The sequence below is a fragment of the Triticum urartu genome, chromosome 5A (genome assembly GCF_056163025.1).
Source record: "Triticum urartu cultivar PI428250 chromosome 5A, HENAU_Tu73, whole genome shotgun sequence".
Taxonomy (NCBI): Eukaryota; Viridiplantae; Streptophyta; class Magnoliopsida; order Poales; family Poaceae; genus Triticum; species Triticum urartu.
The window spans coordinates 371826160-371898248 of NC_141877.1; the positions used below are offsets into that span (position 1 = coordinate 371826160).

Consider the following 72089-nt stretch of genomic DNA (forward strand, 5'->3'; position numbering starts at 1 on the left):
GATGAGATCCCGGACGTCACGAGGAGTTCCGGAATGGTCCGGAGGTAAAGATTTATATATGGGAAGTCCTGTTTTGGTCACCGGAAGAGTTTCGGGGTTTATCGGTAACGTACCGGGACCACCGGGAGGGTCCCGGGGGTCCACCAAGTGGGGCCACCAACCCCGGAGGCTTGCGTGGGCTAAGAGTGGTGAGGGACCAGCCCCTTAGTGGGCTGGTGCGCCTCCCACAAGGGCCCATGGCGCCTAAGAGGTGGGAAGGGGGCAAACCCTAAAGGGGATGGGCCTTAGGGCCCATCTAGTGGCGCCTCCCTCCCCTCTCCCCTCTTGGCCGCCACCCTTGTCCCCATCTAGGGCTGCCGCCCCCCCTAGGGGTGGGAACCCTAGAGGGGGCGCAGCCCCTCCCCTTCCCCATATAAATAGAGGCCTAGGGCTGCCCCAAAACACACGTGATTTGATCCCTTGTTGGTGTAGCCCTGCATATCTCTCTCCCTCCTCTTCTGTGGTGCTTGGCGAAGCTCTGCAGGATTGCCACGCTCCTCCATCACCACCACGCCGTTGTGCTGCTGCTGGATGAAGTCTTCTTCAACCTCTCCCTCTCTCCTTGCTGGATCAAGGCGTGGGAGACGTCACCGGGCTGCACGTGTGTTGAACGCGGAGGTGCTGTGCGTTCGGCACTTGATCATCGGTGATTTGAATCACGACGAGTACGACTCCATCAACCCCGTTCACTTGAACGCTTCCGCTTAGCGATCTACAAGGGTATGTAGATGCACTCTCCTTCCCCTCGTTGCTAGTCTCTCCATAGATAGATCTTGGTGACACGTAGGAAAATTTTGAATTTCTGCTACGTTCCCCAACAGCCCATACTTTAGATACAGTGGTCATAGTCTCAACTTGTTCTCGAATTGGTGGTTCCATGCTTCCTAATAACCAGACCAACACTCTGTCATTAACCTGTTTTGCACTAGTGTCACTTAGCTGTTTTCCTTCATCAGCACTAAGCAAGTCATCATAACCATGAGAACTCGGGATTAACTGGGCATGTCGTGCCCAGCTGATGTAATTGCCCGGTCCAGCCAGCTTTACTGGATTAGGCTCAAGTGCATATTTGATTCCTTCAGGAACCACTCTGAGTTGTTGCTGCTGCTCAAACATTTTGCTGAAAATTTCATATAGCTTATCCACACTAGAATCCCCTGCTTTATCCTTGTTTGGATCTGCCATAGTTCACCACGACAAAACAAACACCCAGTCACACAGGACTTGTTTTAGCACTCCACCAGCAACACACTCGTACACAATGGCAAGTAGATGTATTAGTATGAGTTGCTCTCAGATGCACACACGCAGCACAAGCAGAATATTTTAATCCGGCCACCAAGCAAAGATAAGCTTGACTTGACGAGCTCACAGTCAGTCAGTACTAATCGCAACAATCCAAAGGGAATCACATGTGCTATTATCACCTTCTCATACAGATGGTCAGATGCAGAGGAGGCAGTGGCCGTATATTGGCGGATGACAGCAAGAAGCTCGCCTGCAGATTAACAAATCTGTATACCGGCGGCAGTGCGGCTAGATGCGGCAAGACATCACTAGCTTCTCGTTTCCTTATCAACTAACACAGGGGCGACTTGATGATTCAAAGCTTACCGCCTAGCCGCCGTAGTCAAGCTGGCGAATCTGGACGGCAACACAGCACCGTCAACCTCAAATCACAGAAGAAACGCAGTGGATTTCAACTTGCTCCGATGCCATCTTGAAAATCAAGCAAGATTTGAGAGAATAGTTTTAGGGATTGGAAGAACCATGGAGAGGATTTGGGGAAATTTTTGGACCCTTCTCCTCGGTCCCTCTCTCTGTATACATCTATAGTATGTGTACATTTTACATTTTAGTCCCTAAGGAACTAGGTAAATATAGTCATACACTAACAAGCTTCTAGAAAGGAAAACATGTATATATGAATATTGCTCAAGCAAATATTAACCAACTGAGATACTCCTCCAGTAGATAGGATATTTTCACTCTCTCCTCAACTGGCCTCCATCATGAATTACTCTTTTTTTTTTTTTGGAAACATAGTACGAACATGGAGGCTCATAACACACATGCAAACTCATCTCTATAAACGCGCACGCACACCCTATTCATATGGGCACTTTCAAAAGACCGAGCCAATAAATTTTAAGATTGATGAGGCCGCTATATGCACCTCACAGTTGACGGGCACATCATACGTTTGAGAGTAACGCCAGAAAGTCTAAAATTAATCCAAGAAATATGAGAGCACCTGTGGCAAGTTTAGAACCTGAACCCAGGTGGTTGGTTCCACCACAAGAAACCTAACCACCTAAGCGCTTAGGTCAACACTTAATCTTTTTACATCAATAGGAATCCTCCAAAATTTGAAAAGGGACCGACATTGCAAGTAAATTTCATTGTATGCCTCCTTCATCCCAAGCAACAAATTTCATTGTCAACTTATATACTTTACATATACGAGTGTCACTCATGTAGTATATTGCCAGCTTATATAGTTCACATATACAAGGAAACAAATGTATGTATTTTTTATTGTCAAGAGTTAACTCGAGGAACACAATATTTTTGATCTCTATGTGGTTAATCAACTCCTTCTAGCCTTGCACCCGGACCCAATGGAGATATTCATCGTATGAAGATGATCATCACATGTGAAAGTGAAATAGGAAAGAAGCAAGAAGCAAGACACGCCTGGACAAGGCGTTGTAGGCTCTCCCGATCGCTGGGTTAAGCCTCTGATGGAGTGGAATAAGCTGAACGTGAATGGTGCTTTCGACACCGAAGCTAGGACGAGGTGGGCTGGCATGATCCTTCGGGACGAGATGACCGTGCTCTCCTCCTGCAGACATTTACACGTAATGTTGAGCTTTTGGTATGCATGGAGGGAATCGCCTTGTTCAAGAATGGGGCCCGAAGCCGATCATCATTAAGACCGACTCGGAAGTGGCGTCCAAGGCAATCATGGGACAGGAGCCTGACCGTTCGGCTAATGCAACGATTATTAAGGAGATTATACACCTACTTCAAGATAGACAACATGTCATCACTATGATCCGCTGCTCGAGGAACTGTGTGGCTCACTGCCTTGCTCAAATAGGGCACACATAGTATACGCTCTGTCGTTTTTTTTCTTTCGAAAAGGGGGTTTAACCCAGCCTCTGCATCGAAAAGATGCATACGGCTCATAGTATACGCTCTGTCGTGTGGGTAAGGTCTAGACCTGATGAGATTAACGTCGTGTACCAGAACGACTGTATGCCCAATGGTTAAGAAATGAAAGTTTCTTTCTCGTCAAAAAATAAGGATGCGAACCTGAAACTTTGAGGGTACCCTCCAACCCTATTTAGTTCAAGTAAATGAACTAAATTTTTAGAATTCACATTATTTTTAAAATTTTAATTCATCTGATTGAACTAAGTAGGATCGGAAGGTACCCTAAAGGTTTCAAATTTACATGCCTAAAAAATAAACACCGCACACTAGAACACTTGCAGCTGTGCGGGTCACTGTGCTAGTCGGATAAAAATAGCATTACCGCGGCGCTATATATGGCTTTGTGGGATAACTGTGATTCTAATCCTCCTCGGGTGGCCTTTCCGTCCATGGTTTAGCCATGAAGTGCACGTGCCTGTCCCCAGCCACAGGAAATCGCCCGATACATGCAGCCACGCACGCCGCGCGTCCAGATCGGGAGCCGCCAACGTGCGGCAATGGCAGGCCTCGCCGCGGCTTTCGCCGTGGCGACCCTCGCGGCGATGGCCCACGCCACCACCGCCGGCTCCCCGCCGTTGCCGCCGTCGTCGCAGCCGTGGTCGTCGTCCTACTACGCGGCCGTGGAGAACCGGCTGTCGGCGGGGGCCGGCATGGTGCTCGTCTGCCGCGCGCTGGGCGGCGGCGACATCTTTACCCAGTGGAGCGTCGTGCCGCGTGGCCGCGTGCCCCGCGACGGCCGGCGCGTCTTGGAGCTCCTGGTGGACGCCAAGACGTACGGGTGGGTCACCTGCAGCTGGGCCTACCAGGGCAACTACGTCGGCGCCATGCCGCTCTTCGACTCGCGGTGGCCGGAGGCCAAGCGGTGCCAGGACGTCGCCGGCGGCGGCCTGTGCCGCGTCGTGTTCGAGAGCGACATGGTGCGCCTCGAGACGCCCGGCGGGGGACAGCGGGTTCTCGGCGACCTGCCGGTGAAACGTTGCCGGCGGCACTGGCTCCTGTTCAGCACGGAGTGCACGTACCCGGACCATCCCTACCCCTACGCCGGCCGCCGCCTCAGCAACGCCTTCGAATACTTTGGCGTGTGACCGGTTAGGGAATTCAATTTTTTTTGTTTTGAGAATCCGTTAGGGAATTCATTAGGGCATCTATTCGCCGCCTTCTCTCCCCCCCCCCCCCCCCCCCCCCCCCCGAGCTTACTTTCGTGAATTGTGGTTTAGAATGCGCGGGTTGTTGAAATCATCGGGTTAATTAGCTATGTTGAAAATAAGACTTTCCAAACTTGCAGCTTGCTTTTAACCTGATAAATGGCACACATGTGGCACGAACACATGGCAATTTCGAATGTTTTTTATAACAAATTTAGTGACACGAGTACGCCAAATTTAGTTGTCAAACATGACAACTTTCTTTTCGGATGGCAAGTTTAAGTTGTTTTTTGGGCTTGTTTTTCTTTTCCTACGACAATCTTAGATGTAACTAGTAGAATGCCCGTGCATTGCTACGGGCTACAAGACATATAAGTGAATGAAACAAATAATGGAGAACGTCAGGTCATAGCTCATTCCTCTATCCTATGTCCGAGCGTGTTCAGTGGGTTCCCCAAAATTCAGCCCATATGTGAAGGAGGAATATGGTTGTCTGAACTATCTGCTATGTTATCTCGAACACACGGTCCAACACAAAAACCCCACCCATGATACACCCTTTTATTTTCCAATCGTACCCTACCGTTTAAACAACATTTCTTGCTGGAGCTCCCTCCTTTAAAACCGGATGACACCATCTCTCCTTCACATCGTACTTCCCCACGGACCGGCAAGAATTCCCCAACCAACCGCCCCGCTCCTTGCCCTGAGCCCCCCCCCCCTCCCCCAATGTTTGTGTCGATCCGCCACCGCCATCAAGGAGGTGTGCACCGCTAGTGATGCCCCCGAACCAAGAAGGCTGATCTGATGTCCTAAAACCATCTAAAAGATAATAAACAAAAATCTAGTTGAAATTTGCATGGATACAACAATCAAGAAAATATAATGAACAAAGCGAAAGTTTAAAGCGCACGCCAAATGAACCGTTTGTGTGAGGCTCACATGGCGATTTAAGCTTATTGTTGCAATTCTAATATATGAGAAGTGCAAAATTTAGATGTCAACTGACCAAAAAAGGGACGTTCAAAACCCAATTTATCCTTGTACTTGCATGCCACTTTAAGGATAAATAAACACTGAGATAAATATCAGGCACAATTTACTAAAAGTTTTGATAACTAATCTATATGATACAAAATATCTTCATAAGATCGGAAATAGCCAAACTGGACCCATTTATGAAACAACCACAACCTGCTATCAAGAGCGCGGAGAAAACAAACAAAAATTGTACAAGATAAAGCTCATATGGGATATTTGCCCGATTTCTCCTCCCATAGCATGACCATGACATGCATTTACACTTCCATGTATTCTTAATACATTTCTACCACAGTTAGAGGTATCATTCAAAACACAACATCATCAATTTCTCAAGGGTATTCACTGAAGGCGGGAGTTTTTTTTTAGCATTTTGCTAAACATTCCGCATGGAAACATTAGAGAGGTTGGGAGTTGAAAATCGAAGGGAAACCTTTGCACATGTTGTGTTCTTGCTCACACTCAACTGGGCCTGTGGGTTGAAGAAAAAAATCAAACTTAAACATAAGCAACAAAATGACGACAACTTATAAGAAATGGAAACGTAAGGAAGCACATACCTACATGCCTAAACAGAATGTAAGACGCAATTGCACTATGATTTACTCATGATAGGGACTTAAGAAAGCACAACAATCAGGTGAAAGAGGCAACATCCCCTGTTGAAGTCTTTGATGTAGTTTAGGCCCAACAATAATAATCCAAACATTCACATCAAATTTGAGGTACCACTGACAAAACATTATATACTTAGGGGTAATAATTAGATCCATCTCTCTCTCTCTTTCTCTCTCATCTCTCTGAATTTAAACATATACTGTATAACCATTTAAATAGTCCATCTCTCTCTTTGTGTGTGTGTGTGTGTGTGTGTGTGTGTGTGTGAATAGATGACACTCAAGATTAAAGAGGAAGCCTAAGTCTGATGTAAAGAGTACTGATACAGATGATTCTGCTGAGGTCTCTCAGCATGTCAAAACGTAGGCAATAGCCCGTGCGTTGCAATGGGGGATAGAAATTCTGGCGGTTACCCTTTCCCAGACCCTGCGCAAGAGCTACATGCACTGGGGCTGCCCTTTTTTTTCAACACTAATCATGTTAACATATGTTTTTTCTATTTCTTCTTCCTCTTCCGCACACTATCTTCACCTCCTAGGTCCAAGATTTCGACCACCCTCAATGGAACATCGTGTGCTGAATATAGTTGCAGCGGTTCATAAGACTAACATAATATAGGTACTCAAACCAGCATCAGTTATGATGTGACACATATGATGAGCAATCCAAACTATTCAAAAAAAAACTCACAACCAAAATCGCACGTCCCAAATCGCGTAACTCGGGAAGGCCTGAGCGTGCGGGTCGTTAGCTCTGCACAGGGACACAAAATACTCTAAAACTAAGAGTATAAATTCATAAAATGGATATGTAGAATTTAGTCAATAACTAGAATAATGCCCGTGCATTGCAACGAGATATAAATTTTCTAGTACGTTAGTTTGTGATTTAACTATCAATATTAATGCAACTGTGTAAGTAAATGTTCATCAAATTCTAACCATGAATTGCCTTATATTTTGATTAGAAGTTTGGTGAGTAAATTAAAATGGAATCGGTTCAAAAGGAATATAAATTAAGGTGATTGATTATCATATACTACATGTACATGGAAGGTTGGACGTAGGAATAGTGGGAAAAAAGATGAAATGGGAACCTTACATTCTTTTCAAGTAGTAGAGATATTAATACAAAAGTTCAAAATAAAGCATGTCAGCAAATAGATGCACGTAGGAAAAGGCTTGGTAGTGTTCATTTCATCGAAAAGTCAGCACTGTTTGTTAGAAACAAGGTTACAGCAATGCAAGTTCACAACCATGCACGATGCCCTGACACCAGAAATGGAGGGCACACATGAATGTAGTACTGTCCGGTTAAATACAATGTAAGTTGCAATATCTTGTTCATTAACTTTATGTGGTGTTAGCAAGTAAAAACTTTCTGAATTATCTACGAAAATGGCTAACGCTGTGTTTGGATGTCTGTATTGGAGGCCTCTGTATTGAATTGGTTTCAATTCCAAATCAACAAGGAAACTGTAATGGACATGAATACCAATTCGCTTGTTTGGAACTTTGGATGCTCATTGTATTGGCTCATGGAATCTCAGTGAGGTTTCAATACCAAATCATGTTTGGATGGTATGGAATTGCATAGTACTTTGTTCTATATGCATCAAATCACGATTTCTAAAATGTGTGACTATAAATTAAATGATTATATAGCAATAGTTCAAATATGTAAGTCCGAATTTCTCAACAACAGCACATAGTTTCCTTCAGAAAAAATGCTTCACAGCCATACTTTTAGGCCTCTTTTGGTTCATAGGATAGGATTATCATAGGAATAGGAATTTTGTAGGAAATGAGATGGCATGTATCTCAAATCCTATGAGTAGGAATAGAAAACGAGATGTCATTTGGTTGACACCAAAGGAATTTTTCCATTGAGTCTAGGCTCATTTTTATTTTCCTATGAAATGTGGAGGATAGGAACCAATCCTATGTAGGAATAGGAATCTATTCCTATGAACCAAAGGGCTCTAAAGGAAAAAATCCTATAAAATTCCTATCCTATAAAATTCCTATGAAATTCCTCCAAATCAAAGGAGGCCTTAGGCTCGGGACTTTCAGCAATGGCAGTACCTAGATAACATTTTGTTGTTTGCTGCCTGACGGGATTTCTCAAGAATGGACGCATGCTCAGCTTCAGCCTGATCTGTCATTGCAGCTAGATAGCCTCACTCTCCTTTTTCTTTTGGAATTGTTTGGATTGCTTACCACATGTATCACGTTCTCGTATAGGCTCACGATGCATGCATACTTATTATCTGACGAAACTGAACAAAACCAACACCTAGCTAACTGAAGATGTGCACCAGGATTACATTGGTCAAACATGATCGTTGTATTATGTACACAGATTGCACAAACTGAAGAAAAATGACACGTAGCTAACTGAAGAAGGAGAGGGCAAAAGAGGGGATTTGGCGGCAGAGCACATGTGGAATGAGCAGAAGAGATGGGGGAACCGGCGGCAGAGGAGGAGGGTGTCCGGTGGCATGGAAGGACCGAAGGATGAAGGAGCAGAGGTAGAAGATGAGGAGCGGCGGTGCACAGCTAGGTCCCGGCCGTGGCGGCCATGGGAGGATATGGAGCGGCAGAGGAGACTTGATGGCAGAGGAGATGGGACGCCATGGGAACGAGCTGTGGCAGTGGGGATGCCTGTACCAGCGTAGGAGGAGGAGGAGGGCCAGCGAGAGGAGCTTGCCTCGGCACCGCCGCTGATGTGCTGCCCTGGGTGCGGCTCCTCCAGATCTTGGTCACGCGTGGGGGAGAAGAGGCAGGTCTCCCGCGGGGGAGATCCAATTGTTCTCTTTTGCGGGTGTAGGTCGATTCAACCGAAATCGAAGCGGTGGGGCTCCGTACTGCGGAAGGCCCCCGAGCGTGAGAGCAAATTCGCTTCTGTATTGAGATTCATTTCAGTCTGGCATTTCAATGCGCATCCAAACAGCTGAATTGGCAGCCAGGCAATACGAAATCCAATTCGGATGCCCGATATAGACATCCAAACGTGGCGTAAAAGGGACAGAAATGAACCCTTACGGATGTCAATCATCGGTGACTTCATCACGGCACGATCAAACTGCAGAGGCTTTATTAAGTGGCAACTAGAACGTCCAAGTAGAGAACGGTGAAAAAGATTTCAAAACTTTCCTGGTCAAAATGCTCATTACTGAATTACAAATGATCCTGCACGGTACTAGTTACTCAACAAGGCTTCCCAATATGTCCGGCTAAACTAAAGCACCGATTCCAAGAGTGTGGCAACGCTCTATTGATCCCGACGAACGGAATGCAATCAAGCAGTCTTGGGCTTGGGCTGAAGTCTCTTCAGTTGTGAGTACAGGAAAACTCCCGCAAGAGCGATCGCGGTTCCTACAGACAAGGCATTTCAAATATGTAAAGAGGATGTGATACGATCGATAGAACGCACATGAAAAACAGGTGCTTACCGATAGAGTTGATTGGAGACACAGGAGTCTTGAAGAACAGAACAGATGTAACAATGACCACCACACGCTTGACGCAGTTACCTACCGAATGGGTAACTGGTGACACCCTTGCGAGGATCATGTATGACACCTGCGATGAATCCGAAGACAAGTAAGAATATTTGAGTAAGTACAGAAGTGCCTAGCTTCTGAACACATGTGCTGGGCATGTGCTACACATATGCATATACTGATACATGACCTGGCATAAGTTTCAAACTATTCGAAACCAGAAACAAATTTATTGATCAAAGTAGATTCTAACAAGACGAACCATCACACAACAGAAAACTGAATAGATAGCTGACCTGTTGGTATGCATGGAAACAGAATGCGGCAATCAAAGACCTTGTGTACACTTGTTGTAAGTTCAGACCCTGCACAGGAAAGAACATAGTAAGGATTCAAACAAGACAGTGTGCTTATACAGTTGAGCGGACAAATAAACAGTGGATACTCACAGCAGACTGCAGATAAGTAGGAGTGACCTTGACACCTTCTGTCAACAAGGTTACAGGGGCTAAGAGGAAGAATGACATGACTGTAATAATCGAGAAGAGATTGATGTTGTCCAGAGATGCCTGGTCAGAGTTTGGGGAAATATGAAGGTTAGTAATAGATTTGTATACAGTCATGGGGAAAGACTGAGAGGCATATCTTCAAATATGAGAGTAGCATATCAATTACTAACCCCTCCATTCACAAAAAAGAAAAGAAAAGAATTGCAGACACCCCCAAAACACGACTTTGACAAATTATCTCTACTGTAATACTTCAACAGTACCAACTAAAATAACATTATGATGATACTTTTCGATATTAATATGCACATATAATTTTCATGTGTCCAATGTAAAAGTTCATAAAGATGACCATAGTTGGGCGTACATAATCCAAGAGAACTGTAAATTGATGAAGTGATTCATAATTAGAGAGAACTGAATATTGTTATTCAGTTACAGCTATCCAAGAGAACTGTAAATTGCTAGCTTAGTTAGAGCATTACTAGTAGAGCCCTCAAACCCTCAAACCCCTAAAAATAACTGCTTTTTTACAGTTTTCGTCGAAAAAAAGCCGTAGACTAGAACCCCTTAACCCTCAAACCCTCAATTTTTTTTAAAGGTCCAACCCTCAAACCCTCTCCCAATCCTCAAAAGTAAGGGTTGGGGAGCAAAACCTACCCCAACCCTCATTTGGCGGTTATACTCGCGCGGGAGGGAAAAATCCTCCCAACTCCCGCGCCCACGCCCGCGACCGCCGCTGCTAGTCGCCCCGTCGACCTCCCGCGCGCAACGACAACGTCGTTCATGGGGAATATTCCGTTATAAGGGTTGGGTTTGAGGGTTCTAATCTTTGCCCCTGTTTTTCAACCCGTAAAAGTGCACAAAAAGATCATTTTTGGACCCTTAAAACGCTAGTGAGGGTTTGAGGGTTCTACTAGTAATGCTCTTACCTCTTTCTTCAGCATGAGCTTCTTGCTGAGGACATTCCTTGACTGGAAGGTCACATTTGAAGCCATTGCACTCAGAAATCCAGCCCTGTTGTCATTTAAATTGCAAATTAATCACCAATAATGCACAATAATTTATGAGCAACAAATTATTTGGAGTCTAAGGAGGAAAATTTCAATGCAAAAAGGAATACACACACATGCGCATAAATACACACGTCAGACATTAGGCGACCACATATGAAATTCAATAGACATGCCACAACTGTAATGCGCATCCTAACAATACAGTTCTTTCATTCAAATGAAGATGCTAATATTGCTTACCAGTTAAAAGAAGCTTCAGAAATAGATGCCAATGCCACACCACCAACAATAGGAAGAAGAGACAAAACAACCCATGGAGTAGGCAGCTGCATGGCCATTCATGTGTCAGAACAGGACCAAGAAATTTCTTACATTATGCATATTTGCAATTTTTCATGGAATATTTAACAGAGGAAAGAAAAGCAGACATTACCTCGCCAAGGAACATTGCAGAAAGTAGAACTGAGAAGAAAGGCTCCATGGCCTTGATTGTATGTGTAAATGACACTGCAACCTTCCCAAGGCTCATGTTGGTGAAAAGATTGCCCATGGTATGGACAATAGCCAGAGGGAGGATAGCAAGAAGCTGGGAAATAAGAGCCATTAGAATACATCTTCTAATGGTGCAATATATGTGTACTGAAAGTCTGTCACATGAAACTAGATAATTACCTGTGCACTGGAAATCTTTGGTCTTTTAAGGATACCCGTGGCCCACATAAATAAGGAAATCGTAGTTCCAACAGCAAACTGAACTGTTGTGATGTTTATGGGATAAGGAAAAACCTTGAGGACCTGTCAAAAATATGAACAGCGGAGCAAGTTGCATTATCCACAGGTAAATGATGCAATCGTCTAGAAATTCCTTAGGAAAATAAATCAAAGGGTGACAACATCTGCGCCAACTCTCTCTGTAGCTTAATCATTAACTAAACGTTTGCCGCAGAATTCTCTATTTACACACGCACCAGAAAACAGAAGGGCATGGTACCCATTCAAATCTGTAATAACAGAGGCACGGATATTGGACAAAGAAATGAATACATATGTCCGTAGGATTAAAGCCATAGTGCACATCACATCGGTACAGTGCATTATGAAAGACCCTGAGTGAAGTTGACAGCAAATGCTTGTTCTCACATGCAGCAGACAGGAAGAACCCTTACTTGATTGGAATTATTACTAATAGTAATCCTAGGCTTTGGAATGCGGCGGTACAAATTTTATACACTTAAGCAAATCGCTCAGGAAAGTGCTACAGGTTCAATATCTTCAACTGTCTAAACTAAGTTTTTGGAATAAAAACAAATAGTGTTGACAAAAAAATTATAAAGTAAGAGGCAAAATGGTACGGTATTTCAACAACCCAGCGAAAAATCATGAGCTTAGACATTCATCAAAAAACTCCAGCAAATATCACTTCGACATACAGATGAACCATATAGGTCAGCTTTCTCTTCACACAAGCAGACAGGAAGCACCCTGATTTTGATATGAATTATCTACTTCTACTGATCCTGGGTTATGAACCATAAAGGTCAGCTTTCTCTTCACACAAGCAGACAGGAAGCACCCTGATTTGATAGGAATTATTTGCTTCTACTGATCCTGGGTTTTGGTAATAATGCATTTGTGCCAAAAATTTGATCAGAAAAGGCAGTTCAAGTTCAATATGTTCTTCGTCTGCCGTAGGTTTTATGTAAATCAATGATGTTCACGAAAACAAATCACAAAATATGAGGCAAAATGGAATTCTCGACAAGTTCAGTTCAGTTAGATTTCACTGAATCTAAGGACGATTCACCAAAAGATCACTCCGTCATCCGTACAAGGAACTTCCATGCAATGTCGCTCGGGATGATCCGAGGTGGAGAGATGCGGATTACTTGGAGAGATCTGTCTCTACGAGACTATGAAACGCGCCAAAACAACCGAAACAGCACGTCGATTCGCACCCAGTAACCGATTTCCAGGCCAATTGACCAGATCGAACTAGAAGGCGCGCTCGCTAAACTACGAAGGACTACAAGATACAGTATAACCTTGCACGCAACAGAACGGAAAAGCAAGCAAAGGGCGTGGCAGCTCACCTGCTTGTTGTAGATGTTGAAGTAGATGTTGAAGAGGTACCAGAGCCCGAAGAAGACGCCGAGCTGGAGCGTCTTGGCGAGCGCCGTTCCGCCCTCCTCCCCGGCCTCCTCGCCGGCCGACGCCTTCCCCGCGGCCGCGGCGGCCACGAGGCAGTCGCTCCTCTTCTCCTGCTCAGGCGACGCCGGCACGAGCCCGATGCGGCCGAGCCCGGCCGCAGCCACGAGGCCCGCGCGTGGCGCAGCGGCGGAGAGGCGGAGGGCCGCGCGGGAGGCCGGGAGGCGGGCGGCCGCGGGGCTAGGGCTCTTGAGGATGGGCCGCGCGGCGCATGGCCGGAGGAGCCCGATGGCCGCCGCGCTCTGCATTGCGGCGGGGGCGGAGTGTTCCGGGCAGACGGGGGGCGCCTCTGGAGCCTCGGCCGCGCGGGGGTGGCGGGCGGAGGCCTCGAGGCCGAGGCTGCGGCTGCGGCGGCGGCGGCGGAGGGCACGAGGAGGAAGGCGGGGTGGTGCGGTCTGGTGAGATGAGAGAGAGTGGGTTGGTGGGCGAAGGGTTTTAAGGAGCGGCGGCCCGAGGCCAGGCTGAGCTGGCACCGGCGGGGAGGAGCGTCTGCAAGAGTGACAGGTGGGCCCGAGCAATTGACCTGGCATTGGCCGGCCGCTGGGTGGAGCCGGTGCACGGTGCGCCGGGGCGGACGGCCGTGGGGCGAGGGTGCGCGGGGCCCGGGCGCGGGTGAGCCGCCGCGCGATGCGGTGGAGGGGTTGTTGGGTGGAACCTGCCCAGCGAGGGCGCCGAGGGGCGGGTGGGTCCCGGTCGCGGGAAAAACCTGGGCTGGTGGGCCCACAGTAGGCGGGGCGGGATCTGCGAGAGCGAGACCGCCGCGCCAGCTCACCGCGCGTCTTCTTCTGGGTCCTGGGGCGGACGGACTGCCAGTTGCTCCGGACCTCAGCTTTGGGGAGTACAGGTTTTATTTTTTAACTTCGTGAAAAACAAACACCATTTCGTGGCTCATTCGGTTCACAGAATTTTCAAATCAAAGGAATGGACAATGTAAGGAATTGGGGATGTCTTCTCCGTCCCAATTCCTCGGAATTTTTCATGTGGTCACGCCTAATGCTAGGAATCTTTGGCCAGTATCCGGAGAAAATGCTGAGGAATTTATTAGTACCTCCATTCCTATCAAAAGACAAACATGCGCCTTGAGATTCGCGTTCTGAATCCAGCGGCCAGGAGGGGGCGGGGGGCGAATCCCCCCGGCTGACGGTTGCCAGCTACGTAACATTTTTCGTATTTTTATGTGATAGTACATTTTTCATATCGGGAAGATAAACATGTGTGTGTTTCCCTGGGATGATAAACAAAAGTGGAACCTGATTGTTTCTCACTCCCCAATTTCTGTCAAATGCAATTCGAAGTTAGTGTCTTCAAATGTCAGAGATTGTACAAAAGAATTTTTGAAGCATGACTGTTGGATCAGATTACTGCATAGCAAAGCACACTTTTATTAAAATATACTTCCTCCATCCCTAATGTAGAAAACACTCTTATATTATGGGGCGGAGGGAGTAGATTTTTAGTGTGTGTCATTCATAACAGCAATTGATTGTTGTGTACTCCATAGCAGCAGTTGATTTGTTGTGCCTCATGTGTTTGGATTTTAAATAATTGAATTTGTGAACTTTAAATTTATGATATTCGTGAATTGTGTGAACCTTCATTATCAAGTTTAGATTTAGGGCATGTTTGGTTTGCTCGCGAGAAAGTTGCCGGAGTCAGGCAGTATCGAGTCAGGCTCAGTATGTGTGCAAATATGTAGTTGAAATTTAATACTTAAACTAAAACTTAGAAGAATTGGCAAAGAAAATATTTTAGCGAGTTAAACATTTAGGAGTTCGACTAGGAACCTTTTTTTATTAACTCCTTAAATGTAAGGAGCTTTAAGGAGTCAAGGTTTGAGAAGCCGTTTGAGGGGGCTAAATTTTAGGGGATGGCCAGAGATGCTATAAGCGATGCAAACAAACATCGGATGTCCAGTTCAAGCCTAGAGACTATACAAAAGGACATAATCGTACATGCCAAAACATCCAGATTCCTAATGCAATTCTCAGACTTTAAGTTCAAAACATTTGCTCATATACTAGCTAACAGGAAAAAAAAATGGTGCCTTGAGTGGTGGCCACTGTTTTATTCTTTCCGCCGACGATACTCCCGAGTCGATGCAGAGCTTGGTGAACTTGCTGCATGGGAAACCGGCCATGGTTGCATTGGAGGTCACGGGAAGTCTGCAAGCCAACCTGCAGTGCAGGGGAAGGGTCAGTTTTCAGAGTGAAGTATGATTGCCGTACATGGAAACGGAATGAAAGAATTAGCCACTCAAGTAAAGGCATAGGGATGCAGCTAGCTGTCCCTGGCATTTGCTAGTGCAGTTGATCCACGGTTATGGCAGAGAATTTTTTTGATAAATAACAAAGAAAAGAGCATGTTGGAAATTTTGGTGGAGTGCAGAAGCCATAATAAGAAGCATCAAGACAAGAAATTTATGTTTGCACGAGCGAGGGAACCTGGCTTATATACATGGCGGTGACGATTGCCTCTCTATATGACTGTCCCGCTAGGAATTAAGGCGTCCTTGATCACCGTGACAATGCCGCTTTTGATGAAGTATCCATCACTCTCCCTTGAAGCTTCTTGGATATCATCAACATTGATTATCTGTAAAAGCAGCATACCATTTATGATCAGACATTACTTACCACAACAAACATGGCATAATATTCTTTTCTCAGTACTCCCTCCGATCCGTATTACTTCTCGCTCACTTAGTACAACTTTGTACAAGTTTTACTAAGTGAGCGACAAGTAATATGGATTGGAGGGAGTAGTAAAGTAAAGAGTTTTTTAAGCAAGCATACGGTTTGCCTGAGAAATATTGCCGCAGAATAATGCATTAGTATTTGGTAACATAAAGAGGATTGAAATCAGTGCTTCAGGGTACATTCTTGCAAACATCCTATCATTAACAAGAAGATGATAATGACCAAGAAAAATCTATGAGTCTATTTATGTTCAGATAGAGCCTCCTCTTGTTTTCACCCCAGAGTAACGAGTAGTTGAACAGAGCGTACATGAATACGGGTTGACTGGCAGGAGGTAGAGATGTATATGAAGTACCTTCACATTTTCTCCGATTCGAGCATTTTTGTCGATTATTGCTTTTCTGATGTGTGCATTTTTTCCAATACCGATGGGAATGCCGCCACTTTCAGAAAGGACTTTCTTGTCATTTTCCGTCTGCTCAAAAAAAATTCACTAAGTTCTCACAACGCTTTCATGGCGCTATTAGCACAGTTCTGTTTGATTATATTTCACCTCATAATAGTCTGCACCCATTAGCAGGGAATCCTCTATTACTGCGCCTTCCGATATGCACGAGCGTAGTCCAACAACAGAATGGTTGATTGTACAATGCTAGCCAAAAGGAGGAAAATAAATACAAGATAGTGAATTTTAGAAAGCCCATGTACCGAAGCATGAGAAACTAGACTTGAGGGAGGACAAGATATCCGATGGATAACATATCAGGTATTAAGGTCCTAAACATGTCGTGACCTAGAGTCTCAAGGGAAAAAGCAGCTTACATTAATGACGCAACCTTCACCGATAACACTGTCTGTCACATCAGCGTTAAGAACCTTCGAAGGAGGCAAGTATCGAGATTGTGTATAAATTGGGGCAGAACGGTCATAGAAACTGCAAACAAGTTTTTACCAGAAGTGAGTAATAGGTAGTGAATCGAGCAAAATGCCCCTCCTAACTTTTTTCAACTGTAGAATATCTACCTAAAATCTGGTACTGGCTTCTTGGTTATTCCCAAGTTTGCATTGTAAAATGCCTCAATAGTCCCAATATCTTCCCAGTAACCATCATATAGGTAAGCTTGCACCTGTCACAGAAATAGCAGCCTAAGCAAACAAAATATACGGAATATGAACACTGGAAACAAATTGAAGTAACTACAAAGTCGATAAGTAAGTTCTCTAAAAAGATCATGAAATCTAAATTCTTGATGGACAAATATTTAAGTTCATAAACCAATGCTTTCACTTTTACTACAAAATATGAAGGAGTTTCACCTTGTTTCAGAAGATAAAAGTTACAGCAGTGAAAATAATAAGAATAACATGCACTACAAGCTTCAAGAGCATAGCGTACCCTCATTCCAATTTCTGTTGCACCAGGAATAACCTCACTTCCAAAGTCATTTGCTGAAGGAAAATTGTCACGAAGAAGCTGAAGCATCGCATCTTTGCTAAAAACATAGATTCCCATGCTAGCAATATAAGGTAATTCCTTGGCCCTCTCAGAATCAAGGCCCAGTATGGTGGTGTCAACCTGCAAGATTACGGCATGTCAACTGAAAAAACTAACTGCACAAGCATATATACTTTCGGCTCCTTAAGGCGTATCTATGTTTTAAATTAGATACAGAATATGCTACTTAGCTGCATACCATCATTGCCTTCAACTTCTCTCCTTTTGGTTTTTCTGAAAACTCAACAATTCTCCCTTCATCGTCAATTTTCATCAGGCCAAATGCAGTTGCGCGCTCCTCATCCATTGGCAGGGCAGCCACAGTAATATCAGCATCTGTTTCTCTGTGTGCTTGAATGAATTTTTGGTAGTCCATACGGTACAGGTGATCTCCAGCCAGAATAAGGAACTCCATAACATTATGTTCCTCAAACAGCCATAAGTACTGCCGCACGGCATCTGCGGTTCCCTGATTTGGGAAAAGGCAAGAGAATAAAAACTCGATGGTTCAAGACTATATTAATATAAAAAGAACATAACATGTCAGGCCTCAGGGGATAACATAAGGGTGTTTGCAGCATCTATTGTTATGCATCATTGTGAACTTGATTTTTTTTATTCCAAGGAAACTGCAGGACCCTCCAAGTTCATGAACGCTCCTAAACGATTTGTCTGAATGTTTCTAAAAGATAAATTCAACTTATTAAATGTTAACTGTCCCCTGGGACAGAAGTACAACAGGGTGTAAACTGTGAATAATGCATGGATTTCTTTTCATTAACTGATATGTTTTTTTGCGGGGTCATTAACTGATATGTTGATATAAAAAAAATCTCCCCTGCTCTTCTTCTACTCTATGCAATTTAACAACATACCACAATTTATTCTTATGCATTTTTGCAACTAAATTTACTTCTTATTTGAAGTTTAAAATTCTTGACCTGCTTGGTAGAAAATTTGAGCCCTTACATGAACACATAGTAATAGTTCGAGATTGATACTCTAGATGGAAGATGAATCAACCAAGGTACCTGAAACCAGTTAGGATTCTCCGGGCTCTGCTGCGCAGCGAGAACTTCGACAAAGCCATCATTCTTGTATCCACCAATGTTGTTCCCGTAGGCCCTCGAGAGGTGGCGGTTGAGCGACGCAGAGTTGAACTGCGTCAGCACATAGATCTTGGACACATTGCTGTTGAGGCAGTTGCTGACCGGGATATCAATGAGCCTGTAGTTAGCACCCAGCGGCACCGCAGGCTTGGCCCTCTTCTTGGTCAGTGGGTACAGCCTTGTCCCGGCGCCACCACCGAGGATAATCCCAAGAACACTCTGCGGCGATGGATGGATCACATCAGTTGAATGTGATGCGAAAAAATTATGTCAAAACATTCCAAATATTAACCGGATGAACTGCTGCCTCAGGTTTATGTACTTCTATCACATACTTTGCAAATGGTTAGCAGTACAGTCTTCAGGACTTGAGCCAATTGATATAAACGTTTTTAATTGAAGGCATGGAGTAAATTATTCTACGCCTTCCCCCATTTCATGGATCATCGTGAAATCAACAGAAAGGCGCGAGAAAACGAACCCCATCTGCTCATCCAAACGCGCCAAGTATGGAGTAGTAGATAAAATAAGGGAGCCGCATCGAAACCCCAACTCTGAGTCTGCGCGCACACGAACCTTTTCCCGCGTAATAATCACGAAAGGGACGGCTAAAAGTCGCATAATAAAGTGCGGAGGAAGGTAAATGTCAAAAAAGAAAAATTGTGGAGGAAGGTGATCGGCGGGATGCGCATTACCGTGCTGGCGTCCGGATCGAGGCACGTCTGGGAGTTGCGCGAGTCCGAGACGGCCCGGGGCGAGAACAGGGGCCGCGGCCTCGCCGTCACCGCCCGCACACGCCGCCCGCCGGCCGCGCGGCGAGGAGAGAATGCGGCGGGTGCCGGCGCCGTGATCGGTGGCCCGTACGTGGCGGCCGTCGCGCCCATCGCCGTCGCCATCGCCATCGGGGGCAGAGTGTGACGGGTCGAGGCGGTGGCAGCGACGGCCGAGAGAGGGCGAGGGAGTGAGGTGGGGCTGGCGGCAGGACAGGTACTCCCTTTCAGCGGCTGCGAGAGTTTTCAGCTTCGTTTTTCCGCTTTGTTCCCGTGTCTGTGTGTGCAGCTCAGGGCATGGCTTGTTCTGCATTTATGGTTGTGTTGTCCATGTGCCGTGATGGCGTGTGCGGGCGAGATGAAGCTCGGACCAACGGCTCTGCTTGCGCACGCGTGTCCATATTTCACGTTTTCTTTTTGACAGGAATATTCTGCAGTGAGCATCTCTCTCAGGGCAACTCTGTTTTTTTTTTTTGAGGTTCAGGCCAACTCTGATGTTCACAGGGTATGTGCTTACAACCCCTAGAATCGAAATTAGCATTGGGAAACAAAAAATCGTTATTTTTTTTCTCAATGTGCAAAAGGTATGCGGTGGCCGGTGGCGAGGGCGGCACTGGACCGCGTTGAAGAGTGATCGCTCGAGTTGTTAGGCGTACTCCTCTGTCCGCGCGGCCGCTGCTGCTCCTCATTGTCGTCAGAGATGACCACCTCCTTGACCGTGGGCCCGGGCGAAGTGGAGGACGTCGACGCCCCGGAGAGCATGGGCAACGGCGCCACGATCCGGACGACCCCGGGGATCCACCTGCCGACGCTGAGAACCAGTTGAATCTGTTGTCGGTCTTGCCCATCTTTTCGGTGTGTGGACAAGAGGAGAGGAGGGGCAAGAAGAGAAGAGACTGTGGTGCGTGTAGCGAAGATGGGGTTTGTTGGCGAGGCCATCCTGCTTAAATAGCCGGGCCAGGTGCACCAGCGCTGCTTCAATGTGGGCGCAGTGGGCAGAGTAGGCTTCTCAGTCACCACATTTGCATTGAAAAAGCGTTAATCAGTCGTCCGGTCACAACGGTATGACCGGCATGAATGCATGTAGGCAGTCGTCGAGTCGTGTCCTCCCTAAGCAGCGACAAATGTGTGCGAGGCCTTTGGAGCGGAACACGCATTGAGGGTTTTGGGTTGGACCGCATTGTTAGAGTCCTACGTTGCAGACGTCCGGACTCCCTCAACCCCCTAGATGTTTGCAAATTCGGATGTGTGGATTGGTCCGCGGATGTTTATTGCATAGTGTTGGATGGCACAAAGTGTGTGAACCCCGTTGTCCGGACGTTTAGCAAGGTTTCGAGGTACTGCATTGGAGATGCCTTAATGATGGAGGCGATTTCTAAGAATCGGCTTTTCGTGCAAATCCTTGATCCCAAACAAGGCAAACTCATGGGGTATATACAATGAACCATTATGCATGTTGTGTTGGAAATATGCCCTAGAGGCAATAATAAATTGATTATTATCATATTTCCCATTCATGATAAATGTTTATTACTCATGCTAGAATTGTATTGACCGGAAACTTAAATACATGTGTGAATACATAAAGTACATCGTGTCCCTAGTATGCGTCTACTAGACTAGCTCATTGATCAAAGATGGTTAGGGTTTCCTAACCATAGACATGAGTTATCATTTGATAATGGGATCACATCATTAGGAGAATGATGTGATGGATTAGACCCAACCGTAAGCTTAGCATCATATTGTTTAAGTTATTTGCTATAGCTTTCTTCATGTCAAGTATCCGTTCCTTCGACCATGAGATCATGCAACTCCCGGATACCGGAGGAATACCTTGTGTGCTATCAAACGTCACTTCGTAACTGTGTGACCATAAAGATGCTCTACAGGTATTTCCGAAGGTGTCTGTTGGGTTGGCATGGATCAAGACTGGGATTTGTCACTTTGTGTGATGGAGAGATATCTCTAGGCCCTCTCGGTAACACAACATCGTAAAGAGCTTGCAAGCAATGTGCCTAATGAGTTAGTCACGGGACCTTGTGTTACGGAACGAGTAAAGAGACTTACCGGTAACGAGATTGAACTAGGTATGGAGATATCGACGATCGAATCTCGGGCAAGTAACATATCACCGGACAAAGGGAATTGCATACGGGGTTGACTGAATCCTTGACATCGTGGTTCAACCGATAAAGATCTTCATGGGATATGTAGGAACCAATATGGGCATCTAGGTACCGCTATTGGTTATTGATCGGAGAGGTGTCTCAATCATGTCTACATGATTCTCGAACCCGTAGGGTCCGCACGCTTAACGTTTGATGACGCTAGAGTAGTATTGGGATATGTGCATTGTAAGTGAATGTTGTTTGGAGTCCTGAATGAGATCCCCGACATCACGAGGAGCTTCGAAATGGTCCAGAGGTAAAGATTCATATATAGGAAGTCTTGCTTTTGTTGACGAAAGGGTTCGGGGGTCCACCTGCCCCGGGGGTTCACCTGCCCCGGGGGCCCACATGGGTTGTAGGGGGTGCGCCATGGCCTACATGGGCCAGGGGCACTGCTACTTCTTGAGCTTGCATTGGTTTTTTCCTTGAAGAGGAAAGGGTGATGCAGCAAAGTAGAGATAAGTATTTCCCTCAGTTAGAGAACCAATGTATCAATCCAGTAGGAGACAACGCACAAATCACCAATACCTGGACAAACAATCAAACAACTTGCACCCAACGCAATAAAGGGGTTGCCAATCCCTTCACGGTCACTTGCAAAAGTGAGATCTGATAGAGATAGATGAAACTAAACAAAATATAAAGTAAATATTTTTGGGGTTTTTTAGTTTATAGACCGAAAAGTAAAAGATTGCAAAATAGTAGATCGGAAACTTATATGATGGAAAATAGACCCGGGGGGCATAGGTTTCACTAGAGGCTTCTCTCAAGATAGCAAATAACACAGTGGGTGAACAAATTACTGTCGAGCAATTGATAGAAAAGCACAAAGTTATGGCGATATCTAAGGCAATGATTATGAAAATATAGGCATCACGTCCATGTCAACTAGACCGAAACGATTCTGCATCTACTACTATTACTCCACACATCGACGGACTAATGCCTGCATCTAGAGTATCAAGTTCATGAAGAACGGAGTAACGCATTAAGTAAGATGACATGATGTAGAGGAATAAACTCAAGCAACATATGATGTAAACCCCATCTTTTTATCCTCGATGGCAACAATACAATACATGCCTTGCCGCCTGATAATCCCCAAGTGCAAGGAATCATCGTAGCAATTTCCAAAGGTGGAAGTGATAAGTATGGAGTCTCGAACCCACAAGGTGCTAAAGGTAAGATCAATATTCTCTCAAGTCCTATCTGGCAGTGATACAACGACTCTACGCACACTGAACGTTTACTTCCATCTAGAAACGAGAAATAAAACTACATTGTGGGTATGAAGAGGTTAACTTTGCATGATATCGGAGAACTAAAATATAAAAGTAGATGATGTTAACTATAAGTTAGAATATATTACTATATATTATAAATAATGAGTGTGGAATAATGATGGATCGGTGTGCGGAATTATCCAAGGCAATTGTTAACAGGATCCATAGTCAAAAAATTGTTAACAAGATCGGTGGTCGTCATTGCAATTTTATATGAGGGAGAGGCATAAGCTAACATACTTTCTCTTCTTGGATCATATGCACTTATGATTGGAACTCTAGCAAGCATCCGCAACTACTAAAGATCATGAAGGTAAAACCCAACCATGGCATTAAAGCATCAAGTCCCCTTTATCCCATACGCAACAACCCCCTTACTCGAGTTTAACCTTCTGACACTCTAGCAACCCACTATAAGCGAATCATAAACGTATTCCAACACCCTACAACGGGAATCCTTCATGTGTGCGCGGCATGGAAGGCACCATAGGACAACACCAAAATAAAACATACAACTCATACCATTCTAGATCATCAATCAACCCAAAGACAAAAGAAATCTACTCAAAACATCATAGGATGGCAACACATCATTGGATCATAATATGTGGCATAAAGCACCATGTTCAAGTAGGGGATTACGGCGGGGTGCGGGAGAGTGGACCGCGTAAAAGAGATGAGGATGGTGATGTTGATGAAGATGATCACCACGGCGATGGTTCCCACGATGGCACTCCAGTGCCACCAAGAGAGATGGGGAGAGGTTCTCCCCCTTGTGCTTCCTTCTCCATGCCCCCTAGATGGGGAGAGGTTCTCCCTCTGGTTCTTGGCCTCCAAGGCGACGATGGCCCCCTCCGGGATCCTCCTCATGGCCTCCGGTGATGATGGCCCCCTCCGGCACGGTGCCAGAGAGGGCCTAGATTGGTTTTTCGTGGCTACAGAGGCTTACGGTAGTGGAACTCCTGATCTCTCTTCTGTTCTGGGGTTTTAGGATTTATAGGAAGGGTTGGCGTCGGTTTCACGTCAGGGGGCCCCACGGGGTGATCACAAGGTCGAGGGGCGCGCCCTAGTGGGGCGCCCCCACCATTGTGGTGGCCCCGGGACTCCTCTTCCGAATCTTTTTCTTCTAGTATTTTTCATATTTTCCATAAAAATTATCCATTAATTTTCAACCCGTTCCGATGACTTTTATTTCTGCATAAAAATAACACCACGGTAATTCTGCTGAAAACAACGTCAGTCCGGGTTAGTTCTAATAAAATCATATGAAATTGTTGTAAACATGGCATGAATACTTCATAAATTATAGATACGTCAGAGACATATCAACATCCCCAAGCTTAATTTCTACTCGTCCTCGAGTAGGTAAATGATAAAAGAAATAATTTATGAAGTGTGAATGCCATCAAGTGCACGAGTTTGATCAATGAAAGTTCCAAGCACTTTTTCTAGCATTATTCTTTATCATAAATAGTAGCTCATCTTCATAAAACTTCTCATGATCAGGTAACAAGCTATCCATAAATTAAAGTATATACCATAAACTTTCTTGAAAACTAACAAACCATGTTCTTAGTCATCAAACAATTGCAATTCATCTTATTTTCAGGAAGGGTCTATGTAAGAGCTTTGATTTAGCAAATCCCACATACATATAGTCTTCCACAATTGCTAACACTCACGCGAAATTTATGGGTACAAAGTTTCAATCGGACACAGAGAAAGATAGGGGCTTATAGTTTCGCCTCCCAACCTTTTACCTCAAGGGTAATGTCAACAATAATACTTTATGAAAACCTACATCCGAGTAGATATATATATCTGGATTTCTCCAACACATAGTGCTTGCCAAAGGAAAAAGTGTAAAAAGGAAAGGTGATTATCACCATGACTCTTGTATAGGGGTAGAAGATAAAAGTAAAATATAGGCCCTTCATAGAGGGAAGCAGAGGTTGTCATGCGCTTTTATGGTTGGATGCACAAGCACAATAATAATTTATGAAGTGTAAATGATAAAAGATAGGCTCTTGTAAAAGGACCTTGACGGTGAAGGAAATATGCCCTAGAGGCAATAATAAAAGTTATTATTTATTTCCTTATATCATGATAAATGTTTATTATTCATGCTAGAATTGTATTAACCGGAAACATAATACATGTGTGAATACATAGACAAACAGAGTGTCGCTAGTATGCCTCTACTTGACTAGCTCGTTGATCAAAGATGGTTATGTTTCCTAGCCATAGACATGAGTTGTCATTTGATTAACGGGATCACATCATTAGGAGAATGATGTGATTGACTTGACCCATTCCGTTAGCTTAGCACTTGATCGTTTAGTTTGTTGCTATTGCTTTCTTCATAACTTATACATGTTCCTATGACTATGAGATTATGCAACTCCCGTTTACTGGAGGAACACTTTGTGTGCTACCAAACGTCACAACGTAACTGGGTGATTATAAAGGTGCTCTACAGGTGTCTCCGAAGGTACTTGTTGGGTTGGCGTATTTCAAGATTAGGATTTGTCACTCCGATTGTCGGAGAGATATCTCTGGGCCCTCTCGGTAATGCACATCACTCAAGCATTGCAAGCATTGCAACTAATAAGTTAGTTGCGGGATGATGTATTACGGAACGAGTAAAGAGACTTGCCGGTAACGAGATTGAACTAGGTATTGAGATACCGACGATCGAATCTCGGGCAAGTAACATACCGATGACAAAGGGAACAACGTATGTTGTTATGCGGTCTGACCGATAAAGATCTTCGTAGAATATGTAGGAGCCAATATGAGCATCCAGGTTCCGCTATTGGTTATTGACCGGAGACTTCTCTCGGTCATGTCTACATAGTTCTCGAACCCGTAGGGTCCGCACGCTTAAAGTTCGGTGACGATCGTAATTAGGGTTTTTGTGTTTTGATGTACGTAAGGTTGTTCGGAGTCCCGGATGTGATTACGGACATGACGAGGAGTCTCGAAATGGTCGATACATAAAGATTGATATATTGGAAGCCTATATTTGGATATCGGAAACGTTCCGGGTGAAATCGGGATTTTACTGGAGTACCAGGGGTTACCAGAACCCCCCTGGAGGTTAATGGGCCTACATGGGCCCTAAGGGAGAAGAGGAGGGCCGGCCAGGGCAGGCCGCGCGCCCCCTCCCCCCTAGTCCGAATAGGACAAGGAAGGGGGGGCGGCGCCCCCCTTTCCTCTTTCCCCCTTCCCCTTTCCTTCTCCAACAAGGCAAGAGGGGGGAGTCCTACTCCTGGTGGGAGTAGGACTCCTCCAGGTGCACCCCTAGGGCCGGCCGCACCTCCCCCTCTCCCTCCTTTATATACGGGGGCAAGGGGGCACCCCATGACACACAAGTTGATCTTCGTGATCGTTCCTTAGCCGTGTGCGGTGCCCCCTTCCACCATATTCCACCTCGGTCATATCGTAGCGGTGCTTAGGCGAAGCCCTGCAGCGGTAGAACATCATCACCATCATCACGCCGTCGTGCTGACGAAACTCTCCCTCAACACTCGGCTGGATCGGAGCTCGAGGGACGTCACCGAGTTGAACATGTGCAGAACTCGGAGGTGTCGTACGTTCGGTACTTGGATCGGTCGGATCGGGAAGACGTACGACTACTTCCTCTACGTTGTGTCAACGCTTCCGTTGCCGGTCTACGAGGGTACATAGACAACACTCTCCCCTCCCGTTGCTATGCATCACCATGATCTTGCGTGTGGGTAGGATTTTTTTTGAAATTACTACGTTCCCTAACAGTGGCATCTGAGCCAGGTTTTATGCGTTGATGTTATGCACGAGTAGAACACAAGTGAGTTGTGGGCGATATAAGTCATACTGCTTACCAGCATGTCATACTTTGGTTCGGCGGTATTGTTGGATGAAGCGGCCCGGACCGACATTACGCGTACGCTTATGCGAGACTGGTTCTACCGACGTGCTTTGCACACAGGTGGCTGGCGGGTGTCAGTTTCTCCAACTTTAGTTGAACCGAGTGTGGCTACGCCCGGTCCTTGCGAAGGTTAAAACAACACCAACTTGACAAACTATCGTTGTGGTTTTGATGTGTAGGTAAGAACGGTTCTTGCTAAGCCCGTAGCAGCCACGTAAAACTTGCAACAACAAAGTAGAGGACGTCTAACTTGTTTTTGCAGGGCATGTTGTGATGTGATATGGTCAAGACATGATGCTAAATTTTATTGTATGAGATGATCATGTTTTGTAACCGAGTTATCGGCAACTGGCAGGAGCCATATGGTTGTCACTTTATTGTATGCAATGCAATCGCGCTGTAATGCTTTACTTTATCACTAGGCGGTAGCGTGATGTCTACTACACAACCTTCTTCTTGTAGACGTTGTTGGGCCTCCAAGTGCAGAGGTTTGTAGGACAGTAGCAAATTTCCCTCAAGTGGATGACCTAAGGTTTATCAATCCGTAGGAGGCATAGGATGAAGATGGTCTCTCTCAAGCAACCCTGCAACCAAATAACAAAGAGTCTCTTGTGTCCCCAACACACCCAATACAATGGTAAATTGTATAGGTGCACTAGTTCGGCGAAGAGATGGTGATACAAGTGCAATATGGATGGTAGATAAAGGTATTTGTAATCTGAAAATATAAAAACAGCAAGGTAAGTAATGATAAAAGTGAGCGTAAACGGTATTGCAATGATAGGAAATAAGGCCTAGGGTTCATACTTTCACTAGTGTAAGTCCTCTCAACAATACTAACATAATTGGATCACATAACTATCCCTCAACATGCAACAAAGAGTCACTCCAAAGTCACTAATAGCGGAGAACGAATGAAGAGATTATGGTAGGGTACGTAACCACCTCAAAGTTATTCTTTCCAATCAATCCGTTGGGCTATTCCTATAAGTGTCACAAACAGCCCTAGAGTTCGTACTAGAATAACACCTTAAGATACAAATCAACCAAAACCCTAATGTCACCTAGATACTCCAATGTCACCTCAAGTATCCGTGTGTATGATTATACGATATGCATCACACAATCTCAATTCATCTATTCAACCAACACAAAGAACCTCAAAGAGTGCCCCAAAGTTTCTACCGGAGAATCAAGAACGTGTGCCAACCCCTATGCATAGGTTCATGGGCGGAACCCGCAAGTTGGTCACCAAAACATACATCAAGTGGCACATGATATCCCATTGTCACCACAGATAAGCACGGCAAGACATACATCAAGTGTTCATAAAAGACTCAATCCGATAAGATAACTTCAAAGGGGAAACTCAATTCATCACAAGAGAGTAGAGGGGGAGAAGAAACATAAGATCCAACTACAATAGCAAAGCTCGGGATACATCAAGATCGTGCCATAGATGGAACACGAGAGAGAACACGAGAGAGAGATAGAGAGAGATCAAACACATAGCTACTGGTACATACCCTCAGCCCCGAGGGTGAACTACTCCCTCCTCGTCATGGATAGCGCCGGGATGATGAAGATGACCACCGGAGATGGATCCCCCCTCCGGCAGGGTACCGGAAAGGGGTCCCGATTGGTTTTTCGTGGTTCTGGAGGCTTGCGGCGGCGGAACTCCCGATCTATCTTGCTCTCGGATGTTTTTAGGGTATATGGAGATATATAGGCGGAAGAAGTACGTCGGTGGAGCTCCGAGGGGCCCACGAGGCAGGGGGCGCGCCCAGGGGGGCGCCCTCCACCCTCATGACCTCCCTGGAAACTTCTTGGAGTAGGGTCCAAGTCTCCTGGATCACGTTCGGTGAGAATATCACGTTCCCGAAGGTTTCATTCCGTTTGGACTCCGTTTGATATTCTGTTTCCTCGAAATACTGAAATAGGCAAAAAACAGCAATTCTGGGCTGGGCCTCCGGTTAATAGGTTAGTCCCAAAAATAATATAAAAGTGGAAAATATAGCCCAATATAGTCCAAAACAGTAGATAAAGTAGCATGGAGCAATCAAAAATTATAGATACGTTGGAGACGTATCAGGCATCCCCAAGCTTAATTCCTGCTCGTCCTCGAGTAGGTAAATGATAAAAAGAGAATTTTTGATGCGGAGTGATACTTTGGCATAATTTCAATGTAAATCTTCTTAATCATGGTATGAATATTCAGATCCGAAAGGTTCAAGACAAAAGTTCATATTGACATAAAAAATGATAATACTTCAAGCATACTAATCAAACAATTATGTCATCTCAAAATAACATGGCCAAAGGAAGTTCATCCATACAAAATCATATAGTTAGGCTATGCTTCATTTTCGTCACACAAAGATGTTCCCAACTTCTATACCCCCGATGACAAGCCAAGCAATTGTTTCATACTCAAATAATCTCAAACTTTTTCAACCTTCACGCAATACATGAGCGCGAGCCATGGACATAGCACTATGGGTGGTATAGAATATGATGATGGGGATTGTGTGGAGAAGACAAAAAGGAGAAAGTCTCACATCAACGAGGCTAATCAATGAGCTATGGATATGCCCATCAATTGATGTTAATGCAAGGAGTAGGGATTGCCATGCAACGGATGCACTAGAGCCAAGAATGCTCAACAAAAGAAAACTAGTGGGTGTGCATCCAACTTGCTTGCTCATGAAGACCTAGGGCATTTTGAGGAAGCCCATCGTTGGAATATACAAGCCAAGTTCTATAATGAAAAATTCCCACTAGTATGAACAAGACAACTTATGAGACTCACTATATGAAAATCATGGTGCTACTTTGAAGCACGAGTGTGGAAAAAAGAGATAGTAGCATTGCCCTTTTTATTTTCTCTTTTTTTTGGGCCTTTCTTTTTTTCTTTTTGGCCTTTCTCTCTTTTTTTGGGCAATGCTCTAATAATGATGATCATCACACTTCTATTGATTACAACATAATGATTACAACTCGATACTAGAACAAGATATGACTCTATATGAATGCCTCCGACGGTGTACCGGGATGGTGCAATGAATCAAGAGTGACATGTATGAAAAATAATGCATGGTGGCTTTGCCACAAATATGATGTCAACTACAAGATCATGCAATGGCAATATGACAAAAGTAAAGCATGTCATGATGATGATGATGATGTTGATGATGATGGAAGTTGCATGGCAATATATCTCGGAATGGCTATGGAAATGCCATGATAGGTAGGTATGGTGGCTGTTTTGAGGAAGATATGGGGAGGTTTATGTGTGAAAGAGCGTATCATATCACGGGGTTTGGATGCACCGGCGAAGTTTGCACCAACTCTCAATGTGAGAAACGGCAATGCACAGTACCGAAGAGGCTAGCAAATGGCAGAAAGGTAAAAGTGTGTATAATCCATGGACTCAACATTAGTCAAAAGAACTCATATACTTATTGCAAAAATTTAGAAGTCATCAAAAATCAAGTACTACGCGCATGCTCCTAGGGGGATAGATTGGTAGGAAAAGACCATCGCTCGTCCCCGACCGCCACTCATAAGGATGCACAAGCCAGGTACACTTCATGCTTCAAATTTGTTACACAACTTTAACCATACGTGCATACTACGGGACTTGCTAACTTCAACACAAGTATTTCTCAAATTCACAACTGCTCAACTAGCACGACTATGATATTATCACCTCCATATCTCAAAACAATTATCAAGCATCAAACTTATCTTAGTATTCAACCCACTAAAAAGAAAGTTTCACATATCTTGAATACCAAGTATATTAACATTAAGCAAATTACCATGCTATTAACGACTCTTAAAATAATCTAAGTGAAGCATGAGAGATCAAGTTTCTTTAAAACAAACCACCACCGTGCTCTAAAAGATCTAAGTGAAGCACTAGAGCAAAAATTATCACGCTCAAAAAGATATAAGTGAAGCACATAGAGTAAACTATCAAGCTCAAAAGATATAAGTGAAGCACATAGAGTATTCTAACAAATTTCAATTCATACATGGCTCTCTCAAAAGGTGTGTACAGTAAAGATGATTGTGGTAGACTAACAAGCAAAGACACAAATAATACAAGATGCTCCAAGCAAAACACATATCATGTGGTGAATAAAAATATAGCTCCAAGTAAATTACCGATGGAAGTGGACGAAAGAGGGGATGCCTTCCGGGGCATCCCCAAGCTTTGACTTTATGGTGTCCTTGGATTATCTTGGGAGTGCCATGGGCATCCCCAAGCTTAGGCTCTTTCCACTCCTTGTTCCATAATCTATCAAAAGAATTCACCCAAAACTTGAAAACTTCACAACACAAAACTCAATAGAAATCTCGTGAGCTCTGTTAGAGAAAGAAAACAAAAGACTACTTTAAGGTACTGTAGTGAACTTGTTCTTTATTTGTATTGGTGTTAAACCTACTGTATTCCAACTTCTCTATGGTTTATAAACTATTTTACTAGCCATAGATTCATCAAAATAAGCAAACAACACACGCAAAACAGAATCTGTCAAAAACAGAACAGTCTGTAGTAATCTGTTACTAACGCAAACTTCTGGAACCCAAAAATTCTACCAAAATTAGACGACCTGGGCAATTTGTTTATTGATCAGCAGCAATTGGAATCACTATTTTATCACGTTCTGGTGATTTTTGACAATTCTGGCACTGAGCGTAAAGATTCTGGAAATTACAGCAAGATCAAATAACTATCTTCCAAGAAGATCTAATAGATTTAACTTGGCACAAACACTAATTAAAAGATAAAACCACATCTAAACAGAATCTAGATGGATTATTTATTCCTAAACAGAACCAAAAACAAAAAACACAAAATAAAATTGGGTTGCCTCCCAACAAGCGCTATCGTTTAACGCCCCTAGCTAGGCATGATGATTTCAACGATGCTCACATAAAGGATAAGAATTGAAACATAAAGAGAGCATCATGAAGAATATGACTAGCACATTTAAGCCTAACATACTTCCTATGCATAGGGATTTTGTGAGCAAACAACTTGTGGTAACAAGAATCAACTTGCATAGGAAGGTAAAACAAGCATAACTTCAAAACTTTAAGCACATAGAGAGGAAACTTGATATTATTGCAATTCCTACAAGCATATATTCCTCCCTCATAATAATTTTCAGTAGCATCATGAATTAATTCAACAATATAACCATCACCTAAAGCATTCTTTTCATGATCTACAAGCATAGACAATTTACTACTCTCCACACAAGCAAATTTCTTCTCATGAATAGTAGTGGGAGCAAACTCAACAAAATAACTATCATGTGAATGAAAATTAAGATCAAGATGACAAGTTTCATGGTTATCATTATTCTTTATAGCATACAAGTCATCACAATAATCATCATAGATAGCGGGCATGCTCTCATCATAATAAATTTGCACATCAAAACTTGGGGGACTAAAAATATCATCTTCATCAAACGTAGCTTCCCCAAGCTTGTGGCTTTGCATATCATTAGCATCATAGATATTCAAGGAATTCATACTAACAACATTGCAATCATGCTCATCATTCAAATATTTAGTGCCAAACATTTTATAGATTTCTTCTTCTAGCACTTGAGCACAATTATCCTTTCCATCATACTCATGAAAGATATTAAAAAGGTGAAGCGTATGAGACAAACTCAATTCCATTTTTTATAGTTTTCTTTTATAAACTAAACTAGTGATAAAACAAGAAACTAAAAGACTCGATTGCAAGATATAAAGATATACCTTCAAGCACTCACCTCCCCGGCAACGACGCCAGAAAAGAGCTTGATGTCTACTACACAACCTTCTTCTTGTGGACGTTGTTGGGCCTCCAAGTGCAGAGGTTTTTAGGACAGTAGCAAATTTCCCTCAAGTGGATGACCTAAGGTTTATCAATCCGTAGGAGGCATAGGATGAAGATGGTCTCTCTCAAGCAACCCTGCAACCAAATAACAAAGAGTCTCTTGTGTCCCCAACACACCCAATACAATGGTAAATTGTATAGGTGCACTAGTTCGGCGAAGAGATGGTGATACAAGTGCAATATGGATGGTAGATAAAGGTATTTGTAATCTGAAAATATAAAAACAGCAAGGTAAGTAATGATAAAAGTGAGCGTAAACGGTATTGCAATGATAGGAAATACGGCCCAGGGTTCATACTTTCACTAGTGTAAGTCCTCTCAACAATACTAACATAATTGGATCACATAACTATCCCTCAACATGCAACAAAGAGTCACTCCAAAGTCACTAATAGCGGAGAACGAATGAAGAGATTATGGTAGGGTATGAAACCACCTCAAAGTTATTCTTTCCAATCAATCCGTTGGGCTATTCCTATAAGTGTCACAAACATCCCTAGAGTTCATACTAGAATAACACCTTAAGATACAAATCAACCAAAACCCTAATGTCACCTAGATACTCCAATGTCACCTCAAGTATCCGTGGGTATGATTATACGATATGCATCACACAATCTCAATTCATCTATTCAACCAACACAAAGAACCTCAAAGAGTGCCCCAAAGTTTCTACCGGAGAATCAAGAACGTGTGCCAACCCCTATGCATAGGTTCATGGACGGAACCCGCAAGTTGGTCACCAAAACATACATCAAGTGGCACATGATATCCCATTGTCACCACAGATAAGCACGGCAAGACATACATCAAGTGTTCATAAAAGACTCAATCCGATAAGATAACTTCAAAGGGGAAACTCAATTCATCACAAGAGAGTAGAGGGGGAGAAGAAACATAAGATCCAACTACAATAGCAAAGCTCGGGATACATCAAGATCGTGCCATAGATGGAACACGAGAGAGAACACGAGAGAGAGAGAGAGAGAGATCAAACACATAGCTACTGGTACATACCCTCAGCCCCGAGGGTGAACTACTCCCTCCTCGTCATGGATAGCGCCGGGATGATGAAGATGGCCACCGGAGATGGATCCCCCCTTCGGCAGGGTACCGGAAAGGGGTCCCGATTGGTTTTTCGTGGTTCTGGAGGCTTGCGGCGGCGGAACTCCCGATCTATCTTGCTCTCGGATGTTTTTAGGGTATATGGAGATATATAGGCGGAAGAAGTATGTCGGTGGAGCTCCGAGGGGCCCACGAGGCAGGGGGGCGCCCTCCACCCTCGTGACCTCCCCGGAAACTTCTTGGAGTAGGGTCCAAGTCTCCTGGATCATGTTCGGTGAGAAGATCACGTTCCCGAAGGTTTCATTCTGTTTGGACTCCGTTTGATATTCTGTTTCCTCGAAATACTGAAATAGGCAAAAAACAGCAATTCTGGGCTGGGCCTCCGGTTAATACGTTAGTCCCAAAAATAATATAGAAGTGGAAAATAAAGCCCAATATAGTCCAAAACAGTAGATAAAGTAGCATGGAGCAATCAAAAATTATAGATACGTTGGAGACGTATCATAGCGATAGTCGTGGAAGCATAAGATTGGCGAGACAACAATGATGCTACGATGGAGATCAAGGTGTCGCGCCAGTGACGATGGTGATCATGATGGTACTTCGGAGATGGAGATCACAAGTACAAGATGATGATGGCCATATCATATCACTTATATTGATTGCATGTGATGTTTATCTTTTATGCATCTTATCTTGCTTTGATTGACAGTAGCATTATAAGATGATCCCTCACTAAATTATCAAAGTAAGTGTTCTCCCTGAGTATGCACCGCTGGAAAGTTCTTCGTGCTGAGACACCATGTGATGATCGGGTGTGATAGGCTCTACGTTCAAATACAACGGGTGCAAAACAGTTGCACACGCGGAATACTCAGGTTAAAACTTGACGAGCCTAGCATATAACAGATATGGCCTCGGAACACGGAGACCGAAAGGTCGAGCGTGAATCATATAGTAGATATGATCAACATAGTGATGTTCACCATTTATACTACTCCATCTCACGTGATGATCGGACATGGTTTAGTTGATTTGGATCACGTGATCACTTAGAGGATTAGAGGGATATCTTTCTAAATGGGAGTTCTTAAGTAATATGATTAATTGAACTTAAATTTATCATGAACTAGTACCTGATAGTATCTTGCTTGTTTATGTTTGATCATAGATAGATGGCCCGTGCTGTTGTTCCGTTGAATTTTAATGCGTTCCTTGAGAAAGCAAAGTTGAAAGATGATGGTAGCAATTACACGGACTGGGTCCGTAACTTGAGGATTATCCTCATTGCTGCACAGAAGAATTACGTCCTGGAAGCATCGCTAAGTGCCAAGCCTGCTGCAGGAGCAACACCATATGTTATGAACGTCTGGCAGAGCAAAGCTGATGACTACTCGATAGTTCAGTGTGCCATGCTTTACGGCTTAGAACCGGGTCTTCAACGACGTTTTGAACGTCATGGAGCATATGAGATGTTTCAGGAGTTGAAGTTAATATTTCAAGCAAATGCCCGGATTGAGAGATATGAAGTCTCCAATAAGTTCTATAGCTGCAAGATGGAGGAGAATAGTTCTGTCAGTGAACATATACTCAAAATGTCTGGGTATCATAATCACTTGACTCAACTGGGAGTTAATCTTCCTGTTGATAGTGTCATTGACAGAGTTCTTCAATCACTGCCACCAAGCTACAAAAGCTTCGTGATGAACTATAATATGCAAGGGGTGAATAAGACTATTCCCGAGCTCTTCGCGATGCTAAAAGCCGCGGAGGTAGAAATCAAGAAGGAGCATCAAGTGTTGATGGTCAATAAGACCACCAGTTTCAAGAAAAAGGGCAAAGGGAAGAAGAAGGGGAACTTCAAGAAGAACAACAAACAAGTTGCTGCTCAGGAGAAGAAACCCAACTCTGGACCTAAGCCTGAGACTGAGTGCTTCTACTGCAAGCAAACTGGTCACTGGAAGTGGAACTGCCCCAAGTATTTAGCGGATAAGAAGGATGGCAAAGTGAACAAAGGTATATGTGATATACATGTTATTGATGTGTACCTTACTAATGCTCGCAGTAGCACCTGGGTATTTGATACTGGTTCTGTTGCTAACATTTGCAACTCGAAACAAGGGCTACAGATTAAGCGAAGATTGGCTAAGGACGAGGTGACGATGCGCGTGGGAAATGGTTCCAAAGTCGATGTGATCGCGGTCGACATGCTACCTCTACATCTACCTTCGGGATTAGTATTAGACCTAAATAATTGTTATTTGGTGCCAGCGTTAAGCATGAACATTATATCTGGATCTTGTTTGATGCGAGATGGTTATTCATTTAAATCAGAGAATAATGGTTGTTCTATTTATATGAGTAATATCTTTTATGGTCATGCACCCTTGAAGAGTGGTCTATTCTTATTGAATCTCGATAGTAGTGATACACATATTCATAATGTTGAAACCAAAAGATGCAGAGTTGATAATGATAGTGCAACTTATTTGTGGAACTGCCGTTTAGGTCATATCGGTGTAAAGCGCATGAAGAAACTCCATACTGATGGACTTTTGGAACCACTTGATTATGAATCACTTGGTACTTGCGAACCGTGCCTCATGGGCAAGATGACTAAAACACCGTTCTCCGGTACTATGGAGAGAGCAAGAGATTTGTTGGAAATCATACATACAAATGTATGTGGTCCAATGAATGTTGAGGCCCGTGGCGGCTATCGTTATTTTCTCACCTTCACAGATGATTTAAGCAGATATGGGTATATCTACTTAATGAAGCATAAGTCTGAAACATTTGAAAAGTTCAAAGAATTTCAGAGTGAAGTTGAAAATCATCGTAACAAGAAAATAAAGTTTCTACGATCTGATCGTGGAGGAGAATATTTGAGTTACGAGTTTGGTCTACATTTGAAACAAAGCGGAATAGTTTCGCAACTCACGCCACCCGGAACACCACAGCGTAATGGTGTGTCCGAACGTCATAATCGTACTTTACTAGATATGGTGCGATCTATGATCTCTCTTACAGATTTACCGTTATCGTTTTGGGGTTATGCTTTAGAGACGACCGCATTCACGTTAAATAGGGCACCATCAAAATCCGTTGAGACGACGCCTTATGAACTGTGGTTTGGCAAGAAACCAAAGTTGTCATTTCTGAAAGTTTGGGGCTGCGATGCTTATGTGAAAAAGCTTCAACCTGATAAGCTCGAACCGAAATCGGAGAAATGTGTCTTCATAGGATACCCAAAGGAGACTGTTGGGTACACCTTCTATCACAGATCCGAAGGCAAGACTTTTGTTGCTAAATTCGGAGTTTTTCTAGAGAAGGAGTTTCTCTCGAAAGAAGTGAGTGGGAGGAAAGTAGAACTAGATGAGGTAACTGTACCTGCTCCCTTATTGGAAAGTAGTACATCACAGAAACCGGTTTCTGTGACACCTATACCAATTAGTGAGGAAGCTAATGATAATGATCATGAAACTTCAGATCAAGTTACTACCGAACCTCGTAGATCAACCAGAGTAAGATCCGCACCAGAGTGGTACGGTAATCCTGTTCTGGAAGTCATGCTACTAGATCATGATGAACCTACGAACTATGAAGAAGCGATGGTGATCCCAGATTCCGCAAAATGGCTAGAAGCCATGAAATCTGAGATGGGATCCATGTATGAGAACAAAGTGTGGACTTTGGTTGACTTGCCCGTTGATCGGCAAGCAATTGAGAATAAATGGATCTTCAAGAAGAAGACTGACGCTGACGGTAATGTTACTGTCTACAAAGCTCGACTTGTTGCGAAAGGTTTTTGACAAGTTCAAGGGATTGACTACGATGAGACCTTCTCACCCGTAGCGATGCTTAAGTCTGTCCGAATCATGTTAGCGATTGCCACATTTTATGATTATGAAATTTGGCACATGGATGTCAAAACTGCATTCCTGAATGGATTTCTGGAAGAAGAGTTGTATATGATGCAACTAGAAGGTTTTGTCGATCTAAACGGAGCTAACAAAGTGTGCAAGCTCCAACGATCCATTTATGGACTGGTGCAAGCTTCTCGGAGTTGGAATAAACGCTTTGATAGTGTGATCAAAGCATTTGGTTTTGTATAGAATTTTGGAGAAGCCTGTATTTACAAGAAAGTGAGTGGGAGCTCTGTAGCATTTCTGATATTATATGTGTATGACATATTATTGATTGGAAATGGTATAGAATTTCTGGATAGCATAAAGGGATACTTTAATAAGAGTTTTTCAATGAAAGACCTCGGTGAAGCTGCTTACATATTCGGCATTAAGATCTATAGAGATAGATCAAGACGCTTAATTGGACTTTCACAAAGCACATACCTTGACACATTTTTGAAGAAGTTCAAAATGGATCAAGCAAAGAAAGGGTTCTTGCCTGTGTTACAAGGTGTGAAGTTGAGTAAGACTCAATGTCCGACCACCGCAGAAGATAGAGAGAAAATGAAAGATGTTCCCTATGCTTCAGCCATAGGCTCTATCATGTATGCAATGCTGTGTACCAGACCTGATGTGTGCCTTGCTATAAGTCTAGCAGAGAGGTACCAAAGTTATCCAGGAGTGGATCACTAGATAGCGGTCAAGAACATCCTAAAGTACCTGAAAAGGACTAAGGATATGTTTCTCGTATATGGAGGTGACAAAGAGCTCGTCATAAATGGTTATGTTGATGCAAGCTTTGACACTGATCCGGACGATTCTAAATCGCAAACCGGATACGTGTTTACATTGAACGGTGGATCTGTCAGTTGGTGCAGTTCTAAACAAAGCGTCATGGCGGGATCTACATGTGAAGCGGAGTACATAACTGCTTCGGAAGCAGCAAATGAAGGAGTCTGGATGGAGGAGTTCATATCCGATCTAGGTGTCATACCTAGTGCATCGGGTCCAATGAAAATCTTTTGTGACAATACTGGTGCAATTGCCTTGGCAAAGGAATCCATATTTCACAAGAGAACCAAGCACATCAAGAGACGCTTCAATTCCATTCGGGATTTAGTCCAAGTGGGAGACATAGAAATTTGCAAGATACATACGGATCTGAATGTTGCAGACCCGCTGACTAAGCCTCTTCCACGAGCAAAACATGATCAACACCAAGGCTCCATGGGTGTTAGAATCATTACTGTGTAATCTAGATTATTGACTCTAGTGCAAGTGGGAGACTGAAGGAAATATGCCCTAGAGGCAATAATAAAAGTTATTATTTATTTCCTTATATCATGATAAATGTTTATTATTCATGCTAGAATTGTATTAACCGGAAACATAATACATGTGTGAATACATAGAAAAACAGAGTGTCACTAGTATGCCTCTACTTGACTAGCTCGTTGATCAAAGATGGTTATGTTTCCTAGCCATAGACATGAGTTGTCATTTGATTAACGGGATCACATCATTAGGAGAATGATGTGATTGACTTGACCCATTCCGTTAGCTTAGCACTTGATCGTTTAGTTTGTTGCTATTGCTTTCTTCATAACTTATACATGTTCCTATGACTATGAGATTATGCAACTCCCGTTTACCAGAGGAACACTTTGTGTGCTACCAAACGTCACAACGTAACTGGGTGATTATAAAGGTGCTCTACAGGTGTCTCCAAAGGTACTTGTTGGGTTGGCGTATTTCGAGATTAGGATTTGTCACTCCGATTGTCGGAGAGGTATCTCTGGGTCCTCTTGGTAATGCACACCACTCAAGCCTTGCAAGCATTGCAACTAATAAGTTAGTTGCGGGATGATGTATTACGGAACGAGTAAAGAGACTTGCCGGTAACGAGATTGAACTAGGTATTGAGATACCGATGATTGAATCTCGGGCAAGTAACATACCGATGACAAAGGGAACAACGTATGTTGTTATGCGGTCTGACCGATAAAGATCTTCATAGAATATGTAGGAGCCAATATGAGCATCCAGGTTCCGCTATTTATTATTGACCGGAGACGTGTCTCGGTCATGTCTACATAGTTCTCGAACCCGTAGGGTCCGCACGCTTAAAGTTCGGTGACGATCATAATTAGGGTTTTTGTGTTTTGATGTACCGAAGGTTCTTCGGAGTCCCGGATGTGATCACGGACATGACGAGGAGTCTTGAAATGGTCGAGACATAAAGATTGATATATTGGAAGCCTATATTTGGATATCGGAAACGTTCTGGGTGAAATCCGGATTTTACCAGAGTACCGGGGGGGGGGTTATCGGAACCCCCCGGGGGTTAATGGGCCTACATGGGCCCTAAGGGAGAAGAGGAGGGCCGGCTAGGTCAGGCCGCGCACCCCCTCCGCCCCTAGTCCGAATAGGACAAGGAAGGGGGGGGGGGCGACGCCCCCCTTTCCTCTTTTCCCCTCCCCTTTCCTTCTCCAACAAGGCAAGAGGGGGGGGGTCCTACTCCCGGTGGGAGTAGGACTCCTCCAGGCGCACCCCTAGGGCCGGCCGCACCTCCCCCTCCCCCTCCTTTATATACGGGGGCAAGGGGGCACCCCATGACACACAAGTTGATCTTCGTGATCGTTCCTTAGCCGTGTGTGGTGCCCCCTTCCACCATATTCCACCTCGGTCATATCGTAGCGGTGCTTAGGCGAAGCCCTGCAGCGGTAGAACATCATCACCGTCATCACGCTGTCGTGCTGACAAAACTCTCCCTCAACACTCGGCTGGATCAGAGCTCGAGGGACGTCACCGAGTTGAACGTGTGCAGAACTCGGAGGTGCCGTACGTTCGGTACTTGGATCGGTCGGATCGGGAAGACGTACGACTACTTCCTCTATGTTGTGTCAACGCTTCCGTTGCTGGTCTACGAGGGTACGTAGACAACACTCTCCCCTCTCGTTGCTATGCATCACCATGATCTTGCGTGTGCGTAGGATTTTTTTTGAAATTACTACGTTCCCTAACAGACGGGTTGAGGCGGTGGCAGCGACGGCCGAGAGAGGGAGAGGGAGTCAGGTGGGGTTGTCATTTGATGAACGGGATCACATCATTAGAAGATGATGTGATGGACAAGACCCGTCCGTTATCTTAGCACTATGATCGTTTAGTTTATTGCTATTGCTTTCTTCATGACTTATACATGTTCCTATGACTATGAGATTATGCAACTCCCGAATACTGGAGGAACACTTAGTGTGCTATCAAACATCACAACGTAACTAGGTGATTATAAAGATGCTCTACAGGTGTCTCCAATGGTGTTTGTTGAGTTGGCATAGATTGAGATTAGGATTTGTCACTCCGATTGTCGGAGAGGTATCTCTGGGCCCTCTCAGTAATGCACATCACTATAAGCCTTGCAAGCAATGTGACTAATGAGTTAGTTGCGGGATGTTGCATTACGGAACGAGTAAAGAGACTTGCCGGTAATGAGATTGAACTAGGTATGATGATTGAGGGAGTCCTGGACTAAGGGGTCCTCGGGCGTCCGGCTTGTTAGCCATGGGCCGGACTGATGGGCTGTGAAGATACGAAGACCGAAGACTGCACCCGTGTCCGGATGGGACTCTCCTTGGCGTGGAAGGCAAGCCTGGCGACCAAACATGTAGATTCCTTTCTTTGTAACCGACCTTGTGTAACCCTAGATCCTCTCGGTGTCTATATAAACCGGAGGACTTAGTCCGGAGGGGAGATAGATTCATTATCATAGCCATACAGGCTAGACTTCTAGGGTTTAGCCATTACGATCTCGTGGTAGATCAACTCTTGTAATACTCATATTCATCAAGATCAATCAATAAACATGTAGGGTATTACCTCCATAGAGAGGGCCCGAACCTAGGTAAACATCGTGTCCCCTGTCTCCTGTTACCATCGACCTTAGACGCACAGTTCGGGACCCCCTACCCGAGATCCGCCGGTTTTGACACCGACATTGGTGCTTTCATTGAGAGTTCCACTGTGTCGTCCCCAAAAGGTTTGATGGCCCCTTCAATCGTCAACAATGATGCTATCCAAGGTAAGACCTTCCTCCCTGGACAGATCTTCGTGTTCGGCGGCTTCGCACTGTGGGCCAACTCGCTTGGCCATCTGGAGCAGATCGATAGCTACGCCCCTGGCCATCGGGTCAGATCTGGGAGCTTGAACTACATCGTGGACATCCATGGAGATTTGATCTTCACCGGATTCGAGACCGCAGCGATCGCTCCTGGTCACCTCGATGAACATGACCTAAATCTGTCATCGGACCGCACTCGGGAGATAGCTCCTGTAACTGCTCTGGCCTTAGATCCGGAGCGTACGACGCCATCTAAGGACTGGAGGTTCAACCCCACCATGGAGGCCACAGATTCACCAGCGTTGGAGCCGCACATGGACTTAAGCTCACACAATATTTGTGTCACCGAAACCCCGAACTCGTCTCTGGGTGTAAGTTCCGAACCATGTGAGTCCATGGATGCCGAACTCGATCGTTTATCGATCTTCGAGTTCAGCGCCGCAGACATATTCCAGCACTCACCTTTGGGCGATCTACGAAGCTCATTAATGAACCTGTCCTTGGCGGGGGACTCACAGCCAAACTATATTCGGTTCGAACTAGAAGCTGATGACAGGGAATTTCGCCCCCCACCCGCCACCCACTTTATAGCCACTGTCGAAGACTTAACTGACATGCTCGATTACGGCTCCGATGACATCAACGGTATGGGCGACGATGCTGGAGAAGAAGAGGCCCAGGACCCACCTTTCACTGGACGTTGGACGGCCACTTCCTCGTACGATGTGTACATGGTGGATGCACCAAAGGAGAATAGCGGTGATGACAAAGAAAATCCAGTTGAGGATAAACCTCCTAAGATACAATCGAAACATCGGCGTCAGCGGCGCCGCTCTAAGTCATGCCGCAGTAAAGATAGCAACACGACAAAGGAGAAAATAATACTCCGGACGATGCCGAAAACAATGAAGACCTTGCTGGGGTAAGATCCGAACAGGAGGAGCAAGAAAACGGGCAAGCCAGTGATACGTCTCCAACGTATCTATAATTTTTTGATTGCTCCATGCTATTATATTATCTATTTTGGATGTTATCGGGCTTATTTTTACACTTCTATACTATTTTTGGGACTAACCTATTAACCGGAGGCCCAACCCAAATTGCTGTTTTTTTGCCTATTTCAGTGTTTCGCTGAAAAGGAATATCAAACGGAGTCCAAACGGAATGAAACCTTCGGGAACGTGATTTTCTCAACGAACGTGATCCAGGAGACTTGGAGTGGGCGTCAAGAAACAATCGAGGAGGCCACGAGGCAGGGGGCGCGCCTACCCCCTAGGCGCGCCCTCCACCCTCATGGGCCCCTCGTTGCTCCACCGACGTACTTCTTCCTCCTATATATATCCACATACCCCCAAACATCCAGGAGCACCACGAAAACCTAATTCCACCACTGCAACCTTTTGTACCCGAGAGATCCCATCTTGGGGCCTTTTCCGGAGCTCCGCCAGAGGGGGCATTGATCACGGAGGGCCTCTACATCAACTCCATGGCCTCTCCAATGATGTGTGAGTAGTTTACTTCAGACCTTCGGGTCCATAGCTAGTAGCTAGATGGCTTCTTCTCTCTCTCTCTGGATCTCAATACAAAGTTCTCCTCGATTCTCTTGGAGATCTATTCGATGTAATCTTCTTTTGCGATGTGTTTGTCGAGATCCGATGAATTGTGAGTTTATGATCAAGTCTATCTATGAATAATATTTGAATCTTCTCTGAATTCTTTTATGTATGATTGGTTTATCTTTCCAAGTCTCTTCGAATTATCAGTTTGGTTTGGCCTACTAGATTGATCTTTCTTGAAATGGGAGAAGTGCTTAGCTTTGGGTTCAATCTTGCGGTGCTCGATCCCAGTGACAGAAAGGGAAACGGCACATATTGTATTGTTGCCATCGAGGATAAAAAGATGGGGTCTATATCATATTGCATGAGTTTATCCCTCCACATCATGTCATCTTGCTTAAGGCGTTACTCTGTTCTTATGAACTTAATACTCTAGATGCATGCTGGATAGCGGTCGATGTGTGGAGTAATAGTAGTAGATGCAGAATCGTTTCGGTCTACTTGTTGCGGACGTGATGCCTATATACATGATCATGCCTAGATATTCTCATAATTATTTGCTTTTCTATCAATTGCTCGACAACAATTTGTTCACCCACCGTAATACTTATGCTATCTTGAGAGAAGCTACTAGTGAAACCTATGGACCCCGGGTCTATTTTCCATCATATTAATCTCTCGTCAACAAACTATTTCTGGCGCCGTTTATTTTGCTTTATTTACTTTCAATCTATATCATAAAAATACCAAAAATATTTATCTTATTATTATCATCTCTATCAGATCTCACTCTTGCAAGTGGACGTGAAGGGATTGACAACCCCTTTATCGCGTTGGTTGCGAGGTTCTTATTTGTTTGTGTAGGTACGAGGTGACTCGCGCGTGGTCTCCTACTGGATTGATACCTTGGTTCTCAAAAACTGAGGGAAATACTTAGGCTGCTCTACTGCATCACCCTTTCCTCTTCAAGGGAAAACCAACGCAGTGCTCAAGAGGTAGCAAGAAGGATTTCTGGCGCCGTTGCCGGGGAGATCTACGCCAAGTCAAGACATACCAAGTACCCATCACAACTCTTATCCTTCGCATTACATTATTTGCCATTTGCCTCTCGTTTTCCTCTCCCCCACTTCACCCTTGCCGTTTTATTCGCGCTCTCTTCTCTGTTCCCCTTCTCTTTCCCAATTTGCCTCTTTTGCCTGTTTCTTGTTCGCTTGTGTGTTGGATTGCTTGCTCGTCACGATGGCTCAAGATAATACAAAATTGTGTGACCTTTCCAATACCAAAAATAATTATTTTATTAGCACTCCGATTGCTCCTCTTACCGATGCTGAATCTTGTGAAATTAATACTGCTTTGCTGAATCTTGTCATGAAAGATCCGTTTTCTTGCCTTCCTAGTGAAGATGCCGCTACCCATCTAAACAACTTTGTTGATTTGTGTGATATGCAAAAGAAGAAAGATGTGGATAATGATATTGTTAAACTTAAGCTATTTCCGTTTTCACTTAGAGATCGTGCTAAAGCTTGGCTTTCGTCTTTGCCTAAAAATAGTATTGATTCATGGAATAAGTGCAAAGATGCTTTTATCTCTAAGTATTTTCCTCCCACTAAGATCATCTCTCTTAGAAACGATATTATGAATTTTAAGCAACTTGATCATGAACATGTTGCACAAGCTTGGGAGAGGATGAAATTAATGATACGTAAATGCCCTACACATGGATTGAATTTATGGATGATTATACAAAAAAATTATGCCAGATTGAATTTTGCTTCTAGAAATCTTTTAGATTTGGCCGTGGGAGGTACTTTTATGGAAATTACTTTAGGAGAATCTACCAAACTCCTAGATAATATTATGGTTAATTATTCTCAATGGCACACTGAAAGATCTACTAGTAAAAAGGTGCATGCAATTGAAGAGATTAATGTTTTGAGTGGAAATGAACTTATTGAAATTGTTTGCTAATAAGATTGCTCCTACTGATCCTAATGATATGCCTTTGTCTACTTTGATTGAGAATAATAATGAATCTATGGATGTGAATTTTGTTGGTAGGAACAATTTTGGTAATAACGCGTATAGAGGTAATTTTAATCCTTGGCCGTTTCCTAGTAATTCCTCTAATAATTATGGTAATTCCTACAACAATTCTTATGGAAATTATAATAAGATGCCCTCTGATTTTGAATCTAATATTAAAGAATTTATTAGTTCTCAAAAGAGTTTCAATGCCTTGATTGAAGAAAAATTGCTTAAGATTGATGAGTTGGCTAGGAACGTGGATAGAATTTCTCTTGATGATGATTCTTTGAAACTTAGATCTATTCCACCTTAGCATGATATCAATGAGTCTCTCAAATCCATGAGAATTTCCATGGATGATTGTAAAGAAAGAACCGCTGGGATGCGTGCTAAGAAAGATTGTTTAGTAAAAGTGTGTTCTTCTAGTTTTCATGATAATAAGGATGAAGATATAAAAGTGATTGATGTGTCCCCTATTAAATTTTTGTTTCGCAATATGAATCTTGATAATGACGGGACTGGAGATGAGTCAACTTTAGTTAAAAGGTGTCCCAATAATTCGGAGTTTTTAGATCTTGATGCAAAAATTGTTAAAGGTGGGATTGAAGAGGTTAAAAATTTAAATAGCAACGAACCCACTATCTTGGATTTCAAGGAATTTAATTATGATAATTGCTCTTTGATAGATTGTATTTCCTTGTTGCAATCCTTGCTAAATTCTCCTCATGCTTATAGTCAAAATAAAGCTTTTACTAAACATATCGTTGATGCTTTGATGCAATCTTATGAAGAAAAACTTGAATTGGAAGTTTCTATACCTAGAAAACTTTATGATGAGTGGGAACCTACTATTAAAATTAAAATTAAAGATCATGGATGCTATGCTTTGTGTGATTTGGGTGCTAGTGTTTCCACGATTCCAAAAACTTTGTGTGATTTGCTAGGTTTTCGTGAATTTGATGATTGTTCTCTAAACTTGCACCTTATGGATTCCACTATTAAGAAACCTATGGGAAAGATTAATGATGTTCTTATTGTTGCAAATAGGAATTATGTGCCCGTAGATTTCATTGTTCTTGATATAGATTGCAATCCTTCATGTCCTATTATTCTTGGTAGACCTTTCCTTAGAACGATTGGTGCAATTATTGATATGAAGGAAGGGAATATTAAATTCCAATTTCCATTAAGGAAAGGCATGGAACAATTCCCTAGAAATAAAGTCAAATTACCATATGAATCTATTATGAGAGCCACTTATGGATTGTCTACCAAAGATGGCAACACCTAGATCTATCTTCGCTTTTATGCCTAGCTAGGGGCGTTAAACGATAGCGCTTGTTGGGAGGAAACCCAATTTTATTTTTACTCCTTACTTTTTGCTCCTTTTTAGTAATAAAAATTTTATTTAGACTCTGTTTTGGTTGTGTTTTTTGTGTTTAATTAGTGTTTGTGCCAAGTAGAACCGTTGGGAAGACTTGGGGAAAGTCTTTTTGATCTTGCTGCAAACAACAGAAACTTTAGCGCTCACGAGAATTGCTGCCATTTTTATTGGAGAGTCATATTTAGTTAATTCTTTTTGAAGATGATTAATAGATAAATTACTCACGTCCAGAAATTTATTTTAGAATTTTTTGGGTTCTAGAAGTTTGCGTTAGCTACAGATTACTACAGACTGTTCTGTTTTTGACAGATTCTGTTTTACGTGTGTTGTTTCCTTATTTTGATGAATCTATGGCTAGTAAAAGAGTTTATAAACCATAGAGAAGTTGGAATACAGTAGGTTTAAAACCAATACAAATAAAGAACAAGTTCACTACAGTACCTTAAAGTAGTCTTTTGTTTTCTTTCTCTAACAGAGCTCACGAGATTTCTATTGGGTTTTGTGTTGTGAAGTTTTCAAGTTTTGGGTGAATTCTTTTGATGGATTATGGAACAAGGAGTGGCAAGAGCCTAATATTGGGGATGCCCATGGCACCCCCAAGGTAAAATAAAAGGACACCAAAAATCCTAAGCTTGGGGATTCCCCGGAAGGCATCCCCTCTTTTGTCTTCGTCTATCGGTAACTTTACTTGGACCTATATTTTTATTCGCCACATGATATGTGTTTTGCTTGGAGCGTCTTGTATGATTTGAGTCTTTTCTTTTTAGTTTATCACAATCATCCTTGCTGTACACACCTTTTGAGAGAGACACACATGAATTGGAATTTATTAGAATACTCTATGTGCTTCACTTATATCTTTTGAGCTATATAGTTTTTGCTCTAGTGCTTCACTTACATATTTTAGAGCACGACGGTGGTTCTATTTTATAGAAATAATTGATCTCTCATGATTCACTTATATTATTTTGAGAGTCCTTTAGAACAACATGGGAATAATAAAAACTTTCATGCAAGTGCATTGAATACTAAGAGAAGTTTGATACTTGATGATTGTTTTGAGATATGGAGATGGTGATATTAGAGTCATGCTAGTTGATTAGTTGTGAATTTGAGAAATACTTGTGTTGAAGTTTGTGATTCCCGTAGCATGAACGTACGGTGAACCGTTATGTGATGAAGTCGGAGCATGATTTATTTATTGATTGCCTTCCTTATGAGTGGCGGTCGGGGACGAGCGATGGTCTTTTCCTACCAATCTATCCCCCTAGGAGCATGTGTGTAGTACTTTGTTTCGATAACTAATAGATTTTTGCAATAAGTATGTGAGTTCTTTATGACTAATGTTGAGTCCATGGATTATACACACCCTCACCCTTCCACATTTTCTAGCCTCTCTAGTACCGCGCAACTTTCACCGGTACCATAAACCCACCATATACCTTCCTCAAAACAGCCACCATACCTACCTATTATGGCATTTCCATAGCCATTACGAGATATATTGCCATGCAACTTTTCACCGTTCCATTGCTATGACACGCTTCATCATTGTCATATTGCTTTGCATGATCATGTAGTCGACATTGTATTTGTGGCAGAGCCACCGTTCAGAATTCTTTCATACATGTCGCTCTTGATTCATTGCATATCCAGGTACACCGATGGAGGCATCCACATAGAGTCATATTTTGTTCTAAGTATTGAGTTGTAATTCTTGAGTTGTATGTAAAAAGAAGTGTGATGATCATCATTATTAGAGCATTGTCCCATTGAGGAAAGGATGATGGAGACTATGATTCCCCGACAAGTCGGGATGAGACTCCAGACAAAAAATAATAAAAGAAAAGAAAGAAAAGAGGCCAAAAAAAGAAGAAGGCCCAAATAAAAAAATGAGAGAAAAAGAGAGAAGGGACAATGTCAATATTAAACTTTTATCTTGAATCTTTCGGATCTGAACACTCATGCCATAATAAAGAAAAAAATTACATTGATAAATATATTAGGAAGCATTCCACATTAAAAATTCTATTTTTATCATTAACCTACTTAAGGACGAGCAGGAATTAAGCTTGGGGATGCTGATACGTCTCCAACGTATCTATAATTTTTGATTGCTCCATGCTATTATATTATCTATTTTGGATGTTATCAGGCTTATTTTTACACTTTTATACTATTTTTGGGACTAACCTATTAACCGGAGGCCCAACCCAAATTGCTGTTTTTTTTGCCTATTTCAGTGTTTCGCCGAAAAGGAATATCAAACGGAGTCCAAACGGAATGAAACGTTCGGGAATGTGATTTTCTCAACGAATGTGATCCAGGAGACTTGGAGTGGGCGTCAAGAAACAATCGAGGAGGCCACGAGGCAGGGGCGCGCCTACCCCCTGGGCGCGCCCTCCACCCTCGTGGGCCCCTCATTGCTCCACCAACGTACTTCTTCCTCCTATATATATCCACGTACCCCCAAACATCTAGGAGCACTACGAAAACCTAATTCCACTGTCGCAACCTTCTGTACCCAAGAGATCCCATCTTGGGGCCTTTTCCGGAGCTCCGCTGGAGGGGGCATTGATCACAGAGGGCCTCTACATCAACTCCATGGCCTCTCCGATGATGTGTGAGTAGTTTACTTCAGACCTTCGGGTCCATAGCTAGTAGCTAGATGGCTTCTTCTCTCTCTTTGGATCTCAATAAAAATTTCTCCTCGATTCTCTTGGAGATTTATTCGATGTAATCTTCTTTTGCGGTGTGTTTGTCGAGATCCGATGAATTGTGGGTTTATGATCAAGTCTATCTATGAACAATATTTGGATCTTCTCTAAATTCTTTTATGTATGATTGGTTTATCTTTGCAAGTCTCTTAGAATTATCAGTTTGGTTTGGCCTACTAGATTGATCTTTCTTGCAATGGGAGAAGTGCTTAGCTTTGGGTTCAATCTTGCGGTGCTCGATCCCAATGACAGAAAGGGAAACAACATGTATTGTATTGTTGCCATCGAGGATAAAAAGATGGGGTTTATATCATATTGCATGAGTTTATCCCTCTACATCATATCATCTTGCTTAAGGCGTTACTCTGTTCTTATGAACTTAATACTCTAGATGCATGCTGGATAGCGATCGATGTGTGGAGTAATAGCAGTAGATGCAGAATCGTTTCGGTCTACTTGTCGCAGACATGATGCCTATATACATGATCATGCCTAGATATTCTCATAATTATTCGCTTTTCTATCAATTGCTCGACAGTAATTTGTTCACCCACCGTAATACTTATGATATCTTGAGAGAAGCCACTAGTGAAACCTATGGCCCCCGGGTCTATTTTCCATCATATTTGTCTCTCGTCAACAAACTATTTCTGGCGCCGTTTATTTTGCTTTATTTACTTTCAATCTATATCATAAAAATACCAAAAATATTTATCTTATTATTATCATCTCTATCAGATCTCACTCTTTTGCAAGTGGCCCTGAAGGGATTGACAATCCCTTTATCGCGTTGGTTGCGAGGTTCTTATTTGTTTGTGTAGGTACGAGGTGACTCGCGCGTGGTCTCCTTATAGATTGATACCTTGGTTCTCAAAAACTGAGGGAAATACTTACGCTACTCTACTGCATCATCCTTTCCTCTTCAAGGGAAAACCAACGCAGTGCTCAAGAGGTAGCAGCCAGCCCCAACGAACAGGCCAGGCCAAACGACTCGGAGGATGGTAGTTATCATCCGCTCTCTGAGGATGAGGAAAGCCTCGGCAACGAAGATTTCATCGTGCCTGAGGATCCTCTCGAGCAGGAGCGCTTCAAGCGCCAACTAATAGCCACCGCAAGGAGCCTGAAAAAGAAGCAACGGCAGCTTCAAGTTGACCAAGATCTGCTCGTCGACAGGTGGACTGACGTTCTGGCAGCCGAAGAATACGGCCTCAGACGCCCAGCCAAGAGTTGCCCAAAATGAAGATTGCTACCTCAGTTCGACGAAGAGGCGCCGGAGCCCATGCTTCCCTCGCATAATGCAGGCGACCGAACACTACGCGGCCGTGACAGTGCGGCGGACCGACCACCTCATGGTCGGGATAGAGCGGCAACTCAAACCGAACAGCAGCCCGCCCCGCTGCCACGAAAAAACAGAGACAAAACAGTTGGGGGTCATACAAACGACCTCCGGCAGACCCTGGATAGTAGAGCAGGATATACCCGATCGATTTATGGATCGCTAGGACGTTCCTTGACATGTGATGATGGCTACCTATTCGGCGTGACAAACCTAGTCACACCCGAGCCGACAACCGCAGACAGACTCCATCGGAACTATGTCGCGACACGGCCCGGTATAGAGGCGCCGCACACCCTCTTTGCTTCACCGATGAAGTAATGGATCACGAATTCCTCGAAGGGTTTAAACCCATTAACATTGAATCATACGACGGAACAACCGAGCCCGCGGTATGGATCGAGGATTTTATTCTCCATATCCACATGGCCCGCGGAGATGAACTCCACGATATCAAATACCTCCCACTAAAGCTCAAAGGGCCAGCTCGACACTAGTTAAACAGCCTGCCAGAAAACTCTATCGGCAGCTGGGAGGACTTGGAAGAAGCCTTCCTTGACAACTTCCAAGGTACATATGTCCGGCCACCAGACGCCGATGACTTAAGCCACATAGTCCAACAACCTAGAGTGTCAGCCAGGAAATTTTGGACTAGGTTCCTAACCAAAAAGAACCAGATCGTCGACTGTCCGGATGCCGAAGCTCTAGCGGCCTTTAAACATAGCATCCGCGATGAATGGCTCACCCGCCACCTCGGCCAAGAAATGCCGAAATCCATGGCAGCCCTCACGGCGCTTATGACCCGCTTTTGTGCGGGTGAGGATAGCTGGCTGGCTCGTAGTAAAAATACGGCCAGTGACGCAGGCCCCTCCGAGGCCAAAAACAGCAACAACAAGCTCTGACGTAACAGACACAAACGCCGAAGCAATGGTAATAATACCGACGACACTGCAGTCAACGCCTGATTCAGTGGCTCCAAGTCCAGTCAGCGGAAGAAACCGTACAAGAGAAACAATCAGGGACCATCCAGCCTGGACCGCATACTCGACCGTTCATGCCAAATCCATGGCACCCCAGACAAACCAGCCAACCATACCAACAGAGATTGCTGGGTTTTAAACAAGCCGGCAAGTTAAACGCCAAAAACAAGGACAAGGGATCGCAAAGCGAGGACGACGATGAGGGGCCCCGATCGCCGAACACAGGGGGACAGAAGAAGTTTCCCCCTCAGGTCAAAAGGGTGAACATGATATATGCTACCCACATCCCCAAGAGGGAGCGCAAGCGCGCACTCAAGGACGTCTACGCGATAGAGCCAGTCGCCCCAAAATTTAATCCATGGTCATCATGTCCGATCATTTTTGATCGCCGGGATCATCCGACCAGTATCCGTCACGGCGGTTCAGCTGCACTGGTCCTGGACCCAATAATTGATGGGTTCCACCTAACGCGAGTCCTGATGGACGGTGGCAGTAGCCTCAATTTGCTCTATCAGGATACAATGCGCAAAATGGGCATTAACCCATCATGGATCAGACCCACAAAGACTACCTTTAAAGGAGTCATACCGGGCGTAGAGGCGCGCTGTACGGGCTCAATAACACTAGAGGTTGTCTTCGGATCTCCGGACAACTTCCGAAGCGAAGAGTTAATCTTCGACATAGTCCCCTTTCGCAGCGGCTATCACGCACTTCTCGGACGGGCCACATTCGCTTGATTTAACGCAGTGCCACACTATGCTTATCTCAAGCTCAAGATGCCCGGTCCACGCGGCATCATAACAGTCAATGGAAATACGGAACGCTCCCTCCGTACAGAAGAGCACACAGTTGCCTTAGCAGCAGAAGTGCAGAGCGGCCTTCTCAAGCAGAACCTTCATTCGGCTGCCGAGCCCATGGACACCGTCAAGAGGGTCCGAACTACCCTGCAGCAGGATAGCTCGGCTCGTCAGGAGCTCGACTAGCAATCCGGCCTCCGTCTCAGTCCCGATCAAGTGGTGGCATTCATACCGTGCGTACATAACTATGCGCTCAAAATTCCATGGGCATCGACGGAGGCATAGCTAGCTTGTGATCCATAGTACGGCTCAACCGACACCGGATACTCACATACTGTCACTTTTACTCATTTCCTTTTCAGGTTTCAATCCCAAAGGCCCCATCTGATGGCTTGATCATCGGTTCTCTTAAAGGACAAACACACCAAGGCGGCAAGCAGCACAGGCATATGGGGGACTTCTCTGGGTGGTTTTGTTAACGATCACCCTACCTGTTTTTCAGGACCCACGTGCAGCTCTCCCTTGGTTAAGGCATAGTAACTAGCCTCCTACTTATTGCATTAGTTGTATAAACACGCTTTAACGCACCAATGAAATTATAATAAGAACAGTCTGCGGCTCAAAATTTTACGGCCCTAGCTTACCACTTGTTCTTCCTTTTCTTCATGTTTTGTCTTTTCTTTTCTGGTAAACCCTATCAGGTAGCACCCGTACACTTTGGTACGTTCAATGTTTGCCAGGGGCTTCATAGCACCCCACACTACGGGAACAAAAGTCCGAACACTTTTTACAAGTATAGTTTGGCACCCCGAATTTAGCATTATATGCATTGGCTCTGAATCATGTCTTTGGTCAATAGTTGGGTTGCCCGGCTCGTGTGCTTGCTACCTTACGTTCCGCTATATCGGCTAAGGTAGTAAAGGGAGAACTACTGCGATTGTGCCTTGGTTTATCCAAAGGAGCACCTTAGTAGAGAAAGCCGAAAACTGACTATCATGATGTGGCGTGAGCTGGTCAGCTGTTCGAAGGTCGTAAATCGTTGGAGATTTCTTCCGCATCACGCGAAGGATCGGTACTTCCCGATTAGACGCGCGCATCACTCTAGCTCGGATACTAGGGGCTATGCCCATGTTTTATTATAAAACTCCTATGACTAAGTGAGGACGTTCAAGCCACATAGTCAGATTGCCTGGTTCGTTGCGCTAAAAAACTCCTTGAAGGACCATATAATTGGATCAAGATTGTTTAGATTCCATCCCGAACACCTCCGTACTACCTACGTGGGGGCAGAAGCCGACGACTGGCCAACCCTCAGATTTCATATAACACGACCGCACAAGAGGAAAAAATTAGAACATAACAAGCATTATATTACAAACCCACTTTGTTTAATCATACATGGTAGAAGGAACTTGAATACATTCATTCAATGATCGTGTCTTTCGCACACTGATCCGCAACAATGTGGGACCCCTCCAAGACATTGCCAAAGTATCGCTCGGGTGTGCGGTGCTCCTTGCCCTCAGGCGGCCCCTCGGTCGCCAACTTGATGGCGTCCATCTTCGCCCACTAGACCTTGACATAGGAGAACGCCAGACGTGCGCCTTCGATGCAGATGGACCACTTGATGACATCCAGCCGAGGACAGGCATCCACCAGCCTCTTCACGAGGACGAAGTAACTGCTGGGTATAGCTTCGGCTGGACACAACCGGATTATTAAATCCTTCATGGCAGTTCAGCCACCCTGTGTAGCTCAATCAGCTATTTTAGCTGATCGATGAAGGGCACTGGATGTTCTGGTGCGAGATATTGCGACTAGAACAGCTTCTCCGTGGAGCTCCGGAGGAACTCCGCGGCGTAGGTCACACTGCGTGGCAGATCAACAAAAGCCCCTGGCGAACTCCGAATCCGGGTCAGTAAAAGATAGTTCCTCTTCACATTCTTGCTTTGCATATTGAATGCCTTACCCGCCGCGATCTTCCTGGCCTCCTGGATCCCCTGAAGGGCGCCCTGGGCTTCACTCCGGGCTGTCTCCGCACTCTTACAAGCCTTGGCGAGTTCGGCTTCTTGAGCCGACGCATTGTTCTCCAAGGTCTCGCACTTCCTCACCACGTCCTGGAGCTCCTGTTGGACTTCGTTGACCCGGGCCTTGAGCTTCTTACGGGCGGCCTGCTCCTTGACAGCCTTTCCCTCGGCTTTGACAAGGGCCTTTCTCAGGGCCTCGACCTCGGTCGTCGCTTCTGTACATATCATGACACTTCGGTCAAATGCATATCATTTTACTTTTTTCGAATACATAATGGGTTATCACATACCTTGCTTTTCTTGGAGCTGCCTCCTCACCTGGCCGAGCTCCTCCTCAGCCTGCTCAAGTCTCCGCTTTAGTTCGGAGACCTCGGCAGTATGTGAGGCAGCGGCCAACAGCGACACCTGCGTATTCATTTCAGACAATTTAGTTACTTTCCTGCAATAAAGGATTGATCCTCTGTCCGGCTTTTCTTTCCGAACACCGGACAATGTCTCAGGGGCTATTGTCTATATTGGGATTTTCTCTTTTTGCGTCGCTTACCTCAAAACCTGTCAGCAGGCTACTGCAGGCTTCGGTTAGTCCACTCTTGGCGGACTGAACCCTTTCAATCAACATGCCCATAAGAACACGGTGCTCATCCACAATGGAAGCGCCTCGCAGCACTTCCAACAGATTATCTGGTGCCCCCGGTGGAATAGGCATACCCCCTTCTTTCGAAGGAGGTTGCGTGCCGGATTCCGGAGCCATATCGGTCTCCGGAATCGAGTCCAGTTGAGGGCCGAACTGAATACGACCCTCACCCCCAGTCTCCATGGGGATTGGCTCCCCTTGGTGTTCGGCGATGGAGGCTTCGCCTTCTAGCGCCTCTTGAGCCTCTCCCCGACCTGGGAAGGTCCGTTGGGAGAGCACCTCGTCGTCTCCCTTGGCCTTGGGAGAGTAAGCAGTCGACGGTGTCTCGCTGGCCATCTCCTTTGGGTCCAACGAGCCTCTTGATGAGGATCACTGGGAGCTGTCATGGGCTGGACGGCAATAGCATAATTAATCACGTCAATACAACAAAGAGGAGAGATTAGATCTATGGGCATATACGAGTCTTAGCACTTACGATGAGGCCCGAGGCTTAGTGCGGGGGCGTCGCTCTGGACTGCTATCGACGTCGCATGCGGAGCTGCCCACGAGCGGGCCTTTCCCCTTCTGGGGCGCCTCTGCCTCCAGAATTGTGGAGGCCGCCCTCTTCTTCCTCCCTCCATCAGATGAGATTCGCTCTCCTCCTCCTCATCGTCGTCGTCTTCGATGACGGAGGAACGAGTCTTGTCTTCGGACGTCGCGCGAAGCGCCCTTGCGGCGGGGGCCACTCCGAACCCCCTTGGCCTTCCACGTGGCCTTCTTCGCCGACGCCGTATAGGGCGCCAGCACCAGCATCTTCGCTAAACGCGGAATGACTGGTTCTTCAGGCAGCAGAGCCGGACGCCGGATCTGCTTCGCCCTCTCCATCCAGTTCTGAAGAAGCAATAATAATAACAGCTTAGATATCATCCTTGAAACAAGCAAGTAGGGGATGCGTTAAAAATAACATACCTCGTTGGCGAGGTGATTGATGTCGTGCCCGCGGTTCGAATCCGTGGCCGGCGGTGTCTCGTTTCCCTTGAAGAGCAACTTCCAGGCGTCTTCATGGGAAGTTTCGAAGAGCCTCTTCAGGGTATGGTGCTTCTTTGGATTAAACTCCCATAGAGGACGGCTTCGGCTTTGGCATGAGAGAATCCGGTGAACTAGCATCACCTGGATTATATCGACAAGCTTGATATCCTTGTCCACCATACTTTGAACGCGCGCCTGCAACGCTATCAGCTCATCTGACGATGACCAATTCGGGCTCTTTTCAACCCAGGAGGTGAGCCGCATTGGAGTGTCGGAGTTGAATTCGGCAGCGGCAGCCCAGTTTGCGCTGCGGGGTTCTGTGATGTAGAACCATTGTTTCTGCCATTCCTTGACAGTCTCCACGAAAGTGCCTTTCGGCCAGGAGATATTAGTCAGCTTGCTCACCATGGCGCCTCCGCACTCCGCGTGCTGGCTATCCACCACCTTCGGCTTCACATTGAAGACCTTGAGCCACAGCCCGAAGTGGGGTTGGATGCGGAGGAAGGACTCACACACGACGATGAACACCGAGATGTTGAGGAAGGAGTTTGGGGATAGATTATGGAAGTCTATCCCGTAATAGTACATCAGCCCGTGGACGAAAGGTTGGACTGGAAACCCTAGCCCGCGGAGGAAATGAGGGATGAATACCACCCTCTCATTGGGCTTCGGTGTGAGGATGACTTGCCCCTGGGATGGAAGACGTTGGGCGATTTCCTTCGCCAGGTACCCAGCCACCCGAAGCTCAGTAGTGTCCTCCTCCTTGACGAAGGAGACCATCCACTTGCCTTGACCTCCGGATCCGGACATGGTTGAGTGCTAACTTGAGTGGGAAGAAGATGAGAACTTGGGCACTGGAGCTCAAGAGTGGAAGGGCGGAGGAAGAGAGAAGGCGTGGGAGAAGAAGGGGGAATCCTTATCCCCTTATAAAGGTAGTGAATATCAAACGCCTCCCCACTCGCCTTAAAACTCGCCTATTCCCAAGGGTTGTGTAAACAGGCACAGTTCTGTTATCCACACCCGAATTGATGAAAATCCCGCAATAAGGGGACACAATCTCTGCTTTGACAAGACGTGCCAATGGAAACCGCATCTCGAAACGTGGAGCGACGGACAAAAATGGTTCGATATAGTGACCGAACGGATGTGATGTCATATTACAAAAAGTTGTCAGCAGATTGGACTCGTGGAAAATTATATTCTCTCTGCAGTTGTGTGTGGTGCGTGTGTTACAGGTCCGGACACATTTAATACTTCCGAAGACTATCTTGGAGTTCGGAAGGAGGAACCCGCCTTGCAATGCCAAAGACAGATCTACGCGGCGGATACCTTGTCATTGAAGCCAGGTCCAGGGACTACTGAGGGAGTCCTGGACTAAGGGGTCCTCGGGTGTCCGGCCTGTTAGCCATGGGCCGGACTGATGGGCTATGAAGATACGAAGACCGAAGGCTGCACCCATGTCCAGATGGGACTCTCCTTGGCGTGGAAGGCAAGCCTGGTGACCAAACATGTAGATTCCTTTCTTTGTAACCGACCTTGTGTAACCCTAGATCCTCCCGGTGTCTATATAAGCCGGAGGACTTAGTCCAGAGGGAAGATAGATTCATTATCATAGCCATACAGGCTAGACTTCTAGGGTTTAGCCATTATGATCTTGTGGTAGATCAACTCTTGTAATACTCATATTCATCAAGATCAATCAAGTAGGACGTAGGGTATTACCTCCATAGAGAGGGCCCGAACCCGGGTAAGCATCGTGTCCCCTATCTCCTGTTACCATCGACCTTAGACACACAGTTCGGGACCCCCTACCCTAGATCCGCTGTTTTTGACACCGACAATGATACCGATGATCGAATCTCGGGCAAGTAACATACCGATGACAAAGGGAACAACGTATGTTGTTATGCGGTTTGACCGATAAAGATCTTCGTAGAATATGTAGGAACCAATATGAGCATCCAGGTTCCGCTATTGGTTATTGACCGGAGATGAATCTCGGTCATGTCTACATAGTTCTCGAACCGGTAGGGTCTGCACGCTTAACGTTCGGTGACGATCGGTATTATGAGTTTATGTGTTTCGATGTACCGAATGTAGTTCAGAGTCCCGGATATGATCACGGACATGACGAGGAGTCTCGGAATGGTCGAGACATAAATATCGATATATTGGAAGCCTATGTTTGGACATCAAAATGGTTCCGGGTGAGTTCGGGCATATACTAGAGTACCGGGAGGTTACCGGAACCCCCCGGGAAGTATATGGGCCTTATTGGGCCATAGTGGGAGAGAGGAGAAGGGAGCCTAGGAGGCGGCGCCCCCCAAGCCCAATCCGAATTGGGTGGGCCCCCCTTTCCTTCCCCCTCTCTCCCCCTTCCTTCCTCTCCTAATCCAACTAGGGAAGGGGGGAATCCTACTCCCGGTGGGAGTAGGACTCCCATTAGGCACGCCATAGAGGGGCCGACCCTCCCCCTCCCCCACTCCTTTATATACGGGGGAGGGGGGCACCCCATAGACACACAAGTTGATTGTTTAGCCGTGTGCGGTGCCCCCCTCCACAGATTTCCACCTTGGTCATATCGTTGCAGTGCTTAGGCGAAGCCCTGCACCGGTAGCTTCATCATCACCGTCATCACGCCGTCGTGCTGACGAAACTCTCCCTCGACACTCAGCTGGATCTAGAGTTCGCGGGACGTCACCGAGCTAAACGTGTGCAGATCGCGGAGGTGCCGTACCTTCGGTGCTAGGATCAATCGGATCATGAAGACGTACGACTACATCAACCGCGTTGTCATAACGCTTCCGCTTATGGTCTACGAGGGTACGTGCACAACACTCTTCCCCTCTTGTTGCTATGCATCACCTAGATGGATCTTGTGTGTGCGTAGGATTTTTTTTGAAATTACTGCGTTCCCCAACAGTGGCATCCGAGCCAGGTCTATGCGTAGATGTTATATGCAGGAGTAGAACACAAATGAGTTGTGGGTGTGGGTATATACATATTGCTTGTCGTCACTAGTTGTTTCTAAATTCGGCGGTATTGTTGGATGAAGCGGCCCGGACCGACATTACATGACCGCGTTCATGAGACTGGTTCTACCGACGTGCTTTGCACACAGGTGGCTGGCGGGTGTCTGTTTCTCCAACTTTAGTTGAATCGGATTCAATGAACAGGGTTCTTTCTGAATATCAAAAAGCAATCACTATACCACGTTGTGGTTTTTCTGCCGTAGGTAAAAACGGTTCTTGCTAAGCCCATAGCAGCCACGTAAAACTTGCAACAACAAAGTAGAGGACGTCTAACTTGTTTTTGCAGGGCATGTTGTGATGTGATATGGTCAAGACGTGATGAGATATAAATTGTTGTATAAGATGATCATGTTTTGTTGAAGTTATCGGCAACTGGCAGGAGCCTTATGGTTGTCTCTTTATTGCATAAGATGCAAGCGCCATATAATTGCTTTACTTTATCGCTATGCAATAGCAATAGTTGCAAAAGCAATAGTTGGCGATACGACCATGTGACGGCACGTTGATAAAGATCAAGATGATGGAGATCATGGTGTCATGCCGGTAATGATGGAGATCATGATGGTACTTTGGAGATGGAGATCAAAGGCACACGAGGATGATGACCATATCATGTCACATATTTTGATTGCATGTGATGTTTATCTTTTATGCATCCTATTTTGCTTAGTACGGCGGTAGCATTATGAGATGATCCCTTACTAAAATTTCAAGGTATAAGTGTTCTCCGTGAGTATGCACCGTTGCGATAGTTTGTCGTGCCGAGACACCATGTGATGATTGGGTGTGATAAGCTCTACGTCCACATACAACGGGTGCAAGCCAGTTTTGCACACGCAGAATACCTAGGTTAAACTTGACGAGCCTAGCATATGTAGATATGGCCTCGGAACACTGAGACTGGAAGGTCGAGCGTGAATCATATAGTAGATATGATCAACATAGTGATGTTCACCATTGAAAACTACTCCATCTCACGTGATGATCAGACTTGGTTTAGTTGATATGGATCACATGATCACTTAGATGATTAGAGGTATGTCTATCTAAGTGGGAGTTCTTAAGTAATATGATTAATTGAGCTTAAATTTATCATGAACTTAGTTCTGATAGTATTTGCATATCTATGTTGTAGATCAATTGCTCGCGTATAGCTTCCCCGTTTTATATATGATATGTTCCTAGAGAAAACTGTGTTGAAAGATGTTAGTATCAATGATGCGGACTAGCTCCATGATCCGAGGATTATCCTCATTGCTGCACAGAAGAATTATGTCCTTAATGCACCGCTAGGTGACGGACCTATTGCAGGAGCAGAGGCAGACATTATGAACATTTGGCAAGCTCAGTATGATGACTACTTGATAGTTCTGTGCACCATACTTTACGACTTAGAACCGGGATTTCAAAAACGTTTTGAATGCCATGGAGCATGTGAGATGTTCCAAGAGATAAAATTTGTATTTCAGACTCATGCCCGAGTCGAGAGGTATGAGACCTCTGACAAGTACTTTGCCTACAAGATGGAGGAGAATAGCTCAACCAATGAGCATGTGCTCAGAATGTCTGAGTACTACAATCGCTTGAATCAAGTGGGATTCAATCTTCCAGATGAGATAGTGATTGACAGAGTTCTCTAGTCACTATCGCCAAGTTACTGGAACTTCATGATGAACTATAATATGTAAGGGATGACGAAAACGATTCCCGAGCTCTTCACGATGCTGAAATCAACGAAGGTAGAAATCAAGAAAAGCATCAAGTGTTGATGGTTGAAAAGACCACTAGTTTCAATTAAAAGGGCAAGGGAAAGAAAGGGAACTTCAAGAAGAATGGCAAGCAAGTTGCCACTCCCATTAAGAAGCCCAAAGCTAGACCCAAGCCTGAAACTGAGTGCTTTTACTGCAAAGGAAATGGTCACTAGAAGTGGAACTGCCCTAGATACTTGGCGGATAAGAAGGATGGCAAAGTGAATAAAGGTATATTTGATATACATGTTATTGATGTGTACTTTACTAGTGTTTATAGCAACCCCTCAGTATTTGATATTGGTTCAGTTGCTAAGAGTAGTAACTCGAAACAAGAGTTGCAAAATAAACAGAGACTAGTTAAGGGCGAGGTGATGATGTGAGTTGGAAGTGATTCCAAGGTTGATAAGATCACCATCGCACACTCCCTTTACCTTCGAGATTAGTGTTGAACCTAAAATAAATGTTATTTGGTGTTTGCATTGAGCATAAATATGATTGGATCATATTTATTGCAATAGGGTTATTCATTTAAGTCAAAGAATAATTGTCGTTCTATTTACATGAATAAAACCTTCTATGGTCATACACTCAATGTAAATGGTTTATTGAATCTCGATCGTAGTGATACACATATTCATAATATTGAAGCCAAAAGATGCAAAGTTAATGATGAAAGTGCAACTTATATGTGGCACTGCCGCTTAGGTCATATTGGTGTAAAGCTCATGAAGAAACTCCATGCTGATGGACTTTTGGAATCACTTGATTATGAATCACTTGATTATGAATCACTTGATGTTTGCGAACCATGCCTCATGGGCAAGATGACTAAGACTCCGTTCTTTGGAACAATGGAGCAAGCAACAGACTTGTTGGAAATAATATATACTGATGTGTGTGGTCCAATGAGTGTTGAGGCTCGCGGCGGGTATCATTATTTTCTGACCTTCACATATGATTTGAGCATATATGGGTGTATCTACTTGATGAAACATAAGTCTGAAACATTTGAAAATTTCAATGAATCTTAGAGTGAAGTGGAAAATCATCGTAATAAGAAAATAAAGTTTCTACGATCTGATTGCAGAAACAAATATTTGAGTTACGAGTTTGGTCTTCATTTTTTGAAACAATGCGGAATAGTTTCGCAACTCACGCCACCTGGAACACCACAGTGTAATGGTGTGTCTGAACATCGTGACCGTACTTTATTAGATATGGTGCGATCTATGATGTTTCTTACCGATTTACCACTATCTTTTTGGGGTTATGCATTAGAGACAGCCAGTGGCGGAGCTAGCAAATTGCTAAAGCCCGGGCACATTGTAAGCTAAAGTATATTTTGGCCTTCCAAAAATCACAAGTTTCCCATATATGATCTATCACAGTATGCTCAATTAGGAAATTTGAACAAACATAATTTGAATAGACACAATCAATGTTAAATTGCATAACTTATCATAAAATTACAGAGAATGACTCACCTAATTATCATGTGCTGCGGTAGACCTCTTTGACAGTTTGGTGCTAGCCGCCTCTTGGTTGCGGCTTTGTGTTGGTCAAACACTTGGCAGTGCTGCTGGCATGGCTACTACGGACGGCCAAGAGCCAACGTCCGCTAGAGCCGGATTGAAATTTCCACAGGAGGACCCGCCGCCAGGGCGCTTGCACTTTCGATTGTACGTGACCTACCCGCATTGCCCGATGGAGTAGTGGCCCCACCGTGCGCCAAAAGTCTTGCGGCTCACCGTTCATCGATGTCCACCGGCAGTACACCCTCCACCGGTGGCTAGATCGTCATCGAGAACCGAGTAGCGAGCTAGGGTTTGGGTGTGCCTCGCGAGCGCCCGATCCAATCTCCCCGAGTTCATCATCTCTGCTCAACACGCAACAAATCAATTGATTCGTTTTTAGGGTTAAATCAATTGATTCATCTCCTGATTTTTCTCGAGTTGGTTGTAGCCCATGTTACGAAAGGGGTGCATGACCGCTTAGCTGTTCTAAGAAAGGCCCAATAGACAAGAAAATGACCATGATGGCCCAGTTATAGGGCAATTTTCCTGTTTGCAATGTATTTTCATGAGTTTTCAGCGTATATGAGCTCGGGGATGTTTTGGAAAGTGGCGGCATCGAGCCCGGGCATGTGCCCAGGGTGCCCGGACGGTAAAATCGCCCATGGAGACAGTTGCATTCACGTTAAATAGGGCACTGTCAGTGTCAAAACCGGCGGATCTCGGGTAGGGGGTCCTGAGCTGTGCGTCTAAGGCGGATGGTAATAGGAGGCAGGGGACACGATGTTTTACCCAGGTTCGGGCCCTGTTGATGGAGGTAAAACCCTACGTCCTGCTTGATTTATTCTTGATGATATGAGTATTACAAGAGTTGATCTACCACGAGATCGGAGAGGCTAAACCCTAGAAGCTAGCCTATGGTATGATTGTATGTTGTCCTACGGACTAAAACCCTCCGGTTTATATAGACACCGGAGGGGGCTAAGGTTACACAAGGTCGGTTACAAAGGAGGAGATATACATATTCGTATTGCCTAGCTTTCCTTCCACGCCAAATAGAGTCCCATCCGGACACGAGACGAAGTCTTCAATCTTGTATCTTCATAGTCTAACAGTCCGGCCAAAGGATATAGTCCGGCTGTCCGGAGACCCCTAATCCAGGACTCCCTCAGTAGCCCCTGAACCAGGTTTCAATGATGATGAGTCCGATGCGCAGTGTTGTCTTCGGCATTGCAAGGCGGGTTCCTCCTCTGGATACACCACAGAAGAGTTCGAATAAAAGGATAGTGTCCGACCCTGCAAAATAAGTTCCACATACCACTGTAGAGAGAATAATATTTCCACAAATCTAATCTGCTGACACGTTTTGGCAACATGACATCATGCCATGGCGCGGTGATTATTCGAACCGTTTTTATTTAACCAGCCCGCACATAACGCGAGGCAGTTTCCTGACATGTCTTGTCAAAGCAGAGATTGTGTCCCCCTTATTACGGGATTCTCATCAATACGGGTGTGGGTAACCCAACCGTGCTTAGGACTCCTAGATTTTAGGCAAGTCCCAAACGGCCACGAGGAGGACGCTTGATATTCACCCTCTTTATAAAGGGACAAGGCTTTTACTTTTTTCCTCCCGTGCTCAATCGAATCCTTCCCCCGCCTCGAGTTCTAACACCCAAAGCCTAGGTCAGGTGCTTCAGACTTTCAATCATGTCCGAATCCAGCCTCCAGGGCCAGTGGATGCCTTCCTCCATCACGGAAGAGGATATCAAGAAGTTGAGGGAGGCAAGATACCTGACCGCCGAAGTTTTGCATCGGCTGCCTGCCCGAGGGCAGGTCGACCCTACTCCTGAACCCAATGAAGACGTCGTGTTCATCTCACACTTCCTCCGAGGACTAGGCCTCACTCTGGATCCCTTCGTTAGGGGTTTGATGTTCTATCACGGGCTTGATTTCCACGACCTAGCCCTAGATTCCTTTCTCCACATCTCGACATTTATTGTCGTATGTGAGGCCTTCCTCCGCATTACCCCTCACTTCAGCCTGTGGCTCAAGACCTTTGATGTGAAGCCGAAGACAGTCGAGGGGCAGTATGCAGCATGCGGGTGTGCATTAATAAGCAAGATTGCCGGAGCTCCATGGCCAAAAGGTTCCTTTCCAGAGGTGTCCGGATTATGGCAACGGGAGTGGTTCTACATCACCGCTCCTAGAAGTGCCAAGTGGGTAGCTTCCCCTGCCTTTCGCTCGGGCCCTCCACCACAACTGATGTCATGGATTAGTAGGGGGCTGAGCTGGGGTCCAGCCAAGGATGTGCCCATACTGCAAAGCCGCATCTGAGATCTCTTCGAGGGAGATTTTAGTTTGGTTATGGTAATGCAAGTCATGCTGGTTTGTCAAGTCCAGCCTTGCAAAGGCCGGCCCCTCCGCTTGTGGGAATTCAACCTAGAAGGACCACGCGCTATTTAGAATTTCCTCGGCCTGGCGCACGAGGAGATGTACAAGTCGTTCTTCGGACCCCAAATAGAGTGTCCGGACACCTCCGAGGACATGGGCCTGAGCAGCAAACGCACCGCGGCCCAAGTAAGTAATCCTCTAGCCGAACACACTGTCTTTCATTTATCATGACGTCATTCTGAAGAATCGCTTTTTGACCAGGACTGGATAACAAAGGCGAAGATGATCCGGTGTTCGGCCCCCCCTTCCCGAAGGCTTGGACAATCCGGTGCTGGAAAAGATGCTCGAGCCAGCACCTTGCCTGGTGCCCTCAAAGGAAGATGAAGGGGGAATAAAGAGGGCGAAAGCGGGCCCCCACCGCTACCTATTCCAACCGAGGGAACGAGCGCCTTCGTGAGGGAGGATAACAAGGGAAGGAATCTGATATTCCCTCGCCCCGGGGGAGGAAGAGGACTACCTCTGATGACCCGGAAACCAGGGTTTCCAAACGGGAGAAGAAAATTCCACCAGAGGGTCCCGCCTCGAAGGGTGCTCTTGCCGCACAGAGTTCGTGCGGGGATCAGCCCTCTAACGAGCTATAAGTAATCAAAAAGTACTTAATAGTGAAGATATTCTACCTTACTTCTGAGGAAGATAATTGAAGAATCTATGTTGCAGTTCGGATCTGAGCCCTTCTCAGCAGAGCTCGTCTTCAGGGGATCTTCTTTTGGAGATGATGGAGAGCGAAACGCCTCCCTCGGACTCCCCGGCTCAAGAAGCGGGCGACCTTGAAGTGTCATCACGGAGAGTTTCTCCGGATCCGGCAAGGACAGAAGGTAATCCCATGGTCACCCGAAGCCCTCAGTATCCGGCTCTTGAAGAGAGCAACCAAAAGAATCCGGCACCGTCTGGTATGCGGTCGGACGCACTGAGGGATCTGCTAGGGTGAGCCACTATCTCAGAAGAGCACCGTACATTGATGGGTACGATGATTGAAAGGATTTCGTCCGCCGAAAGCGGGTTGCATGAAGCCTTTATGAGTCTACTGACGGGCTTTGAGGTACGTGAAATGATATGCATCCGCACATTTTTAGGTGTGCCCTATGTAGATAGTAGCCCCTGAGACTCTGGTTGTTGTCGAAAACGGCGGCGAACAGAGGATCGTAGTCCCTGGTAATAACCAGATCGCCTTTATGTGCAGGTGTCTGGAGCTCCGGTGGCTAGCCGGACTGATGGGGTTGCCGAACTAAAGCAACAACTGGATGCGGCGGATGCCGACATCGAGCTTGTTAACAAGCGGCTTGACGAGGCCCAAGGTAGGTGATATTTATAGTGGATGTCACATAGTAAGAGCAGCGTGATGCCAGTATCTTTAATATGTTGTGACTGCAGATGGAGCTGCCACCATGGAGGCCTTGCGGGCGGAGCTTGCCCGAGCCAAGGAGCAAGCAAGGAGTAGTAATGCAGCCGCTTTGAAGGAGGCCGAAGAGTTGAAAGCCAAGAGGGCCGCTCATAGCGAGAGCAAAGAGAAAATGGCCAAAATGGCTGTGAAGTTAAAAGACACTGCCGACCGTTGCTAGTTTCTTGAAGAAGAAAACCGGGCGAAGGCTACGGACCTTGAAAAGGCCACAATGGCGACCAAAGACACCCGCTCTGCAATGAGAGCGAAGAAGGAGGAACTGCGTGAAGCCGGGGACATTGTGGCTGGGAAGCCCTTTATGCTGCGGAGGAAGTTCGGCGATCCGCGATATGCCCCTCTGAATCAGCTGTGGAGTTCGGCCGACGCATATCTGGACTTAGCGGCGAGCGCTGTCGATGCGGCCGAATACTTCCGAGATCAGACAAATCGTGAAGTGGACAAGCTGTTCTAGTCGCAATTTAACATTCCAGAGAATCCGCTTCCATTGATTGATCAGCTTGCCGAATGGGCCGAACTCAATAGATTGTCCGGGCTCGCCATGAGGTCTGTCGTGGATCATCTGTGGCCGGAAAGGCCAAAGTCGAACTTCAGCTATTTTAGCTTGGTGCAATAGTTCCTTGGTGCGGTGCCGCGCATTAATGCGATGAAGAGGTCGGCATGCATAGAAGGCTCGCGGATGGCCCTTGCCCGTGTCAAAACATACTGGGCGGAGATGGATGTCACCACTGTTGCGGCGCAGGGTTCGGCCATAGGCCGAGTGGCTGCCGAGCACTATTTTGAAGTTCTTGAGGGCGCTCATACGATAGAGGCCCAGTGCTCGAAGAATGTTATGTTTGAGTGACATGTATTCCCATTGTAAAAACAACGTTTTATTGAATTTATCAAGGTTGTATTTATACTTTTGCCCAAAAGTATTGTGATGCCTCCTGTGTGGCCGTTTATGTATACATGTATATAACCTAAAAGATTGCAGTCGTCGGCTTCAGCCCCCACGCATATAATGCGGGGGTGTTCGCAGAAGATGCGTATTCACACTTAATCCAACGTCTTGGTCCTAATAAGGAGGTGATAGCGCAGCGAACTAGGCAACCAGACTATAATGCTTTAACACTTTCACTTAGCCATAGGAGTTTGACAGTGGGACTACTATATAGCCCCTGGTGGCTCCGCACTCGTCCGGATTCGGGGTGCGTACATGCCTGGCCGGGAAACGGCCCTTCTTTAATGCGGAGGAATCCCGAAGATTCCAATAGGTCATCAAGAGGTTGACCAGTCTCACACTATATCATGACAGTCAGTTTTCGGCTTTCTCTACTGAGGTGCTCGTCCGGATGAACCAGGGCACAATCGCAGTAGTTCTCCTGGTGCCGCCTTAGCCGATAGAGCGGAACGTAAGGCAGCAAAACACAGGAGCCGGGCAAACCCAACATTTGACCAAAGACATGATTCGGAGCTGATGCATATAAGGCCAAACTCGCGACGCCGAACACTCCCTAAGGTATTTGGTCTTTATGGTGTAAACCGGGTCTAAACATTACCCTTTGTAATAAGCCCCTGGTGTCCAGGTACATGCATTATTCTGGCGTGGCGACATGCCAAGACGTCAGCATCCTTCTCGGCTGTACTGAGAATCCGAGGGATGTAAATCAACAAGAGACAGTAAAAAAGGTTTACGCAGGGTCTTAATCTACAAAGAATCCTTGGAACGGGTCCCTGTTGCATGTCTGCGCCTGTGTCTCAGTTGTGCCGTATCCTGGATGGGTGTAGCACGATGGTCATCTGAAAAAGAGAGGAACTTAATTGAAAAGTTGCCGTGCAAAAGTTAAGTTATACTAAATAAACAATATATAGTTGAAAATGAGTAAAGGTGAGCCTTATTGCCACTTTTGCACGCGCGTTGAGCCCCTTGTATTGTAATAGGGGTATAGCCATCAAACCTGTATTAATTACATATAGCTAAGCCGGACTCGTCTAGCCGTGTCCGTGGTCTTACCGACCTGTCAAATGCTTGAGTTGGTGAGGCCGTTTAGTGTGCGGCGGCCAAGGCAGCTGCATCGTCTTCGGCACGCAAGGAGCGCTCAATATTTCCATTTACTGTAATGATGCCGCGTGGACTGGACATCTTGAGCTTGAGGGAAGCGTAATGCGTATTGCGTTAAAGCGAGCGAAAGCTTCGCGTCCGAGTAGTGCTTGATAGCCACTTTGGAACGGAGCGACGTGGAAAGTTAAATTTTCACTGCGGAAGTTACCGGGGAAGCCGAATATAACCTCTAGTAGCAGGGAGCCCCCGCAGTGAGCCTCCGGGCCTGGCATTACTCCTTTAAAGGTAGCATTGCTGCGGCAAATTTTTGTTGGGTCTATCCCCATTTTGCGGACTGTGTCCTGATATGTCAAATTTAAACTGCTGCCGCCGTCCATCAGGACTCGGGTGAAGTGGTATCCATCAATTATTGGATCTAATACCAAGGCATCCTATCCTGCACGCCGGATACTTGCCGAGTAATCCCGATGGTCGGAGGTGATCGGTTGGGACGACCAGTGGCGGAGCTCCGCGGTGATAGGCCCTGGGGCATGTTCCTCTAAAGGTGCTGCTTTGTTTCTCCCTTTTATCACGTGTAACACGTTGACTGTTTTGACTTCTGGTGGGAATTTCTTCCGTTCCCCTGTGCTTTGCTTGCGAGGCTCGTCCTCGTCTTCACTTGGTGTATCCTGCCCCTTGTGTTCAGCGTTGAGCTTACCGGACTGTTTGAAGACCCAACATTCTCTGTGGGTATGATTTGCAGGTTTATCAGGTGTGCTATGGATCTGACATATTTGGTCCAGAATTTTGTTTAGGCTGGACAATTCGTCTTTGTTGCCTTTGGAGGGCGGCTTCTGCTGCCCTGGCCGAGAGCTTCTAAATCCGGCGTTTACCGCCGTGCTCTTCGGGCTGTCTTCTTTATTCCGGCGCTTATTCTTGCTGCGTCATGATTTCCCGTTTCCATCCCTGACTTCGGATGTACTTGGGTCGCTGGTGCTGCATCGGGCTAACCAGCTATCCTCGCCCGCGCCAAAACGGGTCATGAGGCTTGTTAATGCTGCCATTGTTCTCGGCTTTTCTTGACCGAGGTGTCTGGCAAGCCATTCGTCTCGAACGCTATGCTTGAAGGCTGCTAAGGCTTCGGCGTCCGGACAGTCAACTATTTGGTTCTTTTTAGTGAGGAACCTGTTCCAAAGTTTTCGGGCTAACTCACCGGGCTATTGAGTTATATGACTTAAATCGTCTGCATCCGGTGGTCGGACATATGTCCCTTGAAAATTTGCCCGAAAGGCGTCTTCGAGCTCTTCCCAGCTTCCGATGGAGTTTTCGGGGAGGCTTTTAAGCCAGTGCCGAGCTGGCCCTTTGAGCTTGAGGGGTAAGTACTTGATGGCGTGGAGATCATCTCCTCGAGCCATATGGATATGGAGGATGTAGTCCTCAATCAAGACCCCAGGGTCTGTTGTTCCGTCGTACGCCTCTATGTTTACGGGTTTGAATCCCTCTGGAAATTCATGATCCAGCACCTCGTCGGTGAAACATAGAGGGTGTGCGGCACCCCTGTATTTGGGTGTACCGTGGTGTTCGGATGTTTGTTGTGTTGCATTGTATATTGGAGCGTGCCTGCGTGGTCCATAGGTGGATCTGGTTGCGCCGTCCTTTTGATGCGAGCCCTTATGCGGATTGTGTATTGGTTTATGTGCAACGTCGATTGCCGCTTTATGTTAGCTATGAGGTCGTCTATCCGATCAGATGGCTGTTTTATTTTTTAATTGTGGAGGATCTAAGGCCTCCTCATCAAATCGCTTCGGATAGCTCTTGGTGTGGCGATTACTGCCGTATTTCGCTGCAGTGTTGAGTACTTCACTCCATTTGATTTTGAGTGTGTCTTGTGCAGCCTTGAGCCTTTGCTTCTGTTTTTTCAGACTCCTCGCCGTGGCAACAAGCCTTTGGTGGGTGTTATGTTGCTCCTGGAGCCTGTCCGGTGTGATGTCGTCCGGACTGTTATCTTCGACGGGGTTGGGTTGTTCGGCTTGATTTTCCGTGTTGCCTTGGTCGGGCAATGGTTCACCCTGCTCTAACGCTGGGTCTATGTGATTGTTATTTCCGCCGAGGCGGGATATGGAGCGGCGTTTACGCCGCCGCTTTGACTGCTTCTCGAGGGAACAACCCTTCGCTGCGTCCTTCCGTTCCTCGTCATTATTTTCTTTAGGTGTGTCCACCATGTATACGTCATGTGATGAAGTGGGTGTCCAGTGCCCTGTGGGCAGTGGTTCCTCTTCGCCTCCCGCATCATCATCCATTGCGTCGATGTCTTCGGAGTCGAAGTCGAGCATGTCGGTTAAGTCATCAATAGTGGCTACTAAGTGAGTGGTGGGTGGGCAGCGAATTTCTTCGTCATCCGCATCCCAATCCTGCCGGACGTAGTTCGGCGAGGACTCTCCTAACAAGGAGAGAGACCTTAATGAGTTCAGTATGTCTCCAAAGGGCGAGTGCTAAAAAATATCCGCGGAGGTAAACTCCATTATCGGCGCCCAATCGGATTCGACAGGAACGGGCGCACGCGGTTCGGACTCCGTGGCCGGAGAAGGACCCGGCAGTTTAGCAACACGACTCTCGTGAAGGGTAAGGTCGATATTCGGCTCGATCGTCGCAGAGGATACGGCCTCCGTGGCGGGGTCTATCCACCCGTTCATGGATGGCGCAACTGGCTCCGAATTGAGGGTCGGAGCAGCTGCCGGTGCGATCTCCTGGACACTGTCCGATGGTAGAGCTAAATCGTACTCATCGTGACCGCGTGGCGCACAAGGCAGGGACTCGAATCCGTCGAAGATCAAGTCTCCGCTGGTATCGGCCGTGTAGTTTAAGCTTCTAAACCTGACCTGATGGCCAGGGGCGTAACTTTCGATCTGCTCCAGATGGCCAAGCGAGTTGGCCCGCAGTGCAAAGCCGCCGAACACAAAGATCTGTCCGGGGAGAAAAGTCTCACCCTGGACTGCATCGCTATCGATGATCGTAGGAGCCATCAAGCCTAATGGCGACGACACAGAGGAACTCTCAATGAAAGCACCAATGTCGGTGTCAAAACCGGCAGATCTCGGGTAGGGGGTCCCGAACTGCGCGTCTAAGGCGGATGGTAACAGGAGGCAGGGGACACGATGTTTTACCCAGGTTCGGGCCCTCTTGATGGAGGTAAAACCCTACGTCCTGCTTGATTTATTCTTGATGATATGAGTATTACAAGAGTTGATCTACCACGAGATCGGAGAGGCTAAACCCTAGAAGCTAGCCTATGGTATGATTGTATGTTGTCCTACGGACTAAAACCCTCCGGTTTATATAGACACCGGAGGGGGCTAGGGTTACACAAGGTCAGTTACAAAGGAGGAGATATACATATCCGTATTGCCTAGCTTGCCTTCCATGCCAAATAGAGTCCCATCCGGACACGAGACAAAGTCTTCAATCTTGTATCTTCATAGTCTAACAGTCCGGCCAAAGGATATAGTCCGGCTGTCCGGAGACCCCCTAATCCAGGACTCCCTCAGGCACCATCTAAATCCATTGAGACGATACCGTATGAACTATGGTTTGGCAAGAAACCAAAGATGTTGTTTCTTAAAGTTTGGGGTTGCGATGCTTATGTGAAAAAGTTTCAACTTGATAAAGCTCAAACCCAAATCGGAGAAATGCGTCTTCATAGAATACCCAAAAGAAACTTTTGGGTACACCTTC

The 72089-nt window shown here is 45.4% G+C and overlaps 3 protein-coding genes across 4 annotated transcripts; 1 reads left to right on the forward strand and 2 right to left on the reverse strand.

The window, feature by feature from the left end:
- The first annotated feature begins 3629 nt into the window (after positions 1 to 3629).
- LOC147971427 (uncharacterized) lies at positions 3630 to 4420 on the forward strand. The gene has a single exon (XM_087522776.1). It carries the CDS (start codon positions 3705 to 3707, stop codon positions 4341 to 4343), a length of 639 nt encoding a protein of 212 aa, XP_087378902.1. The 5' UTR covers positions 3630 to 3704; the 3' UTR covers positions 4344 to 4420.
- A 4715-nt stretch (positions 4421 to 9135) lies between these two features.
- Positions 9136 to 13842, reverse strand: LOC125527592 (phosphoenolpyruvate/phosphate translocator 1, chloroplastic). Its single transcript, XM_048692107.2, has 9 exons — positions 13183 to 13842; positions 11765 to 11887; positions 11526 to 11678; positions 11333 to 11418; positions 11009 to 11093; positions 10017 to 10136; positions 9864 to 9932; positions 9517 to 9646; positions 9136 to 9439 (listed from the first exon to the last, which is right to left on the reverse strand). The coding sequence occupies exons 1-9, from the start codon at positions 13825 to 13827 to the stop codon at positions 9363 to 9365; spliced, it is 1488 nt and encodes a 495-aa protein (XP_048548064.2). The 5' UTR covers positions 13828 to 13842; the 3' UTR covers positions 9136 to 9362.
- Positions 13843 to 15128: 1286 nt separating this feature from the next.
- On the reverse strand, positions 15129 to 19649 carry LOC147971428 (glucose-1-phosphate adenylyltransferase small subunit 1, chloroplastic/amyloplastic). Of its 2 annotated transcripts, none has more exons than XM_087526083.1 (10): positions 19293 to 19649; positions 18520 to 18816; positions 17688 to 17957; positions 17390 to 17569; positions 17017 to 17120; positions 16816 to 16927; positions 16547 to 16645; positions 16349 to 16468; positions 15752 to 15889; positions 15129 to 15471 (listed from the first exon to the last, which is right to left on the reverse strand). In XM_087526083.1, the coding sequence occupies exons 1-9, from the start codon at positions 19497 to 19499 to the stop codon at positions 15773 to 15775; spliced, it is 1506 nt and encodes a 501-aa protein (XP_087382209.1). In that variant the 5' UTR covers positions 19500 to 19649; the 3' UTR covers positions 15129 to 15471; positions 15752 to 15772. The 2 variants fall into 2 exon arrangements, with proteins under 2 accessions (XP_087382209.1, XP_087382208.1); XM_087526082.1 differs by having other exon boundaries at positions 15739 to 15889.
- Positions 19650 to 72089: the final 52440 nt, after the last annotated feature.

Coding starts and splice junctions, on each gene's coding strand:
- LOC147971427 (XM_087522776.1), top strand. CDS start 3,705: ATGCAGCCACGCACGCCGCGCGTCCAGATCGGGAGCCGCCAACGTGCG.
- LOC125527592 (XM_048692107.2), bottom strand. CDS start 13,827: ATGCCAGGTCAATTGCTCGGGCCCACCTGTCACTCTTGCAGACGCTCC. Junction 11,419..11,525: donor CTGCAATGTTCCTTGGCGAG/GTAATGTCTGCT, acceptor ATGGCCATGCAG/CTGCCTACTCCATGGGTTGT. Junction 9,647..9,863: donor GTTTCCATGCATACCAACAG/GTCAGCTATCTA, acceptor GATTCATCGCAG/GTGTCATACATGATCCTCGC.
- LOC147971428 (XM_087526083.1), bottom strand. CDS start 19,499: ATGGCGATGGCGACGGCGATGGGCGCGACGGCCGCCACGTACGGGCCA. Junction 18,817..19,292: donor TCGATCCGGACGCCAGCACG/GTAATGCGCATC, acceptor CCATCGCCGCAG/AGTGTTCTTGGGATTATCCT. Junction 17,958..18,519: donor AGAATCCTAACTGGTTTCAG/GTACCTTGGTTG, acceptor TTCCCAAATCAG/GGAACCGCAGATGCCGTGCG.